This window comes from Bidens hawaiensis, unplaced genomic scaffold (genome assembly GCF_021521415.1).
Source record: "Bidens hawaiensis isolate Kalapana, Puna unplaced genomic scaffold, B.hawaiensis_p1.1 tig00019292_1, whole genome shotgun sequence".
In the NCBI taxonomy this organism is placed as follows: domain Eukaryota; kingdom Viridiplantae; phylum Streptophyta; class Magnoliopsida; order Asterales; family Asteraceae; genus Bidens; species Bidens hawaiensis.
In genome coordinates this window covers 172,506-244,594 of record NW_027492920.1, presented here as the reverse complement: position 1 = coordinate 244,594, position 72,089 = coordinate 172,506, and the positions used below count along the sequence as shown (strand labels likewise).

Genomic DNA, 72,089 nt, shown 5'->3' with positions numbered 1-72,089 from the left:
AACAAGCTCAGAATGGAGCTTCTGGCAGCACCGACTCGACTTCAGTTCCAGCAATTGTTGTACCATTCTGCGACAACCTATGGGAGGTTCCCATTGCACAGGAATACTTGGTTGATCAAGAAGAAGATGCAAGTGATCCTCAACCAAATGCTCCTGTCAATGTGACCGTTGTATTTCATCCCATAGAGAGCCTGACCGTTTAGCTTGAGGCCATACCAGTCGAGCATGTCGAGCAAATTCCTCAGCTACCAATTCATCGTCGACATCCGACTGAGAACATCATCGGAGATCCGTCCGCTGGCATCCAAACACACAGCACTTCCGGTAACATTAACATATGTCTTTTTGCTTGTTTTATTTCACAGGTGGAACCCAAGGACTACAAGGTTGCACTAAAAGAGAACTCCTGGGTTGAAGCCATGCAAGAAAAGCTGCTACAGTTCAAGAAGCTGAATGTTTGGAGACTAGTGAAGAAACCAGAAAATAAGAAACCGATTGGAACGAAATGGGTGTTCCGAAATAAGAAAGATGACAAGGGGTGATCATTAGAAATAAAGCCCGACTTGTTGTGCAAGGTTTTTGGCAACGTGAAGGTCTTGATTACGATGAAGTCTATGCACCGGTAGCCAGATTAGAAGCAATTCGTATCCTTCTGGCATACGCCTCGTACATGAACTTCAAAGTGTATCAAATGGATGTGAAGACTGCTTTCTTGTACGGGAAAGTAAAAGAAGAGATCTACATCAGTCAACCTCCAGGTTTTGAAGATCCAAATCATCCTGATCACATTTACCGACTTGACAAAGCACTTTATGGTCTTCACCAAGCACCTCGTGCATGGTATGCCACACTGGCCGATCATTTAGTGAAGAATGGATACAAGAGAGGAATCGTTGATCAAACTCTCTTTGTCAAGAAGGTCAAGGGTGATCTGATTCTGGTGCAAGTTTATGTTGATGACATCATTTTCGGGTCCACGAATGAGAATCTGTGCAAGGAGTTCTCTGAGGTTATGCAACAGCGATTTGAAATGAGTTCCTTAGGGGAGATGACTTTCTTCCTGGGCTTACAAGTTGAGCAAAAGAAGGACGGGACTTTGATTCACCAAGAAAAGTGCGTTCACGACATTGTTCAGAAATTTGGTTTCAAGGACTTAGCATCTTTCATGACTCCAATCGCTACGCGACCTGTTCTCGCTCCTGATCCATCGGGAAAACCAGTCGATCAACACCTTTACAGATCAATGATTGGTTCCCTGATGTATCTCACTGCAAGCAGACCGGACATTATGTTCCCTGTTTATCAGTGTGCCAGATATCAGTCTGACCCAAGAGAATCCCAGATGACAGCTGTCAAGCGTATTTCTAGATACTTAAAGGGTAGACCACGTTTGGGTCTTTGGTATCCAAAGGAGTCACTCTTGGAACTTCATGCTTACACCGACAGTGATTATGGGGGATGCAACTTGGACAAAAAGTCAACATCTGGTGGATGTCATTTCCTGGGAGATCGGTTGATCACGTGGCAGTGCAAGAAACAAGTCACCGTGTCCACCTCCACAGCAGAAGCCGAGTACATCGCCGCATCCAGCTGCTGCTCTCAAGTGATATGGATCCAGCATCAGCTGCTGGATTACCGTTTGAATTTCTATGGATCCACGATCAAATGTGATAATGAGGTGGCCGTTGCTATTGTTAAAAACCCGGTCCAACACTCAAAGACTAAGCACATTGACATCCGAATACACTTTATTCGTGATTGTTATGATCGTAAGTTCGTCAACATAAAAAGGGTCCATACTGACTATAACTTTGCAGATCTCTTTACGAAAGCTTTTAGTCGTGCTCGATTTTTGTTTCTCGTTGAGTCATTGGGCATGATTTCTTTTGAGTAAATTTTATCTTTGTCTTTAAAATAGTAAATATTTTTCAAATATGTCACAATTTTAGAGGGAGAAAATGAGTTAACTTTAACTCACCAGAAAGAGTTTAAATTTACTTTTAGCAAAACAAAATCAAGTCATTTAACTTAACATAAAGATTTTAATTTTATATATAATATTAAGTTCATCTTTACTCCTATTTAAGAAAATCTTAAGAAAACTCTAAAAGTGTTGTCCCACTTAGAGGGATCTCCTTTGTAGAGGGAGTCGGCTAAAAAAAGAAAAAAAATTTTAAAATTAAGAACTTGATCCGACCATGTGGAAAGTGATAGTACATTGGTATATATTGATCCTAGCAATTCAAAAGAATAGAACAAAAGGCTACAAAGTCATTCATTGATATGTAGATAGGCTTGACAAACAAGTAAGTGTTGGACAATATAAACTTAAACTACTATCGTTGCTAGTGGCTACACGTTTAAGAAGCGGTTGCATAATTCCATTTAAGTCATATTAATGAAGGATGAAATGTAATTACACATGTCATACCCAAGCCTCTCTTTACCTGATCACAGTGGTCTTATGAAAGTTAGTGTGAATTTTAATTTTTATTGAGTCAAGAAAAGAGTCAAGTAAAACGTCAAGAAAAGCAAGAAAAAGAAAAACAAAAGAGTCAGAAAAACAAAAGAAAAAGAGTCAGAAAAAGAGTCAGTCCTAGAAATTTGAACTTCTGCTTTATTTCTTCATTTATTTTCGACTCAAGCCTTGGACTTTCTACGTTTGTAGTCATACAAGATCTGATTGTTAAGGCCATGAGTCTTCTGCTTTGTTTTATTTCTTTCTTTTGTTCAAGCCTTGGACTTTCTCTGCGCGATAATATGGTATTATCCGACCTGATTGTTATGGCCTGAACTTCTGCTTTATTTTAATCTTTATAGATCAAGTCAAGTGTGCAAAGCACAAAGTGTCATGTGTACAGTGTACAATAAGTCAAGTATGTTAATTAGAGTACTGTGATCAACTAAGAAAGGTTTAAGTCAAGTTGAGGTGATACGTTAACACAAAGTAAGCCCGAGATATGATGGAATAAGTAACATGTCTGATTAAGTGGGGACCACATAAGCACCGTGCCTAATTGTACTTTAAACGTATCACTTTGGCATCAAAACACTTGTCAAGTTAAACAAACGGACAATATCTACAGTCAATGATAAATTTGTGTCACAATAACTTCAAAATGGAGACGTGATCTAGGGCTTTGCAAATCAATATGATTTCATTTCAAAATCGTTCTTTGTAAATTAAATAAAGAAAATAACTATATAAATTAATTTAATATTATCTTCATCTAAAGTTTTTGTTTATTTTGTTTATTTTGTTTTTGTTTTCTAAATTTTTTAAGTACTTGTACATTTAAATATTTAAGTTTTAATTTTATTTTTATTTTTATTCTCATTTTCATTTTTAGTTTTATTTTTATCATTATTTTATTCTATATTTATGCTTATGTTAAGAGATCGTTAGTGCAAAGTTTAACAGTAACGGACCGACAAAAGAAAACTATAAAAATTAAACAAGTGTTTGGATTCGGTGAGTAAATGTTCTTCGGGTTTGAAAATGTAAAATCTTTTTAAAACCGAGGTCTGAGAGTGTATTTTCGGTGAATACTCGCGATGTTTTGACCTTATCGCGAAATAGGCTCACCCTATATAAGAGGGAATCTAAAATATCTTTCACTATTCACCAAACACTTTTACTTTTCACTCTCTCTCTCTTCTCTCTCATCTTCAAACCTTCAAACCCTTAACTTTTCAAATTCTTCAACGATCCGACCCTCATTATCAATTATGCCTTTGAATCCAGATCATGCTCCTTCTGTATAACATCATGAACATCTCAATTCATCCTTTCATATGTGTTTCTGGCTTCTCTTGGATCAAGAAGGCGGTTCCTATGAACCGTCGGCTAGATCTAAGACAGATCTCATGATTTTTGGTGTTCTCATGGTCTTAACATGTTCTTAGGACCTTAGATTTATGTTTATCATCATTATTTGTTAGTTTTAGATTTGATTTTGTACAGTTTGTAGTTATACGGTTCGTTCATGGGTTCTGAGGTTCAATTGCCCAAGTAAACCAAAGTGTTTCAGGTTCAAACTTTCTAGAAACCCAATTCGGGTCTAGGCGACACACACGAAATGAACAAAAGATCAAAAATGACAAAGTGAAACTTTTTCGCATGAAAAAGCTTTTTCGCTTCGCTTGGGTTCATGCGAAGCGAAATAAAGTCACTGTTTCGCTTAGATTGGGATCATGCGAAGCGAAACAAATCTGTTTCGCTTCGCTTGGGTTCATGTGAAGCGTAATGAAGTCTCTGTTTCGCTTCTCTTGGGATCATGCAAAGTGAAACAAATCTGTTTCACTTCGCTTGGGTCCATGCGAAGCGAAATAAGTCCATGCGAAAAAGTCTTACTTAGCATTTTTTTTAGACTAATATCCGCTGGACTATATTGAACTATTGAACTGTTTGGATTCACAGACTGTTTTGGACTTGAACTTTGTACATATTAGAATTTGGAACCTATAAATAAAATCTATAATGTAAAAAAAAAATTAATTTATTGTAAAGTTAACTAAGTTAGGTAATATGTAAATACTTAAGGCATATGTATAAAACTTATCTCGTTTATGCTTTTATCTAATAATGATTCTCATGATCTTGTGGTATTAATTTCAGGGACATAATCAATTTTGTGCTCTTGAGCTTCCAAAGTCTAGAAAGGACAAAGCGTTCACATCTATGGTCAAGGGACTTAAGCAATCACCCTTTGCACATGCTATATCGGCTGATCCAGCTATTTACTACAAGTAGGTTTTGGATTTCTAGGCATTTGCCAAAATTGCAGATGATTCCCTATCGTTCACAACAAAGGTTGCAAGAAAGGAGTTAACGATTACTGAAGCAGACATTAGACGGGTGTTGAAGATTGCTGACGAGCCAGATTATGCATATGAGAAGGGAGATAAGAAGAAGCTCGTTGATTTTGTTGCTTATATGGGATATGACATAGAGTGGAAGAGCCTCGAGAAGAAACATCTCCCACCATACTGGAGATTTCTATTCCATATAGTCACTCATTGCTTTGCGGATATTCATGGAGGATTTGATAGCCTGAGTATTGACTGGGTCAGGATCATGTTCGCATTAACGACTCGAGAGAAGTTCAATTACTTTCGACGAATATTCCTGTGCATGTTGGGGAATATATAGAGTGGAGCCACATGGCTTATGTACCCAAGATTCGTACAGATGCTCCTGGATGATTTGATCCCAAATGTTCCAAGGCCGGGGTCAAAGAAGGCTAAAGACAAGAAATCTCTTCCCGAGCCAATCATGTGAATGAAATCAAGACGTCAATTTTTGGTGTGTTGTTGAGCACCAAAGGGAGGGGACATCAGTATGAGGGACCTAGGCCGGGTCCTAAGTTTGGTTTGTTTGAGGAAACAGAGCCTGCTGGGGATGAGGCGTCTGTTGAAAGTGAAGAGGATGTTGAGCCAGAGGTCGAGGCAGCACAAGATTCATCTGATGAGCCTCTTGAGGACCGCACAAAGGCCAAGCACGATTTAAAGAGGAAGGAGACTGAGAAGGGCAAGATTGTTGAATTTGAGGATGAAGAAGAAGACCAGCCGCCTTTAAAGCGTCTGAGGAAACTTGGGGACTCCCAGAAGTCATCCAAGTTTCTCGTCAAGATTCCCTCAAGAGAGAAACGATCTGACCAACCCAAGATCACCAAAGAAGCCTTAGCCAAAGCCCTCAAAGCATTAGACGTAACCAAAATCCAAATCCTTACCTATAAGAAGCTAAAGACCAGAAAGAAAGCCAAATCCAAGAAAACCAAAACCTTACTTTCTGAATCCTCACCTGAATCCTCACCTGAACCCACTCCAATAGCCCAACCAATATCTACCTTTCTACCCCAAATACCACCCTCACCACCTCAAGACCAACCTACAACTCCAATCAAACAACCAACCCAAACCGAACCCGAACCTTCCCAAATCACAACACCACCTACCCAACCAACCACCTCAATATTCACATCATCCGTCTTCAGCTCACCTATCCAAACAACCAGCTTATGGAGCCAAACCATTATAACTTCCCCAACCCAAACCATAACACCACCTATGACACTATCAACACCACCCACCACTACAACTTCACCAATCCTTACCCAACCCATCACCCTACCTTTGCGAACAACCTCACCGCCCATATTGTCCTTCACATCACCATCCACTATCATTTCACCCAAACCCATTGCCCGAGGGAAATCGTCGACACCTCCAGTATACGCCGATCCTATCCTCGATAGGATCGTCGCACTGGAGGAATCTAACGTAAAAAGGGCGGAACGAGAGATAGGCATTCTTCGTTTTATCAAGGATTTGAAAGTAAAGGAGGTTGCAGATGAGAAGGAGAAGGCGAAGTTGAAGGAGAGGGTTCAGCTTCTGGAGGAAGTGAAAGCGGTGAACGAGGCTCAATTGGAAAACCAAAGATTGTTGATTAACACGCTTCACACCAGAGTCCAGAATCAACAACTGCTACTGAACAACGAAGCATCTCAAAATGCCAATCTACGAGCAGATCATTCCAGGCTTGCTGACAGACTGGCTACTCTTGAGAAAAGCCTTCCAAGTGAAAGTGCTCTCAGAACTACTCTCAACAAGAAGATTTAGGATGCCACTCGAAGATGGGATGTTGAGAATGAAGCTACAAACTCCAGAGTCACAAACTTAGAAAATCAGCTCGCTTCATCCGCTTCCCTCGATACACTCAGAGCCGAAATGGAGGCTGTTCAGGAAAAGATCAAGGAACATGATCATTTTAATGAGCTTCAACTGAAGACACACGAAGAGTTGGTGAGCAAATATCAAGCGGCCTCAGACCTTATAGGTATTCATGAAGATGACTTTAACGATCTGGAGGATCGACTTGATACAGTTTTCAGAAGTTGGAGAAGGTCTGGTGAGACTTCTCAGGCTGGTGGTTCGCAGCCTACCACAGGTCCGAGTGTGGCCCTGCGAGGAGTTAGATTTGTGGCATCTGAAGGTGAGGCAACTGTTGGTTGTGTGGTACAACAGGGTGGCCAAGCCGCTAGCGGAGTTAGTACAAGCTTGGGTCCTGAACAACAAGCACAACCTCAGGACCAAACCAGTGATGATGATAATGATGACGAAGAAGAGAATGAGGATGATGATGATGAAGATTTGACGTTCATGATAGCTATGATGAGGATGACGATGGTGATGATGATAGTGGGAATAGAGGAGATGGAGGAGCCGAATCAGTAGGAGGTGGAGGTGGAGTTAACACTCAATCACTTCCACACGCTCAATATGAAGTTCAAGACCCTGCTGATCACGACTCGGCCGGCAAAGTCAGGCAGCATGACACAGAGATTACTGATATGTATAAAGATTTATTTCCTGATGACTTTGCTGGTGTTATGGATGACTTTATTGATGCGAGAAAGAACTTGGAGCAACTTATTGAACAGAATACAGAGGAAGAGGTTGAAGATGACTACATCAACTACTCACCTAATCCATAGACACTCCTCCTGCTCAGGTTCAAGCTTCGGAGACACCTGCCGCTGATCACATCTCCAATCCAACTGACGAATTGACACAGGAACCACCAAAGAAGAAGAGAAAGAATCATATTGTGTCAAGTCGTGCATGCGCACGCGAGCTCATCTACCCTTACCACGATGATTCGCTGATTGTCTATGCGAAATACAATAAGGAGAACGCGTGTTGGGCTATCAGACGATATAGTGGTGATCTTATTTATCTCAACCACCACGAGCTGAAGTCGTTACCAGAGCTTGACATTAATTATCTTCGAAAAGCTCTAGGCCATGGTGCGGTTGGAAGTACGTTGGAAAGTTGGATTCCGGATTATCTTCATCGTCAATCGAGGGTCGACTACAAAGATTTTGAGCCGAAAAAGGGTCGGAAGTACAAGAACCCAAGGGAGATAGACCCAGCCACCGGAGAGCCACGAACAATGTGGAGATACAGGGCACCAAAGAACTGTCATATCATCTACCATGGTGAGCCCTTTATTCCTAACATCCTCTGAGACTTCATTGGCTAGGAATTCGACAACACGACAGGGGAGGCCGTCATACACTGCAAAGATCTACTTGAGATTCGTGTATTTGACGAGCACGAGCTAATGGGGCTTCACATAGAAGACATCAAGAAGCTCTACAATTCACCCCTGGGAACCGTTGAGAACATCGGTCGTCAAAACACAGACCGGATAGTTGAAGCCTTCAACAAGTTTGTTAAAATAGTTGTTGGAACTTCCACTACCCGAGGATGGCTGGCTGGATTACGACTCCGACGGGTTCCAATACTAAAGACTAGAGGGAGATTGTTAGTCCCATTTTGTTTTAGTCTTTTGTATTGTAATTATATGTTTTGGGTTTTAGTTGTTAGTGTTGAATGTATAGTCCCAAGGGAAATAACGTTGATTGGGCATTTAATGTGACTTACTTCTCATGCATGCTTCCCTATAAATAGGTAGCATGCCATGAGAGATAGGTTGTTCATTAATAGAAAACCTTTGCCAAAATTATCTAACTCACACATATCTCTCTCTCTCTCTCTCGTCTCTTGTTGATACATGTTTTGTTCGTCTCGGTCTTTATCAGGGCATTAATGTAATAAGTATAAAGTATAGGAGTCTTAATGTAAATATGGCTAATAGGCCATTCGCTCTAATGTAAGTTACATTCGTTACCCCGTAACGAATGTAACACATTCGTCTAATTGTAAGCTCATTCGTTAACCAAGTTTAACGAATGAGATAACGAATGAGGGCCATTCGTTATCATTTAACGTATAACGAATAAGTATGTTTACTCGTTAAAGTATCTGTAACGAATGACACATTCGTTAAGTGTTACCTTAACGAATGTGGTCATCCCCTATAAATACCCTGTAACTTATTGTTAATGTAAGGCTCTGATTTTTTGCCATTTTCTCTCTCGTTACTCTGCCGAATTGTTCACTCAACATACACACTACACACACATAACGTATGCAAGCCTAATCGTATAAGAATCAACATGTGTATCCTTGTTATCAAGATCCAGATCCTGTTCAAGCTCTTTCAAGTGGTATCAGAGCCTAGGGATCTGATCTACGATACAATTCGTTGATATAGGTGATATAAGCGTATTCAATTGATGCATTTCATGATGAATTGATTGAGTTCTTAAGGTAATTGGAAATTTGAGAAACAGAGACTATTTAAACAAGAATTGAACCTGTTTGTTATGAATTTGTGAGTTCGGACTAGGTTAGTGAGGTTCGGATTTGGTTTAGGCTTAGTTTGATCTAAGTTTTAGGTGTTTTCGGTGTGATTCAGACGAGTTTGAAGTTTGAACTGTTGAAGATTCATTCGTTAAGATGAAGACTCATTCGTTAGGTTGAAGATTGATTCGTTAAAGGATAAACCACCTATTCGTTCATTCGTTAAATCTCAATCTCATTCGTTAAAACCTTATTCACTGAATCCTATTCGCTAAACCTCTTTCTTTAAGCCACATTCGTGTCATATTCGCTAAAGTCTATTCGTTAAGTCTTGCTCACTAGTCTTGCTCGGTAGGACTCATTCGTTAAAGTAATCCACTTTTGACGAATATCTCATTCGTTAAAGTAACTCACATTTAACGAATAAATCATACGTTAAAGTAATTCATTAATCTTATTTCTCATTCGTTCCTATGTCCATTCGTGTGAACAGTAGACAAATAACTTTGAAGATTTGACAACTTTTATCCTTGAAGTTTGAACAGTTGGTTCATTATGGCTGTACAGAACGCGTCTTACTATGCGTTAGCGTCTCAGAACATATTACTGCAACAAATGCTAACCATGGATAATGAGATCGGAAGTCATAACAAATGTCCCAAGTTGTTAAAACTGTCGATTTTGCTCGTTGGGAATCGAGGTTCCGTGCTCACTTGGGATCCGTGCATCCTAGTAGTGTCCGGTTTCTCTACGATGTATATTCAGCACCATTGATTGGTAATAACAATGCGGGATGGACTCCGAAACCATTTAAAGAATATGAGACTCAAGAACTTAAGGATTTTGAAAGTGAAACAAAAGCATACTCAACTCTTACCATGGCTTTACCAGAACACATTTTTCATCAATACAGTACTATCAAAGTCTGTGCTTCGTTGTTCACAACGTTGAAAACAAGAAGTTTGGGAAACACTCTTGAAAGCAAAAAGACTCTTGTAAAATTTCAATTTCGAAATTTTATTTTGATGAAAAATGAAACGGTGGAAGAGATGAAAAATATTGTGGTTTCTGTTTGTACAGAGAAAATTTAAAAACTTCAAAAACATTAAAATATTGAAAAATTTCAAAAACATTGAAAAATGCTCCTCAAAATGAGTTTTAAAGCAAAAAGGGAAAATGATAGTACATTGACGGGATTGATCTAGTACATGGATAAACTAGATTAAAAATTACCGTAAGGCCAGCAATATGATATGCAAAGATAGGCTTGACAGACTATATAGGAACTGATAAGATATAAAGATAATGAATGCCGAACCTAGTGGAATTACATCTTGAAAGATTGTTACTATATCTGATTTAAAGAAAAGTCAAAAGTCAAAATGATTACGGTGTGTGCATGCTTTCATTTTTGAAGAAAATTCTATTTTGTTTTTATTTTATTTTGCAAAGAAATTCAACTTTATTTTTTTTTCTTTATTTTTATTCAAATATTGGATCCTCTCCTGCGCGATAAGATTATCCGGCCTGAGGGTTAATATTTGGGTATTCTGCTTTATTTTTCTTGGTGTTTCGTATAAAATCTTGGACCTTCTCCGCGCGATAATGCGGGATTATCCAAGTTGAGGGTTAAGATTTTATGCAACTTCAACTTATTTTTATCTTTTTATTTTTGTTGAAATGGAACCTTATTTGCGTGTAGTCATACCGACCTTAAGGGTAAAGTTTGACCTTCTGCTTTATTTTCTTTTTATTATTTTTGCATGAGTCACAGTTAATCAAAATTTGGAAAATCAAAAGAAAAACGGACATGTGATATTCACTGTACAAGAGATATGTTATATCTGATTGATGGGGTCCACATATGGTTTTGTACCTAATTGAACCAAATTAAAGCATATCGTAAAGTTTCCGACAAGTCTGTGAAAAGTTTAAGAGGACAATTATATCTGCAATCATCATTGGGTTAAGCGTATAATAATCATCGAAATTGAAGTGCTACTTAGTGATATTTTCGTCAATATGATTCCCTGCTCAACTCACAAAAATATGTACTGCTTTAATAGTTTAGTCGTTTATTGTTTTCCGTTATTTGTTATTTGAAAAGTTTTGAAAATCCAAAAAGTTTTTTTCTTTCTTTTCAATTCTGCTTTAGTTTCGATTTACCAAGCTAGAGAATAAATTCAAAATAAAAAAAATTGATCCCCTAAAAGTTTTAAGTTAATCGTGCTTAATGTATTTACAACTGGTTTTAGTTGTGGTTTTTAACATAAAAATCCGTTTAAGTTAAGTATTACCGATCCTTGGTTGATTGGGTATTTTTAATGTATGCGATTAAACCCTAAAAATTGGATTTAATTGATTATTTAATTCATTGTTAAAACCCTAATTGGTTTTAATATTAATTAATTCCTTAAAAGAGATTTGAATCTCATTTGCTAAGGAAAATTGAGTGATTCGTTAAAATGTTTAATGCATGTAAAGCCATTCGTTATTTAAAACATAACGAATGAGTTTCTCATTCGTTATAAAGACATTCGCTTCCGTTGTGCATAACGAATGAAGGTCATTCATTTAAACATTTAACGAATAGAATGTTTAATGTATCATTCGTTAAAGATTAACGAATAACTTCTTTATTCGTTAAAATGTTAACGAATAAAAGAATGTAATATAAGATTCGTTAAAATTTTAACGAATGAGAATCTTATTCGTTGAAAGGTTTAACGAATCAGGATTATAATTTAACGAATGAGGTCATTCGTTAGTTCAAAATTTGAACGAATGACCTCGGGCGTTGTGAAATTATTGGGGTTTATAATCCAAATACAGACGAATGACTCTTCAATCCTTCTCACTATTTCATCGACTCCATAAACGAAACTCTGTCAATTTTTTTTAGAATCTTATACCTGCTTTTCAGATAGATTGACTGATATCTTTGTATTCCATAGGTAAAGACGAGATCAATGATCTTAGAATGGTGATAAGTTATCGGTTGTTTAGGGTTAATACATTGATTGTTAATGGATTAACAAAATCAACTGTTAACAACTTATCAAACTTATATTTTGATGAATATTGGAAATAATGATCATTGATAGATGGTTTAAACATGTTTCCGATTATCATCATGGGTTTAATTGTGAAAATAGCTGGGAATTCAAAGGATTCACGGATGAAACTCGTTGTCATTGACAGTATTGAGTCAAAATTAATTGAATAGTTGACTTGATTTAGTCAAATATATCAATTAAACTGATTCCTTATTCACTTAACAAAGGATCAAATCAAATTCGTTATCATTTTAACGAATGATAGTCTAATTTGTTGATAAGTTAACGAATAACTATCAGATTCATTAAGGTAACGAATGGATAAGTTATTTTTTATACCGAATCAGATTTGATTCGTTAAAGGATTTGATAACGAATGGAGAGTAATGAATCTTAGCTGATTCGTTTGAATGTTGAACTTGATTCGTTAGTTGTAACGAATAAGTTAACGATTAAGGGTAATTCGTTACTTGTAACGAATGTACCATTTAATGTATGAATGTCTCATTCGTTTAAACCTTTTAACGAATGAGATTGACATTTGTTAATCTGATTATTATGTTTGAATATTTTACTAATGTTTGCTCGTATTTAACAGATATGGCTGACGAGAATATTCAAAACCCTGTTCCCGAGCAACAACCAGCAAATAATCCTGAGCCACAGCCTGAAATTCAAGCTGAACCTGTTCAAGCTCTCGTTATGCTGTCATGGAACAAGAGCCATAATATTTGTGCCTATCTTGAACCGATCTTTGAAGATTCTCCTATATTCGGGGGAATGATTAGTTTTCTGATTCGCTCGAGAATCTACAAGGCCATTTCTACCAGTACAGTTGTTTATCAGAAGATAATACAAGAGTTCTGGAATACTTCTAAGTTCAATGAAGAAGATAATCAGATAGAAGCGGTTATTCAAGAAAAACGGGTGGTGATCCATATTGGCGTGATCAGAGACTCACTAGGATTTAATGACACAATTGATGACAGATGTGAGTTCGATAGAGCATTGATCAGAGGATTATTTGGCCGTGTAAAGTATAATGGTGATTTGGGCAGATTTATGTACAACAAAGCGAACTTGTGTGAACAATACAAGTATCTGCTTCACGTATTGATTCATTGTCTCGGTGAACGTAAGGGTGGATTTGATGAGTGCCGAGTGATGCTTCAATCTGCATTTGTTGCCCTTGTCTTAATAAACCATTCAATTTCTCAGAATTGGTTTATTATCATTTGAAAGAAAACATCACCAACAGACATAAGTTATTAATGTATCCCAGATTTTTACAAATGATGATAAATGATCTGGTGCCTGACTTGGAAAAAGATCAAGCAGATGTAATGAAGCTCGATCAGATGAATGAAGAGATGATGCGACGTTTGAGATCGTACAGAGGTCAGAGTTTGGCAGATCGACCAAAGTTTAAACGTTTGATTGGTCATCTAGCGAATATTGATTATGTCGCGCCACCTAATGATCTTTGGGCTCATGACGATTCTGATTCAGAACGTGAAGGTGGTGATGGTGGAGATGATGGTGGTGATGGTGGTCCAGGACCACAAGCCGAGTTAAGTTATGAACAGAAGCGTAAGCGTAAAGGTAAAGAACCGATGACGGAAAAGGGGGAGAAACCCAAGAAACAACGAGTTAGAAGGGGTTCGGGAATTGAGATACCGAGTCAGCCGTTTGTGCCTTCTACTGCTGTTTCTACTCCTATTATTTCTTCTACTACTTCTCCAGTTCCAGTTCCACAGATTCCACGATCTCCTACTCCTACTACAATGACAGATTTTCCTCGTTCTCCAACACCTGTGCATATGCCTACTTCTCCAATGCCTCCTACTCTGACTTTGGCTACTACTGTGAGGCCTGATCCTCATTTTAGAGACATATTACATACTGTATTGGCACAGATGCCTACACCACAGCCAACTACTCCTGTTACTCCTGTTACTCCAACACCGTTGCCGAGGCCTGAGCATTCGTTTATGACATTCAATCGTCCTCAGGGTCCAATGCAACCAGTGCATCCTAATTTCTATCACATGGCTCCTCATGCTCAATGGTTTCACATGATGAATCTGTTGCATTTACAGCAAAATCAAATGCAAGCAGACAGAGCTACTAATGAGCTAGCACAACGGAATTTGCTGAGGCATCTTCTATCGGCTCAACGTGATAATAGGGAACTTCAAGCCCTAATTGCTGCTCAGGGGGAGAGATTAGATAAGCAGGATGAGATTATTCTTCAACTGACATGCAAAGAAGATGAATTAAAGAAGTGGAAGAATAATGAAGATGATCAGGATGGTGCAGGGGGTGGGGTAGATCAGCAACCGGGCGGAAGTTCTACACCGTCGGCGGGTAATAAGACTGATGCAAGTGTTGGTGGTGGGTCTAAAACTAGTAATCTACAGATTGTTCCATATAAAGATTACACGAGAGCCAAGTCAATAGATGTTATTCCGGCTAACATGCTTCTGTTTGTAGGAATGGATGGGATCGTATACAGTATGGTGAATGCTAATGAGATCGAAGAAGGAGAATTTGTTGATCATTATTTAACGAAAGAACAAATTGTCTTGCTTCTGGATCTAAATGATGATGAGATTGAGGAATTGGGTAAGAACGTGGATGTGGAGATGGAAGATAGTACTGATACAGGTATTCCTCACGGGAATGTACCTGATTTTGAAGAAGTGAAAGTGGAAGATGTTACTGCTGAAGAATATCCAGAGTTATACACAGATAATAACAATGACTCGGGTATTCCGTTTTTCACTACTGAGCAATTTGATGCAGCAGAACGTCGGTTACAAGAAGAAAAGAATAAGTTTAAAGCTGCTGAATCAAGTCATGTATCTACTACTGATAAAAAGCGGAAACGTGCTTTGGATGGTATGTTTGAACACAATGTTGAGAAGATGAACAAGATGATCGAGACTTTCAGATATTATGAACGTGAAGAAGTGAAAATTGAGAAAGCTCGAACGTCAGCATACCAGATGAAGAAGTACAAGCCAGCTAAAGATGTGAGAGGTGATATGGTAGCATGGCAGTATGATTCAGAGCTTAAGGTATATATCGTGAAGTGGGAGCATGGTATTTATTATTTCAAACGCCCACACGATATCTTATCTATGCCCAGATGGGATGTGAGAATCCTAGCCAATCGACCGTTTGTGAATCATGGGGAAGATAAATGGGCTAGTTGGTTCTATAAGCAGTTATTACATGAAACCCGGTTTGGTTTCAAGTTCTTCAAGCCTCAGGTGCCAACTCATAAGTACATTGATGAGATTGATACTCGCAATGGCTGGAGGAAGTTAATTTTACAAGTCAAACCGCCGAAGACTATGAAGAGGGTTCCCATGAAGATATTTCCTCAGAGTCTTTTCACCTCATTTAATTATTGGTACTACGACAATCGTACAAGTGAAGCAGTTATTATATACGGTCACGGGTCTAACACGAAGACAATACGTGTGATTGATCCAATGTGGCTAGTCAACCTATCTGCGTCTGACAACGATGCGTTACTTACAAGTCAGATCAGATTTGCTAATGTAAGAGATTATGAACTTGCTATGCAGTTTCAGAAGGTTGTTAGAATCTGTTATGCATAGCTGCGTTGACTGGAAGACAAAGATGTTCCAACGTTAAAGTAGATAAAAAGCTCGAGACGAGGGGGAGTTTGTTGATACATGTTTTGTTCGTCTCGGTCTTTATCAGGGCATTAATGTAATAAGTCTAAAGTATAGGGGTCTTAATGTAAATATGACTAATATGCCATTCGCTCTAATGTAAGTTACATTCGTTACCCCGTAACGAATGTAACACATTCGTCTAATTGTAAGCTCATTCGTTAAACGAATGAGGGCCATTCACTATCATTTAACGTATAACGAATAAGTATGTTTATTCGTTAAAGTATCTGTAACGAATGACACATTCGTTAAGTGTTAACTTAACGAATGTGGTCATCCCCTATAAATACCATGTAACTTATTATTAATGCAACAGTTCTGATGCCATTTTCTCTCTCGTTACTCTGTCGAATTGTTCACTCAACATACACACTACACACACATAACGTATGCAAGCCTAATTGTATAAGAATCAACATGTGTATCGTTGTTATCAAGATCTAGATCCTATTCAAGCTCTTTCATCTCCCTCTCTCTCTCTCTCTCTCTCTCTCTACCCGAAAATAACATCTCAAGATCCGAGACCTCTTAGGTTGCTTAGTGTGATTTCCGCTAGTACTAAGTTAGGTTGATCCAAGAACGTTGTTAGATCCACCCGCCTCGGGACCTACAGAGTTAATCAAGTTGCTGATGCTAAAATCGGATTAAACCAAAACACATATATTAAATTGTTAAAAGTTGAATTTTTACAAAACCCCATTAATATTAATAATATTTAATCTATGTGAACTTAGTCTAAACTATTGAATATATTTCTAACATTATATTAATTTAAATTGTATCATAGTATTAAATTAAATTATCGCAAAATTAATTATTATCGTAAGCATACGAGGTTGAAATCAGTGGACAAATTTTGGATACATGTGTCACAGGTTACAAGATCTACACATGTCATGAATCTGGGTTTTGTATCATGAGGTATATATATTTTCGACAAAATAATATATCTAGAACATAATGATTATTGATGTTATTGCACCAATTATGTGACAAATTAAAAAGGTGACAAATATATGTATTTCCAAAATTTATCACTGTTTAAGATAGTTTCTGTGCGGGGCACCCAACTCGCCCCACCCGAGCTCGTGTGAGTTGTCCTACCATAATTGAGATAGTTCGATTTGGTAAACTGCATGAGATAAATAAATAAGTAGAAGGAGGTATATATTAACTAAGAGCTTCTTTTCGTTTTTTTTACGCTTTTTTTGTATGTTCCTACTTTGGTTTAGCAAAAAGTTTTAAAACTTGAGGTAATATAGGAAAAAATTACCCACACATAGAGCAAAATGACAACTTATTAGAACTCTATATGAATGATGCACACTTAGTGAAAGATGATGGCTAACTAGAACCATCATTGAAGGTTTGATATTCGATAGATAACGAATTTGTAGTAGACATATTATAACTCATCATTAATTTTTCTTTTGTCAACTATTCACCCAATGAAATTTTATGTGTTAGTGGTAATGCTTTTAGGCAAATAACATAGTAAATATTTTTTCTTCTTTTGAATTGAAGTTAACTTATATGCAAATTAAACCTTTGTTTGATAAAACATTTTCGACTCATATGTACATGTGTGGATTAAACACATAAATGAGTCTTAAAACTCTTTAAATCTCATTACTATGATAAAAATACATCTTGATTGAGTGGTTGTGGGAGTGGAGAAGACAACCAGCTTCGAAGGAGGAACTTTTAGAATGAGAGGACCTTTTTGGCATGTTGGGTGTGGTTCTCGGGTCTGAAGGAGCTGGTTGTTGGGTTTGGAGAGGGGATATTGGGAAAGATTTTACAGTGGCTGCTGTGAGAAATTTAATTGTGAAGGATCGGGATGTGAGTAACAGATACGTGCTTGATTGGTCTAAAAGGGTTCCGAGGAAATGCCAAAATTTCATTTGGAGAGCCGTGTTGAATTGTATCCCTACTTTGGAGGCTCTTTAAAATAGGAACATCATGGTGGAGTCGGATATTTGTCAGCTTTGTGGTTCAGTTAAGAAGACAGTTGATCACCTCTTTGCTGGTTGCGGTGTGGCGGCCATGGTGTGGAGTTGGGTTTCGTCGTGGTGCAAAATTCATCGGCTCTGGCTTTTTCATTAGAGATTTGGTGAAATTTCACAACATTGCTGCTTTGCCTTAGGTGAAAAAAGAAGTGTTCCAAAGCATTATTTTCATTGCTTGTTGGAGAATTTGAAAAATTAGAAACGAGTTGATCACTGAAAACAAACCGGTTAATTTAGAAGAAATTATTAAGGATGTAAAGGTCTTGGGGTTTATGTGGTATTGTAATAGACCGAAACTTAAATGGGTCTCTTGGATAGATTGGTGTTACTTTAATCTTATGTGATTCGATCGGTGTTTTTATAGCCCTTAGTGACGGTTTGTCAAGAAGAAGAAGAAGAAAATAGTTATAAACATAACATATAGCCATCATATATACATATAGAACAAAACACATTATTATTGTTAATAATTAATTATTTGTGCTATTGAAATGCTCGCATTACTTCTATGATTTATTTATCTTGCATTTATTATCCAAGGAAATACTATGTGTTTGGAGAAAATGAAAAATATTGATATACTTTCTAGTAATTTATTAATATATGTGTCACAAGATAGATAAAACTATTAAACTACACTAAGAAACATATGCTTATCCTCTTAATAACATTATAACCAACTTTAAGTACCATAATTCTCTTATTGACCCGAAAAGCTTTTTTTTTCTTTCGCAGCAAAAGATATGTAATGTACGATCTAGTATACAATTCTTACACAAATAGCCAAGATTTTATTTTGGTAACAGTCTTTTTTTGGGTCTTAATCGTCGCGTTAAACTAAGGACTTGATCTTTTGGTTCATGAGTCTTAAGAATTTGTTACTGAATACTAATAAGGGCAATTTAATCACCATGAATGGTTAAAATGTTTAGTAACACAAATGTTAAATCAACTTATAAATATAGTTTCATAAAACATGTAAAATAATAAAGGTGTTATGCACGTGAAATGAAAGTCAAAGTTTAAAAGAACTAAATGATGAATTATCTTTGGTACTTGAAGTTCATGATTAGAAAATGTTAATGGCGTTCAATTACTTAAGACAAATGACACGACAACAACTAATTAACCAAACTCCATATTGACTGGGTAATGCGCAAGAACAAGACCACATCTTACTTTCCACTAATAAAGATTTTCACCAAATTAGCAACATTGTTTTGTCTCTTAATAGTAATCATCCTTTCACAAATCAACAATATTGTTGCATTTTCCTAACAGCATAATCACAATGCAACTTTCAAATGCTTCCATCATTTGTATACAATATCACCCTAATACATACAAAGATATTTATATACCTGTTCAACTAAAAAAGAATTTTGCTTGTAAGGCTATGTGTTATAGGAAATATGAGTTCACCAGTTGGATGTACGCCATGTAAGCACTAGGGACATTCACATTTTCTATCAAGTTGCATACATTACGTATTGTGACAATGTTAAATGTGGTGGTGTGATAGGTGGAAACTGAAGAGGTATGTACCCGCCTCAACACCGAGCAAGGCGGGTCAACCCACAAGATAAAGACATTATGAAGGCACAAAGCCAAAACCTATGCGCACGGCGCATACAAAACATGCTCAGGCATCATATGCCCAGGCACACATATGCTCGCGCATCGCATATGCGCGCGGCGCATCAGCGCGCGGCGCATATCACATGCCCGTGCATATCACATCTGCCCAGGCACACATATGCTCGCGCATCACATATGCGCGCAACGCATCAGCGCGCGGCGCATATCACATGCTCGTGCATATCACATCTGCGCATGAAATATCTGCGCGTGAGAATATAGAGAAGACCTCGCGCATCGTCAGGGTGGGCGCATATCATACGTGCACATAATCAACCTCGTCCTTATCCAAATCAGGATTAGGGCAACCTTGATTGTGCACATCAGACAACCTTCCAGAAGGCATCTTTTTAAGGAGAAAGAATATGCTGATGTTGACAGCTGCCAAATGAAAGGTCGACAACTCAGCATGACACATGTGTTACCACGTGATTACAACCAACGAGAAAGCGCCAGGTGTCCCAGAGGACACGTGGCGCAGTGCGATTGGAGGAGGCCAGCGAGGTTGAGCCCAATCAGTGGAAATCCTAGCATTATAAATACAGCATCAACTCCACTTTGATGACATATTCATACTCAATCATTGACAGTTACAAGCAGTGATATCACATTCAATCATATTGAATTACATTCACTCACAATCAGTTACATACAAACAGACAGTCTCACAATCAGAGGGTATTCAGCTATTCAGCAATACTCTTGAGATTCTTTGACACTCATTATCATCTTCTCCACAATATACTGATTCTCACGCCGGAGGGTTACCCCAAAGAGGACCCCTCTGTCCCTTTCTGAGGGGTAAGTAACGGCGCTGTTCATTTTGTAGGTGGAAGAACACAGACCCAGAAGAACCATCGGTGAAATAGTATAATCACACCCGAGGAAAGTAGATCTGCTACCAGTGAGTAGATCCACGTTTCTTCATTGGCGCCATCCACTGTTACAAACGGCAATCAGATCTCATCAGATCTATAAAAAAAAAAAAAAAATCAGTCACCATGGTTTCTGGAGTTCGTAACGTTGATCAAGCTCTGGAGGATATTGAACGTGAGGGTGTTAACGACGGACAGCAGGTTCTGAGGGTTCCGCGTGATTCTACGCGTACCACCAGCAACCGTCCCTTCGTCACAACCCCTCACGGCCAGACTGAAACTCCTCCAGACGATCTCACGTTCCAAAATATGGCCGGCGCGAAACTGAAAGGACCAATGGGTCCAGAAGAAGAAACAAATGATCCAAATGAATGGCTCATAAACGAGCAGCGGCGTCTGATGGAAAAATACAATGAAATGGTCAAGCAGAAAAAGCTAGCCGACCAAACACAAAGGCAAGCTTTTGATAAGCAGACTACAAAAAGGCCGCGCGCGCCGGAAGAAGGACATTCTGTTCACACTGCACACACTGAGTTCAGTGATGAAGAAGTGCATAGCATGAGGAAGACACGGGATACTCATGCAGGAGGCTCACAGCTCCGCGCGCCTGTGAACATGGCGCCTGGAGCCAGAGCAGATCTGGATCTGCACATGCCGTACAGCCCACCGGTCAGAGGGCAAGTGGACGTAACCACGCCCTACAGACCAGCCATCCTGGTAAAACACTCAAAGTTTACTGCGCGCATCGCGCAGGCTCCCATCCAGCACAAGACAAAGATGCCAAGTGGTCTGGGTAAATATGATGGCACAACAGATCCAGATGACTTTTTGCAAGGTTTCTATAACACGGGAAACCTAGAGAGCTGGACGATGCCAACATGGTGTCATATGTTTGCTCGCTGCCTCACGGGCGCAGCGCGGGTATGGTTCGAGAGCTTGCCGACAGGGCAAATTGATGGGTTCGAGGAACTATTAGAAAAGTTCCAAGCCCACTTCGTACAGCAGCGCAGGCACACGCGCGATCCTGATGACATCATGCACTGCATACGCAGGAATGATGAAACGATTGAAGATTACATCACTCGTTTCAATCAGGAATCCCTGGCAATCGGGGGTATAACTGAGCAGCTCCTGCGCGTGGCCTTTATACAAGGCGCGCGCAGTGATCAACTCCGCCGGGCTCTCGTAAGCAAAGATGGTATGCCCACCACGTGGGCCAAGTTAATGGAGGCATCGCGAGTTTTCGCGAGAAATGAGAAACAGATTGCCCAAGATAGGGCAAGAGAAAGAGTGCATCAGGCAGAATCACCGCGCAGCAAAGAGAAGAGGGCCAAACAGAACTCTGTATGGTCCAGGTTGCAGCCAACAAGTTTTTCTTCCGCGGAAAAACAAGCGCAACCAACCTCACCCCAGCCCCAAAAAGAGGTTCGTAATCGCGGGGAGGGTGACAAGAGGGAGGGCGGCAGAGATCCTAGCAGACCTCTGCCAAGAATATGGACACCCCTCACTAAAACACCTTCACAGGTGTTAAGTACTGAGAATGTCCAATTCAAGCCCCCCAAGCAACTACACTACAAGGGACCGCAAAACAGTGGCAAATATTGTGAATTTCACAGGTCCCCGGGCCACAACACCGACGCATGCCATCATTTAAAGGATGCGATCGAGAAGGATGTAAAGTCAGGCAGGCTGGCTCACTTGGTGAAAAACCAAAGAGTAGAAGATGAGCAACCGGAAGGAGCCTCTGCCAGCAAGAAATACAAAAGAATCTGTGTGGCTGAGGGGGGACGACAAGGGCAGACGTCAAAAAAGAGAAGCGCGCAAATCCACGGGGATTGGCGCGAGCAGCAAGTCATCTTCCCACGAATCAGGGGAGGCCCTTCAATAAGCAGTCCTCTCGTCATCACTACACACATTGCTCACTACGAAGTGTCAAAAGTCCTGGTGGACACTGGAAGCGAATCTGACATCATGTATGAGCAATGTTTCAGAAAGTTAGACCCGGCAGACCAAGCGCGGCTCGAAATTGTGAACGCACCAATCTGTGGTGTTTCAAATGAAATCATCCATCCCCTAGGCCAGATTCAGTTTGAACTAACTATGGGGGATGATGAGCACAAGCGAGCAGAAGTTGTCAACTTCTTGGTCTTGCCTACCACGTCATGCCACAATATGATCCTGGGCAGGGGAACAATTGCCCAATTTAATGCTGTACCGTCGCCAGCGCACGGCGCATTGGGGTTCCCTACACCAACAGGCGTAACATTTGTTTACCGCGATCATTTGTGCGCAGTGAAAAGTACGCCGCGGGAAGGGAGAATGAAACTTCCAATGGACGACACTGCGCCAGAGAAGTGGATTTTAAACCCAAAATTCCCAGACCAAACGGTCACAATTGGCGCTACCATTTCAGACGAAACGAGATTGAGAATGAAAAGGTTGCTCACAAAATACACGTCGGTCTTCGCATGGCAACACTCCGATATGACTGGGGTCCCGCGGGACTTGGCGCAACATTCTCTTAACACGTTCAAGTCGGTGGAGCCAATTGCTCAGAAAAAGAGAATCATGGGGGACGAAAAGGCGAAGGCCATGAATGAGCAAGTTGAGGACCTGTTGCGCGCAAACATCATCCGCCCGATCCGATACCAGACGTGGGTAGCCAATCCTGTGATGGTAAAGAAAAGCAACGGGTCATGGAGGATGTGTATTGACTTCAAGGACCTCAACAAAGCATGTCCGAAAGACTGTTACCCCCTCCCAAACATCGACGCAAAGGTGGACTCCGTGGCGCCATTAAAGCTCAAATGTTTCCTGGATGCCTACAAAGGCTATCACCAGATTCAAATGGCACCACAAGACGAAGACAAGACGGCCTTCAGGACCGACAAGGGTGTTTTTTGTTACACAAAAATGCCCTTTGGTCTAAAGAATGCGGGCGCCACCTATCAGAGACTTATGGATTCGGTTTTCAGTGAACAAATCGGAAGAAATCTAGAAGTCTACGTTGATGATTTGGTGATCAAGAGCAGGGAGGAGAGACAAATGCTCAAAGACATCGAGGAAACTCTTCAGCGCCTAACGGAAGTTAACATGAAGCTCAACCCGAGCAAATGTACTTTTGGCGCGGAAGAGGGGAAATTTCTTGGTGTAATGGTCACTAAGGATGGTTTCATGGTGAACCCTGAAAAGGTGGAAGCCATCCTTGACATGCCTTCACCATCCACCATGAAAGAGGTTCAGAAGCTGAATGGTAGACTGGTGTCAATCAACAGGTTCCTAGCGAACCATGCCAGCAAATCTACTCCATTCGTTAACACTTTGAGGAACTGCTTGAAGAAGAGCCAATTCAAGTGGACGCCTGAGGCTGAGCAAGCTTTCACTGAGATAAAAGAATGTCTCATAAAGCTGCCCGCGCTCACGGCTCCACTTCCTGGCGAAACCCTTACATTGTACTTGTCAGCTGGAGATCGCGCCATCGGCGCAGTATTATTGGTGGATCGCAAGGGGATCCAAACGCCAATATACTATGTGAGTCGAGTGCTCACAGACCCTGAGACGCGCTATTCCATCATGGAAAAGTTAGTTTTGTCACTAACACACGCGTCGCGCAAGCTCCATAGATACTTCAATGGTCATCCTATTGAAGTTCTGACTGGTTACAACATCCAGCAAGTCTTGCGACGCCCCGCGCTCTCCGGAAGGCTGACAAAGTGGGCGCTGGAATTAGGTGAACACACGATCACCTATAAGCCCCGTCCAGCAATAAAGGGTCAAGTTTTAGCGGATTTCATCACGGAAATCCCAGAGGGAAAGATTGAAGAAGCTCAGCGCGAGGTAGATCCTCCGCGAGCAAACGATGAAGAAGATGTTTGGAGGCTATTCACTGATGGAGCCTCCAACAGCGAAGGGTCCGGCGCAGGCCTCAAACTGGTGGACCCTGATAATCATGAATATACTTATGCTATTATGTTGGACTTCAAGAGTACCAACAATGAGGCTGAGTATGAAGCCCTGCTGGCTGGTCTGCGCATTGCACGCAAGTTTGGAGTTAAAAGGCTAGAGGCCCATGTTGATTCTTACTTGGTAGCTGCTCAGGTCAACGGCCTATATGACGCCAAGGAGAACACAATGCCTCTATATCTAGAGCAGGCAAAAAAGCTCGTCGAGCAGTTTGATTTCTTCAGAATCATACACATCTCGCGCAGCGAAAATAAGTCTGCTGACGCGTTGAGTAAGATGGCTTCAACTAATTTTGATCACTTTGGCAAAGATGTCAGGGTGGAAGTGATGAGCAACCCGTCAGTGCAAACGCAATCTGTTCTTGTAATTCATACAACCCCTTCATCCTGGATAACTCCAATAATGGAATTCCTGAAGGAGGGGAAGTTACCGGACGATCGCGCACAGGCGAGAAAGATAAGACACAAGGCGCAGAATTATGAACTACTTGATGGTACAGTATATCGGCGCTCTTATCTTGGACCGCTCATGAAATGCCTGGATGCTGAAGAAGCAAGCTATGTGATTAGGGAGATTCATGAAGGAATCTGTGGAATACACGCTGGTCCGCGCATGGTGGTTGCCAAGGCAATGAGCTCAGGCTACTATTGGCCAGGCATGTACTTGGATGCGCTAAAAGAAATCCAAAAATGCAAGGCATGTCAGAGCTACGCGCCAAACACCATGCGTCCAAAGAACAACTTGATTCCAGTGACCTCCGCATGGCCTTTCCACAAATGGGCCATTGATATTGTGGGGCCCCTGCCGCAAGCGCAAGGGCGAGTGAAATTTTTGGTAGTGGCGATAGACTATTTCACAAAATGGGTTGAGGCCAAGCCACTAGCAAAAATCACAGCTGAGGCGATGAAGCAATTTATTTGGAGCCACATCATTTGTCGTTTTGGCCTTCCTATGGAAATTGTGAGCGACAATGGCAAACAATTCACTGACAGGAAGATATCCAGCTGGCTCAAAGAATTGCACATCAACCAAATCTTCACTTCGGTCTACCACCCTCAAGGGAATGGCCAAGTGGAGCGCGCGAATCAAAGTTTGTTAAATGGGCTGAAGAAAAGATTGGAGGGAGAATCCCATTCTTGGGTCTAAGAGTTACCTAATGTCCTGTGGGCGCACAGGACATTAAGCAAAACTAGCAACGGCGAATCCCCGTTCAGCCTAACCTATGGGACAGAGGCTATGATCCCAGCAGAAATTGGATGCCCATCCCATAGGGTACTCATGATGAGCAAGACTGATAACGAGCGCGAAAGAAGATTGGACCTCAACTTGCTTGAAGGGCGCAGAGAAGAGGCTATCATCAATGAAGCCAAATACAAGAAAAAGCTGGAAAAATATTATAATCAGCGCGTTAAAGAATGCCACTTCAAGAAAAATGATTTTGTCCTTCGAAACAATGAAGCTAGCCGCGCGATACCCCCAGGAAAAATGTCCCCCAATTGGGAGGGACCTTATCAAATTTCAGAAGATTTGGGGAAAGGCGCGTACACTTTAAAAGATTTGAATGGAAAAAAGATACCGCGCGCGTGGAACGCGGCACAGCTTAGAAAATGCTTCATGTAAATGTTCAAATATGTAATCAAGGCTTTTAAGCCATCATGAATGATGATTCGTGCTATCTTTCAATATTTGTTCTATTACCTTTGCATACATGTTTCACACTTCCTTTATTAATTTGGAGCAATATGACAACACTATATTGACTTCAAAGCAAAATAAAGCGAAGTAAAACATACATGCGCGAGCCTTAGCTCAAACGCGTTAACGAGTCTTAACTCTAAAACGCCAGGGCCTTAGCCCAAACTTACGAGCCTTAGCTCAAACACGTTAATGAGTCTTAACTCTAAAAACGTCAGGGCCTTAGCCCAAAACAAAGAGCCTTAGCTCAAAACACTCACAAACATCCATCTTACATCCCGCGCAGCCTGATCATAAAAATTCTTAAACACAACTAAGGCAAAGTACATGCCATATCATGTTAAGGTCTCAGGTCGAGGTCGCGCGCGGAATCATAGTGGATATCTGAGTAACACACGCTGACATGTAATGGCTAAACTCATACTTCCATATAAAAACCGCGCGACAACGACGCGCAAAAAAAAAGGAATAATGAAAAGATAGCGCGCATGTCAGCATAAACAAGATACTGCGAAACCACAAACAAAATAGAACAGAGGTTAAGTGAATAATTTCCTTACAACCTTGTTCTTATTTTAACGTGCAAGCATATCTTATATCTATACAAGCAAACATGAAGAGATGAATGGAAATGCGCAAGATGTGAAAAAGAGAAAACAAGTTTCATTCCATTGCATTGAAATTTACAAGTATGATGAGTTACAAATTACAAGTATAAAAAAATAAAATATATAAAATTTGATGAAGGGCTTCTCAAGTCTCCACGTCGACGTCAGCCACTTCATCACCTTCATCATCTCCCGCAGCATCTGGCGCGGCCTGCTCCTCATCTCCGAACTGACCATAGTCAAGTTCTTCCTCCTCATTGGAGTCTTCTATCACGACGGTGTCAGGAGCAGATTTATTCGCAGCGCCAGAGCCGCTGGCAGGGGCAACATCCCCCGCGCCACCATCATCGCTACCAGCCCTCTCGCATTCATCGAGCAACTTCTTTAGCGCGCCGAGGTCGGGCTGGTCAGCAAGCGCAGCTATCTGCAAAATCAATAGAAAAGTATTGAGTACAAAACACTTGGAAAATTAATCAAGTAAAACTCATTAAGGTCAAGGTACCTGCATAAGGATGGGGATGGGAGTATTCATATACTTTTCCCCCACCGCGGCCATGTCCGCGCAGGCCGCGTCGCTCTTGTAAGGGTACTCGGATGGGTTCTTCTTCAGCATGCCATATTCATACCCATCCGTAAACCCTTCAGCTCGGCCCACCAAGCGTGCAGCGGCATTGCAGTCCATCACAAGGGCCTGAAACTCGGCGGAATATTTCATCGCCAAAGCGCAACGAGTCATGCCCTGTGACACCAGCCATTGGCGATCCTGCGCGAGGCCAGCAACAGACGTCTCGAGGGCAGGAACCTGGGAGTTTAATAACTCAACAGTTTCCTTGGTCTTTTTTAGCTCCTCCTTATCAGACGCTGCTGCCGCCAAAATTTTTTCTTTCTCCGCATGCGCAGCACCAAGTGCTTCCTGGCTGGACGCTGCCGTCGCTAGGGCCTCATCTCTATCGGCCTGCGCGGCCGCCAACTCCCTCTTCAGGCGCGCAACCTCGCTCTCCAGTGATGATTTCTCAGTGATACTCTGGACGATAGCTTGGTCACGCGCCTCAGCCTGCTGTTCCAAGACACGCACTCTACGCGCGTACTTGGCAACTTCGGCCTCCGCCAACTGCTGCTTCTCCCGCGCAGCTTGGAGCTCATGCCCGCGCTTAATATAGGCGGTGTTGGCACTTGCTCGGTTTTCGCTGAGCTCCGCCTGGAGTTTCTCAGCTCGTGCGCGAGCATCAGAAAGGTTCCAGGCAGCCACCTTAGCCTCTTGCTGGGCTGCCACAAGAGCATCGCGTACTTTAATATAATCGCGATGAAGCTCTTGGGAGGCAGCAAAGAAAGCTGACCCAGCGAAAATGTGATCGTTGAGCAAGTCAGCGCGGGTGCGCTCCTCCTGATACCTCCTTTCAGTAGGAGGCACGGCATGAGCCCAGAAGTCCTCGCATACGCCCATGGATTGGAAGGAACTGTCTTCATTAATATTCCATCTCGGGCGATAAACGTGGTCACCTTCCTACAAAACACAAGAAATGTTCTAAGTCATAAACATACTTATATGGAGGTACGCGCAGCGGAGCAACAAATTAAAACATACCTGCGGGGATGAAGCAGAAAAGTCAGCGCCAGCCCCACCAGAAGTATGCGCTGCGAAGGCTTGTGGCATTGCAGGGCTGGCGCGGTCTCCCAAGGAGTCCTCAGCTTGAGCCCCCTCATCCTCCTCATCTTCTTGAATAGGCCTCTTCTCCTGCGACCTGGGGGGCTCCAAACCAGCCTCGCGGAGAGGGCTGCGCGTAGGAGGAGGCGAGGGAGGTCTCGACGCCGCCAGTTCGGCGCGCAATACGGCTTCCTGCTCCTTTGTAACCCCAATAAGGGGAGAATCATCACTAGCAGGAGCAGGACCAGAACCAGCGGCGCCGCCAACGGCGCCAGGAGTGTCGCCAGCAACTTGTACGCCAGCTACAACTCCTATGAACAAATCAACAAGGAAAAATGGTTTATGACTGAATCCAAAAGAAAAATAAAGAAGACAAGTGTGCAAAGCATACCTTGGCGCAATTCTGTTCGCGCGGCGAACATCGCCATAAAGTTCATTCTACCCTTTTCAGAGGGTAGAACAGGGGACTCCGAAGCAGCCCCCGGCGCAGCCTCAGCACCTTGTGGCGCCTGTGGCTGATCTGCTACCGTCGCCGGTTCTGCAAACATTCAAAGGAGCAAAGGTTTAATAACAATTCAGCCAGATGAAGATAAACAAAGTATACCTGTTGCAGGCGCGGCACTGCTTCTCTCTTCAGCCGCGCGAACGGAGGAGGTGGCGCCACCATACCTCAAGTGGACAGGAGGTCTGCCCACTCTCACAGGCAGGGAAGCTAAAGAAACCTTGGTGGTAAACACCTGGGTTTCCTTAGGTCCCTTCGTTTGAGCATGGGGATGAGCAACAGGGGTGTCATTTTTCTTCTGTTTCTTACTGGCCCCTGCGCCAGATTTCCCCTTAGCTTTGCGCTTTAGTAGGGGCGCCTCCTCTTCCTCCTCCTCCTCTTCCGCGAGCTCCAGCTCGTAGTTTTCAAGCGCATCTGCAAAAACAACCAACAGAACTGTTAATAAACTTGGGTATTCTAAAGGAATGAGCATAAGTGCGAAGGCTTACCAGGCGCGTCACTGTCAAAGTCAAATTCCAGATCCACTGGGATGAACATGTCATCGAAGCGATCTGGGAAACCAACTTCCCCAGCGCCAAGCGCGACGGAGCCACCCTCCACTTGTTCATCATAAGCGGCAAGGACATAATCCTTGGTGACTGCGCAAAAACAAGTCAAGTGATATCAGCAAAAGAATTATGTTCGCGCAGAAAAAATAAATAAAGCAATGAAATAAACTTACACAACCCGTCGACTTGGATAACGGGCTCAAGCGCGCTGTCGGCCCAAAGCTTACTCATGCCGACCCCCACCAGCGCCTCCTCGCAAATTTTCTTCGCGGGGGATGGTTCGGCGGTCAGTTTCTTAACCCAGGCGCCAGTTGGGTTCTTGAGGACACCCTCATCCGCAGGCGCAGAAGAGATAGAGCGCATGGTCATACGGATGGGGATCACACCAGCCCTTATGTAAAAGAACCTCTCAGACCAGTCATGAAGGCTCTTGAATGAAACAGTGGAGCACTTCACCTTCTGACTGCGAGGAATGAAAGAGATCCAATTGTCCTGGATCTTGGGCTTGTAAAAATATTGAAAGCGCCGAGGAGTGGGTTCCTCGCGCTGGGATTTGCACATGAACTCAAAGTGAGTCACGCGCACGAGTCCAAACGGATGGACTTGGGATATATGAATCCCATAGAACTTCAGCAATGCACCCACAAACCTTGTCATCGGGAGACGAAGGTTGCAGTGGGTGAAAAAGTGGCTATATAGGGATATATAGCCGGCAGGCGGGTCCGCCGCCGTTTGCCCGGACCTAGGCAACATGCAGCCAAACAGGGTGGGAAAGCCCTGAGAGGCGATGAGGTTGTCGAGATCGGCCTGCTTCAATTTGCAGAGGATTTCATTCCACCTTTTGGTGGCCTTGGTCCTCCCTACTTCCTCCGATGTGGTCTCAACAACCCTCTTCCCTTTCCCCTTTTGCTTCAATGTCGACATCACCACAGATTTCACACGGCGTCTTCGAGAGGCAACAGAGGTGATTGAGGGGCTAGACGAGTCTGAACTATCAGACATACAACTGCAGCAGCAGATAATCGAGAAATCGAAAAGATGAAAACACTCAAATCAGAATGTGAAAGGCAGAAACTAGAAAATTATCAACAATGAAGATGAAGATAAAAAATTTTCCTAAGGGCCTCCTTTTATAGGCCCAGGAGAGAGAAATGTGGCAGCTGATCGGATTTCACGCGCCCCCACTCGCGGGTGCAAGCCAACGAGGGCACGACACGTGTCCCTAACACTGTTGAGGGGACATAAAAATGTAACCGACCTGCCACGGAACAGAGACGCGCCCCCACTCGCAGGTGCTAACCAATGCGAGCGCGACACGTGTTCAGGACAGCTGTGTGAGGGGACATGAAAGGCAACTGTAGCACCTCGAGCACACGAAACGTCTGACACGTTTACGGCGCACGTCACCACCAACTAACCACGTGTTTGGACCCTTCGTTTTCAACCAAATGGATAGAACTTCGCGCAACGATGGAAACAACAAAGAAAACGACAAAACACCTTTTAAAAGACCAAATCAGTAAGTCTAATATCTATCTTACCGCGCTCGCGCGAGATAAGACACACATTAGACTGGGGGGGCTTGAAGAGGTATGTACCCGCCTCAACACCGAGCAAGGCGGGTCAACCCACAAGATAAAGACATTATGAAGGCACAAAGCCAAAACCTATGCGCATGGCGCATACAAAACATGCTCAGGCATCATATGCCCAGGCACACATATGCTCGCGCATCGCATATGCGCGCGGCGCATCAGCGCGCGGCGCATATCACATGCCCGTGCATATCACATCTGCCCAGGCACACATATGCTCGCGCATCACATATGCGCGCAACGCATCAGCGCGCGGCGCATATCACATGCTCGTGCATATCACATCTGCGCATGAAATATCTGCGCGTGAGAATATAGAGAAGACCTCGCGCATCGTCAGGGTGGGCGCATATCATACGTGCACATAATCAACCTCGTCCTTATCCAAATCAGGATTAGGGCAACCTTGATTGTGCACATCAGACAACCTTCCAGAAGGCATCTTTTTAAGGAGAAAGAATATGCTGATGTTGACAGCTGCCAAATGAAAGGTCGACAACTCAGCATGACACATGTGTTACCACGTGATTACAACCAACGAGAAAGCGCCAGGTGTCCCAGAGGACACGTGGCGCAGTGCGATTGGAGGAGGCCAGCGAGGTTGAGCCCAATCAGTGGAAATCCTAGCATTATAAATACAGCATCAACTCCACTTTGATGACATATTCATACTCAATCATTGACAGTTACAAGCAGTGATATCACATTCAATCATATTGAATTACATTCACTCACAATCAGTTACATACAAACAGACAGTCTCACAATCAGAGGGTATTCAGCTATTCATCAATACTCTTGAGATTCTTTGACACTCATTATCATCTTCTCCACAATATACTGATTCTCACGCCGGAGGGTTACCCCAAAGAGGACCCCTCTGTCCCTTTCTGAGGGGTAAGTAACGGCGCTGTTCATTTTGTAGGTGGAAGAACACAGACCCAGAAGAACCATCGGTGAAATAGTATAATCACACCCGAGGAAAGTAGATCTGCTACCAGTGAGTAGATCCACGTTTCTTCAGAAACAAAATATTTTTTAGATGCCCTAATGCATAACGTACTTGGGAACTCCTCTCCTACCTGCTAGTGGATTTTCCAGATTAAACGAAACCCTAATGGTCGGTTGCAAAATACATAGTCTGTCTCATGGCTATGGGTTTTCTCCAACAGTACGAGAAGGAATATTTTGATATGTTCAACCCCGTACAGAATCGCTGACCATACACATTGAAATGTTAATTACTTTATAAAAACTACCCAACTTAGCAACTTGATGTTAATGATGTGTTCCTTCATGACACTCTTTATGAGTTGGTTTACATGGTGCAACCACATGATTTGTTCACCCGTAAGTTCCTGATCACACATGTAAGTTAATAAATACCTACAGGCTCAAACAAGCTCCCTGCGCATGAAAGATTGAATTAGCTAACTTCCTCCTTGGTTTCGATTTTCAAAATCACTTGTTGATACTTCTTTTTTTGTCTATAATAGTGAAACCATCATGTGTTAGTTCATTGTATATGTGGATGGCATTGTTCTCACCAGGATAAAGAGCCTGTTCTTATAAAAATTTGTTTCCATCTTAGTTACTCGGTTCTTAATCAAGGACCTCATAACGCTCCATCATTTTCATGGCATTTAGGTTATCTTTATACCTATGGATTTGTTTCTCACGCCACACCGTGGGGTAGAGGTGAACAAAAAACCTGAACCCGAAACAAAAACCCGGAACCGGTTTTTTTATACCTGGGTTTTTAATACCCGAACCCGTACCCGACCTACCCGTAGAGTACGGATAGGGTATGCATTTTAGTACCAAAACCCGTACCCAAACCGGACCCGGATTTTACCCGGTAATACCCGAAAACCGGAACCGGTTCCATACCCGGAATCGGGTTTTTTCAATACAGAGACCGGGTTTTTCAAATACCCGAAAAATACCTAATAAATAGCCCTAAAAAGTGCAACTCCATTAAAAATCCAACCTAACCCGAAAAATACCCAGAGAAAACCCTGAAAAAACCTGAAAATAGGGTTTTTTCAATACCTAGAAATAGGTATTCAAATAGGCTATTTTAGAATACCCGGTTCTATACTGACTCGAACCCGAGACACAAGGTATGGTTTTTAGAGACATACCCGGACTCGAACCCGACCCGGGTATTGCCAATACCCGATTTTCTAATACTCGGTCATACCCGAACCCGATTCCATACCCGAACCCGGGTATTCGAAAAACCCGATTTGTGCACCGCTACCGTGGGGGTGAAAGAAGCACACACACGACTTGGCTCATTTGAAACTCTCCCGATTTTAGAGGGCTCCCATTCGGTGGATCCCACTCCTTAATGAAAAGCTAGGGGATTCGCTCCAATATCCAGCGTTCACTCAATCCGAAGTTTGTTTTGCTTAAATTAATCTCTCTCGGTTCATGCATGCCTCTTCACAACACTACAAGCTCTAAAATGTGTGCTTTGATACCTATAAGGTACCCTCCATCATGGTAACTATCTTCATCGGTCCTCACCTCTCATACTCATGTGTTTCTCTTATTTCAACTGGGGTGGAGTTGCTATAGGGGTCGTTAACGAAGGTATCTTTGGTATAAACTTTATTTACAAAGTTGGGTATTTCTATATCCAAGTCACCAACACTCTATTGTGACAACATTAGGGGCCACATACCTATATATGTGCTAAAACAGTCTATCATTCGCGCATAAACAACTTGCATTGGATTATCACTTTGTTAATGAATTTCTAATTAATCATAACAATTTCGTCATATCAATAATCCAGATCAACTAGCCGATGCACTTACTAAGCCACTTACTCAGGGCTCGTGTCTCAAGTTATGTTCCAAGATTGGAGTCACTAAGGGATCCTTCATCTTTCCGGGCGTATTAACAATAAAAGACAATATCACATCAAATGCCTTATTTGTATTAATCAAATACATGTTGTAATTGTCTATCCTTATCTCCTAAAGAGTTGGAATAGTTGGCTACATATCCAACCTTAGAATCAATGAATCAAACGCAATCAATCATAATCTTCATACCTTTACACCATCATCTTTTTCATCCTCCCTTCTCATCTAAGAACACTTGGCACTTCAATATTCCACTAACGAAAAAAAATATCATAATTTCTGAATAACTTGTCTGTATATATCAAAATTCACATATGGTGTTTCGAATTTCTACAAGAAAGTATACCTTTTGAACGTTATTAGCTTAGCCAACCATGAGGACAAACTGTCCTTCCATGATAAGGCATATGTATACTTTGATATATCGATATATACATTATAGTTTTGCACAATAGCCCCATTACACCTATATGTATCCAATCCCATTTTATTCTACAATCTTGAGCATTTTACCACTATAAACAATGGAAATTAAAAGAGGTTTGATCCAATTTTCAAAATGGCAAAAGAAATTGAGGAAAATTAATAAAACTCTACTTTAAACGATTTAATTGAACGAAGGAAACGTGCCGGATTCTCTCATCAGTTCTTCAAAGTCCCAATCCTCAACCTTTAGTTCATCGCCTCCGTCCCAACAGTTTTGGGGGTTGTAACATTGGTTCATGATGATGTTGTTCATATTGTTTGTTGTGATCATGGAGTTTATATCATCTAGTGTTTCACTTTTTATACCTTGATTATCATTATTTGTCATGTTTTCTAATGGTGGCATGTTAAAAATCTCATCTTCTAACCGTAAATTCCCTCCAAAGATCTCATAACATCCATGGTAACTAATTCCATTACCATCCATGCCAACTTGTGTTGCATCATAGTGTGATGGATGCAAAATGGGCATGTTTGGGCCGCGATCTCCAGTCAGTGGAGATCGTTCCATCATTTGGTTTATGTTCATGGCTTGCAATGAAGACGATGATGATGATCTTTGTGTTGCATCCATGTACATAGCCATGAAGTTGCTAGAATCATGCATTGACATTAGTCCCGCCATGACGTCCCTATGTTCGGAAGATGATGAATCAAAACTACTTGTGTTAGGTGACGAGGAGTTTGAGGTTGACTTTTTCATTCTCTTTTTTACGGTTGAGTTCCAGAAATTCTTTATTTCATTATCTGTACGACCAGGCAATCTTGTTGCAATTTGAGACCACCTACAAATTAAGGAAATTAAAAAAATAAATATTTCATACAAATATGATAATAAAATGCGTTAAATACGGTATGAATGCATGAAATGCATGGAGGTTGGCTTCATTTGTAAACAAACTACTGAAATAGACAGTGGAGTGTCTTCAACTCAAAGGTTATATGTGGACACACACCCTCAATCATCCCTTTCACTTTTAGCGATCTAACAAAATACATTATACAATTGAAAACTTATTTAAGAAGAATTCAATATGGATATTGCTTACGTAGATAAATATATATGGTAACCTCAAATTATGTATTATATAATATGTGTATTAGTTTGTTTTCCAACAAGTAGTCACACTAAATATGAAGGTTTCTGTGTATTGATTAGTACAAGTGTGTGATGCATGTTATATGTTATAATTATGTCAAATTACTCTTTCTTTGGTTCAATAATGAAGGATAATTATTATGATCTCCAATTCTCCATTAATGATTTGTTAACCGGTTGAAGTCAAAAACACAAAGATTAAATTTGAATCATAAGTTGTGACTATAATCATGTGACCATGACTTCTACATTTTACTTGCTAAATTATATAATTAACAATGGGTATTATAGTTCATGCACCTATATATGTATGTGTGTGTATGTATGCATATATATATATAGGAAAAAACGTACAAATAAAATTAACGTGTTAATTGTGATAATCAAGTAGAGTAATTATGTGTGTGTGTATAGGAAAAGTTAACGTACAAATGAAATCTACTTGATTCTCACAATTAGCACGTTAATTTTATTTGTATTTGATCCAAACCATACACATATATATGTGTGTGTTATACAGAAAAAGAAAGCCTAAGGTACAAGCTATACAAGTAAACATATAAATTAAATAAGCCAAATTATAGGTTGAGATATTTGCCATTTCCTGTCTTACTTTAATTTTACAATTATAGTAGAACTATAACGTATGATAATATTTGGTAAATGCCTTCCATTTTATAGTAGTGCCTAATTTGCAATATTTCTAATTAGTGGGATTATTGTTTGATCACATGCTAACTTCACAATCACTTTACTTATATATCAATCCTTTTTATTGATATGTATTAAATATGTGATACATATCGTGTGTCTTGATTGACATCGTGTAAGAGTAATGTTTCACACCTCAATGATTAAATTGTAATGTGTAAAACTCACATCTTCTGTTGGATACATGATCAATTACTCATGTATACACATATTATTATTAAAAAATTGTCGTGCGTCCATTGAAATTGATAAATTTACGAATGAGTTAAATTCTAACCTTGTTTGGAAATTTATATACAAAATTCTCAATTTCCTTGTTATATATTCACTTAGGCTTTAAAGATCTTTTTATTTAATATTTACTAAGATATATTATAAATTTTAGTAGACAGTCAAACAACCCCAAATATTATAATCCAAATGTAGTTTTATAAAATATATTGGTTGTTGAATTCGTTATTAGGATGAATAACACATAATAAAAACATTAAAAAAACTCCACTTTTCAAAATTTAGCTATAATAGAAAAAACAACACTATATGTTATAATAAAACTTAAAATACTTATATACATAAACTTGGTCAAATTAAAATTAAAAAATAATAATAAACATTTAAACCAAAATCAAAATTAAAATAGTAAGATTAATGTAATAAATACATAATTAACTTCTAACCGTGCAATATATAACAAAAGCGTCAGTTTTTTTCACACCGTCTGACATCTAATCTCATACCGTCTGCAGACAACCGTCCAAAATAGACCATGCAGTATACAAGGGTGTATGCCATATTGTCATCACCGCCACATAGAACAGACGGCCGTTGATGATGATAAACAATTGTTGAGTAATTCAACCTGGACGACAGTCTATTCCAAGAGTGGACGATCGTCTAGAGATAAACAAGATTATACAAAAGAGATGATATATGGAGAATGAGAGTCGCACCTGTTACCAAGAAGAGAATGAAGACGAACAATAAGCTCTTCTTCTTGAGGAGAGAAGGCACCACGTTTAACATCCGGCCTCAAGTAATTAATCCACCTTAACCGGCAGCTTTTACCGCATCGTTGCAACCCTGCATTACGAGCAATGTCACTCCAACACCCTTGGCCATTTGTAACCATATAGTTCATCAGCTTCTCATCTTCTTCTGGTGACCACAACCCTTTTCTCATCTTCATCGTCGTCGTCGTCATCATACCATTCGCGTTCGCCTCATTAATCGGTTTCCTCATTTCCTTTATATATATATTGTTTATGTTTATGTGTATGTGTATGTGTATGTGTATGTGTATGTGTATGTGTATGTGTATGTGTATGTGTATGTGTATGTGTATGTTTATGTTTATGTTTATGTTTATTGTTTATATGTACTACACACACAATGTGTGTGTATGTATGTTGAAAGCTAGAGAGATGAACTATATTGTTTGGTTCTTTATATTATATATGTGTTGATTACTTTATAAACAGCCAAATGCACCTGTGTTTGATTATTGAATAGGATTGGTGATGATGATGATGACGGCAGTGGGGTTTTGCTTAGAAATGGGGACATGAAATAATATAGAAATTAATTTAGAGAGAGAGAATTAGGGTTTATGGGATAAAAGATTTAAAAAATTAAAAATGGTTACTTTTGGTAGAATATTCATGAATAGATTTGATTTAAGTAATCGGTGGCATACATGGTATGGTTTGATAATTACTTAAGCCAATAAAATATAGACACTTGTTTTTTTTTCTTTCTTTTTTTTTATTCTCTTTATGTACTAATGTTTCATCACTTAAGTTTGACTTTAGATGATTAATTAAGAACTTAAAACGAAATTAGGTTTCAATCTTTCTTTTAGGCAGATATGATATTTTGAGGAAAATTATGTTAATTTTATTTAGTTAAATAAATAATACAAGATATGAACGTACAATTCTATAATGTAAATATATTAGTCCTATTAATAGTGATATTACAAAATATTTTTTATTAGCATTTCATGCTCTAGTGAAAGAGAGAAGACTTTAAGATTAATCATTTTATTACATATAACATTTAGGAAATTTTGTAAATGGTGTCGTAATTTTGATTGGCCGTTTGTGAGCGGTAAAAGACCAATAGATGGACGTCACGTGACATCAAATATTTCAAAATTTTCCCGTTTAACCATCAACGTATATACATCTGAAAATGAATGTAAACTCAACATGCATCATGCATGTATAGTTCGAAAGTGCTTTTGACTACCCAAGTATATGTGGGTTCGACGATCTTGGGCTCTTTGGTTTCGAGGTTTATCTTTTTATTTCATTTTTTCCAAAAGAAAATTTTGTCGGACCTATTAAGGGATCGAACTCGAGTTTGATGATTTAACACCAAAGTTTTAACCAGGTGGGGCAAGCCCGTGCTTGGTTCTATAAAAGGATTTTTTTTTTATCTTCTTTGTGTTGTTTTGTTTTTGTAGTACACTATATATTTCATTGCACATTTTTATCATCCATTTTTCTTTGGTTTTTTAAACAAAAATTCATCTTCTAAATTTTATTTTTTTTTTCTAAATTTAAACCTACTTTTACTAACCACGATGAAGTGCATGGTAACATTTCTAATTATAAAAATTGAAAGTGTTAGTCTACAATATTTGCAAATGGTTACCAGAGGCAATAAAACCCATAGCATCGCGTAGGTATGCCTGCTCGTTTACTATATATTTCTTCGACCAATACTTCAATTTTTAATATTTTTTCTTTTCAATTCCTTTTTATTATAAAGTTAAAAATGTAAACATGATCATAAAAATAAATGAAATATATAGCTCAAAAAGTTACATATATGTAACATATACATATACAAATATAAATACATGTGTAATTATTATAAAACACTAAATACTAGAGTAAATTCAAAAAACCTAAATCGTTTTTATCAATTGTTCATATTTTTAGAGTTTCATGTCTCACGTACAATGTGTATGTGTATGTTATATAGATAAAAAACAATCAAACCAACACGTTCAAATTTGTTTTTGTTTTGCATTGTTTATCTATACACATGTATCTTATATTAACTACACATAACTTAATGTATAACGAACAATCAAATAAATTTATCCTATTTACTTTTGAAATATATTTTGTGTTATGTGTAGATATATTTATGTATGTATATATAAGTATTGAAGAAGAGTGACATGAGAAAAGACTTGAGTAATATGCGGTGGTCGTTAGATAAACAAACATATATAGAGAAACGGTCGGGAGAAAGAGAGTTGGTTGTTTTGTCTTTTGACTCCATACGTTGTGTTTTCCCTTTTGCATCATTCCTTCACTGCTAATCAATATAATATATAATAATTAATTAGTTTAATAATATGCAAATAAGAAAAGAAACAACTAGAGCTTGTAAACCTATTGTCATGGACAACTAACATCAACTCATAGTCTTATCTCTCAATGCTTATTTTTATAAAAATAAAATACCAAAATATAAGACTTTTACATATACGTAAGTACATAACCAATATTATGTATATTAAATTATTAAGTCTCAAATGTGATAAAATAGGGGTTCTACATTGGACATCTAGGAGGGGTTTTCACCTACTATGGGCTTCCTCATGAGAGTGGTCTCCGAGTCAGGACAGATAGGGACGAACTAATGTACGAGTTTCACTTCGAGATGTGCTAGTACTCTAGCACTCATGGCTCCGTATCCAAGGAATAGAGATGACAATGGCTCGTCAACTATCTAAATTACGGTTAAAAAAACAACAAAAGTTATTTTTCTAAAGAAAAATTTATGTGATTTCGATATTTATAGTTACTTATGTTCACATCTTTTATGGATGATTTTAGATGGGTAAGAACGTACATAAAAATGAAGCTTCATTTTGAAAAGAATAAATTTAGTATGTTATAAGACCATGCGTGGTGGTAACTTAACGCATAAGGTCATTTTGTGATACATGACGTCTTAGTCATCAATGGTTAGTTTTGCAAAAAGTAATGTACTGGTAAAATGCTCCATAATTGTTTTCAATCATTACACAATTATTACTTTTTAAAAAAAAATTAACATAAATATAAACTAAAAATAAAAAAATTGATTGGACAAGCAATATCCCACCACCTTTGTGTACACAACGAACCAAGCCAATACAAAGAAGAAAACGAGGGGTGGCGCTCGTTTTGGACTCCCCTACGAGCCCACCGTACGTATGTTCGGATGGGCGGGTATTTTTAGAAGGAAAATATGGTTTAGATGTAACGATTTAAAATAATTACGTGAGTTTTGAATTTTGAAATTTTTTGTTCATTTCAATTTTCAACAACGCGACAAGATATTTGTAGTACTGAAAATGTTTTTTAAAAATCATTGTCATTATATACTTTTACGTAGGACAAATGTACGTGCCCCTAAATACAATATTCTTTTCTTAGTAGTCCAATTTGGTACTTGTACCTTATCTCATTTTGGCAGTCATACCAGCATATGAAAGTATAATTAACAAATAACACAAATATAGAAGATACTTTTAAACTAAAGATACTTTTTAAACTAAAGATACTTTAAACTTAAAAATAATAATAACATAAGATTCTTCAATATATTGTTTAAGTTATATATAAGGATGTGTGAATGTTGAGATAATAATATAGAATAAAATTGATGAGTATTTTAATTGTTAGTTATGAGAAGGCGAATAAATATTTTGTTTTAGTTATATATAAAGAAGTGTGTATGTTGAGATTATAATATATAGAAATATACAATAAATGAATGATGACTATTTTAATTGTTAGTTATGAGAAGGTAAGGGAAATTAAGAAACCTTCGATGGTTTGTTTGTCACGAAGCTAAGGCATTTTGCTTCCACTACACATAAACATATCTTTACATATAACTATAATATATAATACACGTGTAGTTGAAGACAAGAAGTAGCTATATATTATACTACTATATATATATATAATAGTATGAGAAAAGTTAAAATATAAAGAAATACAAAAATAGAAGTGTGAAAAGGATTTGTGATAAAAAAAAAGTTCTTAAAGGAAATTCAAAAAATAATAATAAAAAAATCATAACTCAAAATATAAATAGAAATCAAAAAATTTTAAAAACTAAAGTGTTTTCTCTGTCATTCCCGTTCAAAAAAAAAAGCCGAAAAGACCCAATGCCCGAAAAAAGACACAATGACGAAAATGAACAAACAACATAATGATAAACAAAAAAGACACAATAGATCATAAAATATAACATAATGCCGAACAAAATATAGCACGATGTTGATAAATATAACACAATATTAAGAAAAAAAAACAATGTCAAGGAAAAAATGCATAATCAATGACGAAAATAAACACAAAACACAATGATAAACAAAAAGACACAATAATCTTTTTTCCTCAATATTGTGTTTGTTTTTTTTAGAAATGAGGAAAATAATGGAAACATTTTTGTGCTTTTACTTTTTTTGTTTTTCTATTAAATTTTGAGTTATTATTTTCTTTATTAATTATTTCTTATGGGTTTTTTGTATGACTGCAACTCCTTCTCATCATTCTTATTTTTGTCCAGCTTTGTAGAATAATTTGACATCATATGCTATATAGTAATAAAGTATTAGTATATTTACACGTGGAAAAGTAATTTAGAAGAAAAACGAATATAAAATTATAAAAATTGGGTTGAAACTTTTAAGCCATCTATTGTGAAAGAAAGAAGGAAAAAAGTTAGAAAAGACTCAATATGTGGGGGACACATATCATACCATTTAGAGACAAGACAAGTGAAAAATGAAACAAAAGGTAACCCTATCTATCAATATTTGAAAAAATTTCATCATAAAAGTACTTATATAAAGGTTGTGGCAAAAGAGAAAAACGGGCAGCATGTACTATAACATCAATTGTCTCTATGAGATGTATAATATTGTTAAAGCGATAATTATGATTTGTGACCCGGACAAGCTAATGTGATTACATCCGTCAGTTTTTTCTGTTAGCATCCGTTAAATTTAGAGGTATTTTAGTCTTTTCGCAATTAAAGACTGGTTATTACATTTATCCCCCTGTAGTAACCGAGTTTAAACACCTGAAACCAGCTCCGATTCTTAGTTGGCAAGATAACACTCTCTACTTAACACGATTTATGCGAGAAAACGTGGTATTATTAATATACGTGATGATTTGAACAATCGTCATATATTCACCCCAACCACTCCCAAATTTTATTATTATTTTAGCCTACACTCACAATAGAAACAATGGCATTGATGGTGGTGACAAAAATAAGAACCCAACGCCATCATCATCGTCGGCATGCACCAAAGCCTTCGTGAACCAAGTGACAGTTGACACTCCGCGAGGCACGAGCTCAGTATAGCAAGAGCGTTCGCATCTCTTGCGTTTGTCAATGAGTCTGAACCGAAACGTTTTAACTTTTAAGACACTGAATCTTAACATGTCTCTACGGTCCACCACTAAAAGATGATAAAGAAAACTGTAATTTTCTTGATGAAACTTATATATATCATTATAGTTCTAAAATTATACATGTAGAATGTTTCTAACTATAATTTGATGATGAACTTTTTTTTTCCGTAAAATTCAATGTTTCTAAGCAAGTTGTTAACTAGAATTTCTGTTGCAACATATATAGTCTTACAAGTTACAACAATTTCGAATTATTTAGAGTGTGGTCTTAAAATTATTATTATTACTAGTAGTAGTAACCCTTAGAAAAAAACTTCTAAACATAATGTTTTAAAAAGTTTCAAATATACCGTTATGACAAATATCTTTTTATCTTATTTGACTATAAAAATATATTTAATCTAGTACATGCCCCGTAACAATCAATTTTTGTTTAAAACTTTAATGTATTTCTTTTGTCGTAAAGTATATCGATTTTAGGTACCGTATTAACGGCACGAATATAGCATCGCGGCACTTGACATACATTTTATTCAATCCGAACCGTTGCAATGCGTGGCAAAACCCACTCGTTAGATTACGCATGCATTTTATGTAGGTTTCATGTTTTTTAGAATTTCCATATAGCGTTCTAGTTTGTGAGTAACACACTTTCATATTATAACATTTCGTGTTTATACGCAATCAATAATTAGATAAAACGAAAAAGTTTATGCAAAGGAAATGTATTCTCCATGAAACCGAAGATCTAATCCGTAAGTTAACTAGACCAAACAAACTCCTTTGTATAGGGTTCAACTATTACAATGTTAATATGTTGAAATAATGTTGCAATTCTTCATGAGAAGATGCTCTTGGCCTTGGTCCACACTCATATATACTTATAGCCTATAGGAGTTTGTTTCCTATATAATCTATATTTAAAAAAGGTGATCATAATTCATAATACTTTTTAAAAGATAAAGAAGACAATTTAAGCATGTTATGATATATTGACATGCATGTAATGTATCATTCAATGTGTATTTTAGGAGATTTTATTGAATAATATTGTTGAATATCATGCAATGAGAGGGACAAGTTGAGAAATATAGAAAGATTTGGGAACAAGGAAGCGTGACCTTTCAACTATAAGCTATTGATTTCAAATGATATTGTTGGAATCTATATTAGTTATATTAAATAAAAGTCTAACAAAGCTCCACATGAGGTAAATGTGTATTAGATTATATTCTCAACTTTTTCTAGAAGTCTTTTTTATCTTTTTTCTCTTTTGAATGCAACTCAACTACTAAAAAATCATTTCAAAATATTTAAAAATCATGTTCCACGTTAAAGTTCAATATAGGGTTTACACCTTTGAAAACAATTGATACAAAGAAGGTGAAATAATTATAAGTCATTCTTTACCAACATCCTTACCATAAGAGAACCCTATTTTCAACCTCCCAATCTATTTCATTGATGGCTAAGTTCTACATTTTAGTCTCACATTTATTACATGTGGAAACGATATGGAACGATTCCCCTTCGTTGTCCCCATCTCCGTCGACTCCATCTCTCCATCTAAACACTCCAACTACAACTTAATATGTAATTTCGACGTGATGTGTTTCCCCTTTACCATGTTTTTGTTTGAATAATCAAATAATCCATGTAATTTGAAGAAAAATGAGGCCGATTTAAATTACGATTCAAGTTTTGAAAATATTGAACTGATAATTCATTTCCCTTTCAAAAATATTTGATTTCGGCGGAAACGCCAACAAATGTTATAAGATTTTGGAGAAAATAAGGTTACTATAATGAACTATAGACTAATTTGGATTTATACCAAAGCCATTTTACTATGGAGTTGATAAGCATTCTAAAGTGATTGATGGAAAAGTTTTGGTGTATGAAGAGAGATTTGTATACGGTGTTTATTAACCTTGAAAAGGCTTACAGTAGTATTCCTCATAAAATAATTTGGGATAATCTTGATAAAAAGGGATTCCGTTGAGATATATCAAGAGACTTAGGGATATGTATGACAGTGCTAGAACCAGTGCCCGAGCGTTGGTGGAGGATGCATACTTCTTTTTTTATGGGCCTTCACCAGCAATCTGCATTGACACTTTTGGTTTCCTCATGTTTGAAGCTGTGAAGTTACTTAGCCGGGTTCAACGGGTCATGCATAGTAATGTAATGACTCCAAGATCAGTAAATGTAGTTTTTAAAAGATTGGGTTTTACAATTTAAAAGGGGGTAGCGACGCAACTTGTTGCCCACTTGCCTTCTGTTTCGATGTAATCTCTACCTTGCTTATTTGTTTTTATTAAGAATTTGTCTGGTTCTTGTTGTAGTAATCTTATATAAGGAATCAAAGTCGGTCCATGAAGCCATCCCACCGTGGACACTTTTTTGCATATGATATTGTGTTGGTATCTGGGTGTATAGGCACATAAGATTAGACCAAATGAGAAATAAAGTTTTTTCCAGAGTAGTCTGGGGTGTTGCACATTTCGAATATAATATAAGAGCGATATGAAGGGGAGACATGTGACGACACAATTAAGAACCACGCAAACCCTCAAAGTGGATGGGAGGACATTTCATGAGATGTTTGCCTTTATGTCACTCCCTTAAGAATGCTAATGTGATATGTTACTAGCTATCTACGATTGTTTATTTTATTCTTTACTGGTCTAAAATTTCAGGCGTAACAAAACTAGAACGTAAACATCTCATTCTTTAACAAAAGAACTGATAAGTTATGCATATGAAACAAAAAATAATTTGTTTGATTTAATGTGTTTTGCTCGCTGAACTGCTAATTTCTTTTGTTTTCAAATCACCCCCTCGTTAAAGCCTTTCCAAACCCTACCAGTGAATGAGATTTTATCAGGTATGTTCATTCATTTTGTTTTTGTTATTAAGTCTAGGTGATCATTGACCTATGCCAACTAGTATTATTTTGATATTATCATTTTCAATAGTTAAAAACTTAAATTTATACTAATTCATCCTGACTTTATAGATTATGACATTCTATCATTATTATATACAGTTAATGCCGACGCCTAAATATAGCTATTTAGCAACAACCATTTATATTCCCAGTTAATTACATCTAAAAGTTTGTACGATAAATTATTATTGTATTACTATAAATCATTTCAGATCATCGAATCAATGTTTTGAAAACTGGACGGACCAATCCAAGTATCCAACGAGTTAAACTAGAACTGTAGTTGCCAAATGTTCGATTATGAGTTAACGGATCTAACATAAATGAATCTACCGGTTTAAGATAAAGCAAAACCACGGGTGCCTGAGATCAAGTTATTCAGTTTAACTGACTAACTATCAAAACCGCTAATTTAATTGTTAGTTGGGTTTTTTTTAATAAATATTTCCTAAATCATGGCATTTCTATAACTTATAATACTAACTATGGCTAAAAAAATAACACTATATATTCTTATAACAACTATGAGGTGTGAGAAAAAGTTGGATGGGTCATTTGGAAGGCACTCCAAAGGCTATCAACTTTTTTCATATCTTTTCATTCACTATTTGTGCAAGCCTTTGTCCACTTGCCCACATTGATCATATACCCCTCAAACTAAGCAAACTTATTTTAAAGTTAATTACCTAATAAAGAAAGCTAAATGTAGGATTATAGGTTTTGAAGGGTAATTATGACCAAAGAAAGTTTTTTTTCTTTAAAACAATTCACCAATCATTGGCTTTTGAGTTCATTAAAAAAAATCAAAATCCTAAATATGCATGGGATTTATTGTTCTTCAAATAGCGTGACTCAAAACTCGCTCGAAATTGATTCGTACATTTTTTGAGCTAGCCTGTATAAGTTTCAGGTCTGGTTTAAAGTAAGTTGACTTCGCTTGAATATTAAACTTATACAAATAAAGTCTGTTAATTATTCACCTAGAGACATATAAAATAACTCGCCCTGTTTCAATAGAATATTTTAAGCCAAGCCGGCTCGTATAATTTCAAGCTCGAATTTAAACCAACTACCCTAGCTTGGATCACAGTAAATGCCGGCCATAAATAAAGATTCCTTTTTTCTGCTAATGTTTCAACTTCAAATGTCATGATATATCATTTAGGTTTTCCATTAAAAGTATTATTTTCAAAAGTCATCATATACTATATGACATAAAAGTTAATATAATTGCTTTTAGGGGAAAACTTTTACAACAATATATAAGTTTTTGACACAATGGTTAGTTTTCAATTATCTTCTATATAAATATTGATATGTAAGTCATAAATAAATATTCTTGTCATTTTTTGGGTGATATTTCAATTCAGAAGTCATGAAAAGTCAAAAAAATTTATTCCTTTGGTCCCTTCTTCACAATTACATACCATCATCTTGTATTTCAAAACAGCACAAAACAAACCAGGTTGTTCTCCGAGATTTCGATTGCCCTTAGACGAGTATTAAAAAATGGGCAATAAACAATAAACAAAACAAAGTTATATATATATATATATATATATCCACGATCATTGCGATAACAATAAACAAAAATATTGGACATTTAGTTTGTTGTTAGCGAGACCCATTAGGTATTTAAGGTGTTATTTGGACTGTCACTATGATTGGACCCACTAATTTGTTATTATTGAGTTTAGAAATCAAGTAGGATTGAAAATTGAGAGGGTTTTTTTTTTAAATATATATGTGTATAATATGTGTTTGTGCGTGTGTGTATGTATATGCGTACTTATGTTGAAAAATTTGAGCCCCGGCGATAATGGGCCCTGGACAGCAGTAGATGCTCGCCTTGCCTCAGGCTGGCCTTGAAACAAATTAAAATAAATCACACATGACACGTAAACATAAAGATAAAGCATATAAACATTTAGACTTGGATATAGATATTTCATTCAGTTTATCTTTTTGTTTGCTCGTCACATCTTCACGTATATACCAAAATGTACTTTTAACAAATTCGTCTTCGTCTTCTCAAATCTGCACTTGACTAACATGCAACTACATGCTAATGCTTGTTTGGTGACACCATGTTTGTACCGACACGCCTCATTAACACAACGTACACGACAGTTTATGAACAGTTGCTTTGAAAATCCACATCACCAAACACAAAAATGAGACCTACGAGCCGAAAGATAAATTAAGTAGACTTTTCAATCCAAGTTAAATGTTATACACACGTATTTACTGATTAAACGTAATTTGTAAGTTGTATGAATTAAACCTTAATGAGATACTAATCCACATTAGAGTATAACTAATTATAAAGAACATTAAAGGAGACAACGATGTCCTAAGTACCATTGACTTGGTTGTTGCCATGCCCTTGTTCTTACCTTAAAACGTCTTTTTTTTCTTAATGATAATTATATATTCTCCTACATAATTATGAAGACATTACTTTTCATAATGGTATGCCTAATTTCAACTAAAGATATAATTTCATAAAACTTTATTTTTTTATATACAATGGTGGAGAAGGGTAGGAAGCGTTTGCGTGATACAACCAAGCGTTGAGGGTAAAGATGCCCATTTTTTCAAATATAAAACTCGGTAGAAATCATGTTGCACCGTTAAAGAAAATCATTACACGGATACACACCCAATTTCAAAAATGTTTAATTTTTTATGTAACAATATTATATTCAAATTAGGATAAAAATGTCCTCTTGTATGATGTAACTTAGAAAATAAATAATTATGCATAAAAATGTTATTATTATTATTATTATTATTATTATATTTTTCATTTTGCCATTCTGGTCTCTTTTAATTCATAGTGACACTCTCCCATTATCTTAACCATCGATTTGATTTTATTAAGGATCCAGATTAGTTCTCTGTTTTTAAGAAAAAAAATCTTTATTTTACCTCCTCATGGCTTAATTAAGTCATAAGTTATAAGCTATAAAGTTGTAACTTATGACTTATACATTCACAAAATCTTACTTTTTCAAACATCTTATAATTTATAACCTATAAGCTATAAGCTATAAGGAGGTAAAATAAGGAATCCCAAACACTCCCGAAGACTTGTTTAGGTAATTGCAGCTTATCAACATAACAATGGTCTTATGTTTTATTTCAATCACAATACCAATGGTTTTTGAGCTATTAATTTTTTTATATGGTTTCTTTTATGCATTTTTATTTACTTTTAGTGGTTAAATCACTCATAAACTATTTGAGATCGGCTTCTAAAAACCCAAACTTGAGTCGAACTCAAATCCAGATTGGAGCTCATGTAGTAAGTGAGCTTATACTCAAAACTTCAAGCACCTAATTTCTTTAGACTCGCAGGTCTAAACGATAGACATGTAATTAAAATAATATTTATTATTGATTCATAGAAATGAGTATGTTATGGTGTCTTTACAAATCGTGGAGATAAAAACACCTCCAACGCTAAACACTATAAACACCAACCGCACCACATCATATTTGTACTCATCTTTCAAAAACCTCCTCTTTTCTTTAAAGGCTACGTCCTTTTTTAATACAACTATACTTTCACATTATCACCTATTTTTACGTTCACCTTCGACAAATTAAGTTAGTTTTTATAATAAACTATTTCCTTTTGTTTTTAATATAATAAAGCCCCATAAACTAAAAATAAAAATTACATCAACAAAAAATAAACTATATAAACCAACTACTCTTTATATTATTTCATGAAAAACTTGTCATTTGGACAAACTATTAAAAAAAATGTTACGTTACTATAATACTATGTTAGAGCCCGTGTTTCACACGGGTGAAAAATATAATAATAATAATAATAATAATAATAAATTGTTATATGTAATACATTAATTATAAGTGAATTAACAATATATCATTTAGAAGTCAAGAAATTCAACACAATAACTACTTAAGCATCTTTAGTTTCAAACATGAGGTATTGGGTTCGAGACTTGTATCACACAATAATTTATTTTTAAAAATTTTACAAAATGTTGTCTTCATATGAAGATGGTTGTATTTGAAGAGAAACCGGGTCATGGGTTATAACATAACTAAACGGGTTCATGTTTCATATTGTGTTTGGAAGAAGAAATGATAAAATAGGAAACTGCTCACATGGCATCGATGTGGCATCCTATGTGAAAACTTTAGAATGATGCCATGTAAAAAAAACATGTTGCTTTGATATATAATTAGATTAGATTAGATTTATCTTCTTTTGATTACTGGACTTATAAAGAAAACTAATGATCCAATTGCACGGCCTGCTTTAAACTTCACCGGCCCAAAACTATAAGCCCATACAAACAGATCACTTCACTAGGGCTGTAAACACTGAACTGTTTGCGAACCGTTCGACGAAAAGCTTGTTTGTTTAATAAACAAACGAACATTAACAAAAAGTTTGTATTAAATGAAGAATGGGGGTGTATGTTTCGTTCGTACATTTATCTCCGTGAATGTTCATTTACGTTCGTTCATGTATGTTTGGTTGTGTTCATTTATGTTCATTTACGTTCGTTTACATGTTAAAAGAAAATATTTAAATACTCTTTGTTTTATATTTGTTCGTTTGCATTCATCTATGTTCATTTATGTTGGTTTGCATTCATTTACGTATGTTCACATATGTTCGTAAAATGCTCGTTTAGATTTTAAATGAACGATCATAAAAGAACACATAAAATGTTCATTTCGTAAACGAACGAACACAAACATAAATATTTATTCGATTAAGTGTTCGTTTTCATATTCATGTTCATTTAAAGTTAAATAAACAAACACGAACACGAACACAAACACAAGCATGCCCTTGTTCGTGTCTGTTCAGTTCATCTACCGACCTTCAATTCGCTTCACTATGGGTGCAAACGAGCCGAGCTTCTCACGAACTACTCGAGATCGATTCGTTAAAAAGCTCGATCTAGCCAAGCTTCATCGAGTTCGAGCCTAAAAGTAAGCTCATTTAATAAACAAACCCGAGCCCGAGCTTCACTTATCGAGCTCGAGCCGGCTCGCGAGCCTAAACGAGCATGTCATTTATATAATTTTTAAAAAAATATATTTAATAATTATTAATTAATACATATCATGTTATGAAAAATTAATTAAAATAACTCATTAATATATGTTATTTTATACATAAAATTATAATAGAAAAAAATATATAAAAATAATTATAATTATATAAAAACTAATTGATATATAGCAAACTAGCCAAGCTCGAGCTTGAAAATCTACTCACGAACCGAACTCGAGCTTTGAAAATAGAGCTTGAAACGAGTCGAGCTCGAGCTCAGTACAAGTTAAACGAGCCGAGCTCGAGCTCAGTACAAGTTAAACGAGCCGTCCTCGAACCTAGTCGAGTCGAGCGTCGCTTCACTAGACACGTAAGTTAGCAAACTAGATATTTCACAGGCGTAAGTTAGCAACCACAACCACAAACAGATAAACCCTCACTCAATCTGGTATCCATTTACCGCCAAACTTCATCTTCTTCATTCTTCACTTCACTTCACTTCACTACATGCGTACGTTAGCAAAACACACAAACTGAACAAATCAAATGTCATCTCTCAGTTATTCAGTTTCTCTCTCTCCAATTTAAAGAGCACGCTAGCCTAAATACGAGAAAGTCGTCGTTATAAAAAAAAATTACTCGGATCCATTCACACGGCCTACTTTTTAAGTTTTAACTCATAACTCAACCGGCCCAAAACTATTAAGCCCATACAAAACTACACGCGCACGTTAGCAAACCAGATATTTTCACAGGCGCACGTTAGCAAAACAGAAACTGATAAACCCTGTGTATCCGTTTACCCGCCAAACTTCATCTTCTTCATTCTTCACTACCGGCGTACGTTAGCAAAACACTCACACAAATTAAACAAACTGAATCAGCATTCAATAATAATAATAATGTCATCTCTCAATTATTATTCAGTTTCTCTAATCTCACCGGTTTCAAAACTATCTCCGTCACGTTCCGTTATAACTCCGTCTTCATATTCCAATTCCAATTCCAATTCCAATCTATCGATAATATCTGTTCGTAACCGTCAGCGGTTAACGAGTGTGAGACTGTGTAGTTCGGTTAATTCGGTTGAAGAGGAGTTAGGAGAAGAGGAGTTGGAGTCGGATTATGAAGAAGATGTTGGAGAGGAGGAGTTGGATGTGGATGAGCTGGAATTGGAGGCGGAGGAGGCGGTTCGGGAGTACGCGGTTTCGTTATCAAAGGAGTTGAGAATCGGTGAGTGGTTTTATTGGTTAATAATTACTTAATTGTGTTGTCTAGGGTTTAGGTAAGGTTATTGAGTTTAATTATGGTTAATCTTAGTTCATGTTAGTTTGTTAAGCTCTTATCGGACAAGTGGACGGTTTTACAAATGCTTAACTGAATGGAATTTGTGCTCGTGTTTGTTCGTTATGGAATTGAACTTGTTTGTGATGCAGACAAACATAAACAAACAAGCACGTTATCGAACGTTTATAAACACGATTGAATGAGCATAGCCTCTATTCGTGTTCGTTCATTTAGTTAATCGAATGCAGTTTCTTGAGAATCGGTGAGTGGTTTTGTTGCTTAATTGTGTTTGCTAGGGTTTAGGTAAGGTTATTGAGTTTAGTTTTTGTTAATTAATGTTTGGGATTGAGTTTGAAAACACCTTATTGGGTTTTTGGCTTTTCCAAAATGCCAATAAGTTAAAACGCTACTAAATAGCTTTTTGAAAAAGCCAATAAGCCAGTAAGCTGTTTTCAAATTCAATTTCAAACATGCTCTTAGAGTTTAGCAAGTGTAATTTTGTACTGGTGAGGTCTTGTTCATGTTAGTTTGTTAAGCTTTTATCGGACAAACTGACGGTTTACGAACACTTAACTTAATGAAATTTGTTGCTCGTGTTTGTTTATTATGGAAATGAGCGTGTCTGTGAACTGTTCATTAATACAAACGAACGAATAGAATTGATCACAAACAATGTTTCATTCATATGTTTAGTTTATATATAAATTAAATCACATAATACTCATTTATATGGAATTGGAGGCGGAGAAGGCGGTTCGGGATTACTCGGTTTCATTATCGAAGGAGTTGAGGATTGGTGAGTGGTTTTGGTGGTCAATTTGGTTTGCTAGGATTTACGTAAGGTATTTGAGTTTAGTTTAGGTTAATTAGAGTTTAGCAAGTATAATTTGTTCATGTTCGTTTGTTAAGTTTTTATCTGATAAAGGGACGGTTTAGGAATACTTAACTGAATGAGACTTGTTGCTCGTGCTCGGTTATTATGGAAATGAACTTCTTCATGAATGGTTAAAGAACAAATACAAATGAAGAGAAACATGATGTTAATTTTACATATAAATTCATCACATAGTAATTATATATATTTATGGTTTTTATAGTTAATGAACAAGCATAAGCAACAAACATTGACGAATGTAAATGAATGTAAATGAACGCTTATCAAACGCTTATTAAATTTCTTGTCCATGTCGGTTCATTAACGAAATGAACTTGTTGAACGGTTCACGAACACAAACAAACGGATACAAATCAACGCAAACAATGTTTTATTGGATTTGGTGTAATTTTAACTTTCATTTTCATATGTTAATTTTACATATAAATTAGTCACGTAATACTTGTATTTATTTCTTGTTTTATAGTTAATGAACAAACATAAACAAACATTTGTTAACGAACATAAACAGACATAAACGAACACATCATTGAGCGTTCACGAACACAATTGAACAAACATAGCCTCTGTTCTTGTTTATTCATTTAGTAAATCGAATGCAATTTCTTGTTCATGTTAGTTTATTTATTAAAACGAACGGACATAAACGTATTTCTCACCGAACATGCGGTTCGTTTACAGCGATATCTGTCGGTTACTCAATTCATCACAATGACTAATTTGGGAGTACTGTCATTTTATAGACTGTTATTTCATAGCTGTTAGATGTTATTCATATGTAACAAATGAGAAGTACTGAAATCTGTACTAAGCAAAAACTTATAATGAAAATTTGTGATGGCTTGACTTGTGTCTTACTTGGAACTGTGTTGTTATGTGTTAGTTTAACTTGCTAGCTTTAATTCTGGTTTAAAAAATTTTCATGTTCTAGAGGAGGAGCCAACTGGCGAAAAAGAAACACGAGGAAGAAAGCAGAAGCGGGAAAGTATCAAAGCCGTTAATGTTAGTATGCCTTATCCTCTATGACCATTCTGTTGTTTGATAAAACTGTATATATATTCTCTTGAAGAGTTGAAGCATGTATGCAATAAGGTGAATCTAACTGAATTGTTGATTTGTCTGCAAGTTGACTTAAGACATTACTTCAAGTTATGAATTAATATTCTCACCTAGCTTAAATGTTAAAACTTTATGTTATATTCTACCCTAAAATGTAAACATTATTAATTTTAACGAATCTTGTTCGACTAAATGCAGATACCTGATCATCTTCTTCCAAAGGTTTCAATTGTTGGAAGGCCAAATGTTGGTAAATCAGCATTATTTAACCGCCTTGTTGGGGTATAAATTTCAACAAGCACCTATTATTTGATGGTTTATTACTATAATTTCTCATATGTTTTTAATTATTATGCATCTGTTTCAGGGAAACCGAGCAATTGTAGTTGATGAACCTGGAGTTACAAGGGACCGTTTGTATGGTAGAGCCTTTTGGGGAGCAATGGAGTTTATGGTGATCGATACAGGAGGCGTCGTTACAGTTTCAAGATCAACAACTGATGTTATGGAACAACAGTTATCAGTATCAACAACCATAGGCATGGAAGGTATTTCACTTGCTTCTAGAGAAGCTGCTGTTGCTAGAATGCCGTCAATGATTGAGAAACAAGCAACCGTGGCAGTTGAAGAATCATCCGTCATCATATTTGTAGTTGATGGCCAGGTCTGGTTCAAAAACTAGCATAATTTCATTCTAGCAGAAGCTTTCCTATGTTATGTTAGTTCTGCTATACATACTAGATATTACTGTTGTCATTACAGCAAATCACATTTCTTTATCTAAAACCTGTTTTTGTTTAATGAATAGTACTTGTTGCAAGTCTTTCTTATTGCTTGTTTGCGTTAAGTTTATTGTGTGGGCCCTATTGACTAACTCTGAACAGGCAGGCTTGAATGCGGCTGATGTGGAAATAGGGGATTGGCTGAGGAAGAACTATTCACATAAATCTATCATACTAGCTGTTAATAAGTGTGAGTCTCCACGTAAAGGAATAATGCAAGCCTCAGAATTTTGGTCTCTCGGGTAAGCTCAAGATCTTAGTTTTAGACTGTATAAATCTTATTAAGATTAGTTACCCTTGTTAAGCTAATCTTCATGGATAATTAGGTTTTCACCACTTCCCATATCTGCTGTTTCTGGAACTGGAACCGGAGAGCTTCTTGATCTTGTTTGCGCAGGTTTGGGGGAAATTGAGGTATTATTTTTCAATGCAAGAAATCAGAAACCACTGGCTTTTAATATTTGTAATCAGTATGCTATTTTTTAAATTGTTTGTATATTCAGACAACTATTGATTTGTACGCATAGGATGCAGAGGCTCAGAATAGTGAAGAAGGTTATGTTCCTTCAATCGCAATTGTTGGGCGTCCAAATGTCGGTAAAAGTAGCATACTGAATGCCGTAGTTGGAGAAGACAGAACAATTGTTAGTCCGGTTAGTGGGACCACACGCGATGCTATTGATACTGAATTTGAAGGACCAGATGGCCAGGTTTGTTTTCCTCGTATATAATAAAAACATGGTCAAAGTTACAAAAATTTGATCGAAGATACATATTCCAGTTACTGATGAAATCATGTCGGTAACTTTGACCATGCTGACTTTTTCTTTACATGCTGACTTTTTTCTGGACCAAATATGCTACCTTTTCAATGCAATTTGACATCTTAACAATTTATTAATATATTGCAGAAATTTCGTCTGATTGATACTGCTGGAATTAGGAAAAGGGCAGCTGTAGCTTCATCAGGTAGCACAACCGAGGCTTTATCTGTGAACCGAGCATTTCGTGCAGTTCGGCGTTCTGATGTGGTGGCTCTTGTTATCGAGGCCTTGGCCTGCATCACAGAACAGGTAAAAAAAACCATATTGTTTCTCTGATTTATCAAATTTGAAGAGTTTAATGTTAAAAAAGACATTATACTATTGTTTGGTCGGTTATTACCGAGGTAAAGTCATTTGTAAATTTAATTATGCCATGATGTACTTTTTTTTGTGCACAGGATTACAAGATTGCTGAAAGGATAGAAAGAGAAGGCAAAGGTTGTCTAATTGTTGTAAACAAGTGGGACACAATACCAAATAAAAATCAACAGACAACATTGCATTATGAGGATGATGTCAGGACAAAGCTTCGTATTCTTAATTGGGCACCGATCGTGTATTCAACCGCAATAGCTGGTAACAGCGTTGACAAGTATGTTTTTTATGTAAACCATATTTTTGGGGGCAATGTCATATATACTCTTTAAACTCACATAATGCGTGTATCAATATACCCTTTTAAGATACTTAAAATTACATATTTACCAATTTGATACGAACCTGTCATAAGTTGAAGGGTCCAAGGAAGGCGAATGGGTGAGGACACTGAAACGTCTTCGTTACCGTAACATTTATTAATTAAATTGTGTCTATATAAGTGTCCAGGTTTTATTTTATGGAGAGGGGATGCTTATGGTATCAAAACTAAGGTTTTTATACCCTTTTTAATCGGAGATCTAATCCTTCTAGAATCAGATTAACCGGAGACTAGCCCCTCTTGAACCGGGCCAACTATCCTTATTCTTATTTATTTCTATCAATTTACTATTTTATTTTCAGGGTACTATCACAATTTCATTAAAAGCAATATATAATCCGACTCCGTAGTCCGTACATTCAATGTGAACTCTCATATCCTAATGCAAGTTTTAAGGGAAGGGTATAAATATCATAAATTTTGAAAATTGGTATATTTGATATATAAGTTTTGAAAGACATGAAATTGTTCCGTTTTTTCATTTCACTAATATATTTACAAATCTGAGTGACGCGTGAGGCACAGCTGAATCTCATTTTATTGTGGCATATTTAAGTCATGCAAAAGATTCCTTTTTTAATCATTCATAATTTTTTTAACTCGCAATGTGATTCCAGAATAATTGTTGCTGCAAGTGAAGTTGAAAAAGAAAGATCTAGAAGGCTTAGTACCGCCACACTGAATCAAGTGGTTCACGAGGCTTTAGCTTTTAAGGCTCCACCTAGGACACGAGGTGGAAAGCGAGGCCGCCTTTATTACTGCACTCAGGTATTTCTCTTGTTTTCTTACCGTGGTCATTCGTGTTTTCTCTTGTTTTCGTATTGTGGTCATTCGTGTACCTGATTTGATCCCATGCACAGGCTGCTATTAGACCACCTACATTTGTTTTCTTTGTGAATGATGCAAAGCTTTTCCCTGAAACGTACCGACGGTATATGGAGAAACAACTTAGATCCGATGCCGGATTTTCGGGCACACCGATTCGTTTATTGTGGCGTAGTAGAAGGAAATCAGAGAAGGATGCTGGTAAGCAAAAACAGACCACGTGCCCGCTTCGTTTATTGCCATTCAAAGTGTTTTTTAATACCTAAAACCTTTTAAATCATTTTATTCAAAAAGATAAATTGTTATTAATACAACATATAATTTCTGTAATCATATTTGGAGTTAATTACATAAATGGTCCCTGTGGTATGTTCATATTGCAAGTGTGGCCTCTAACTTTGATAAATTACATCTATAGTCCTCAGTGTTTTTGATAGTGTAACATCTATGGTCCCTAAAATGGAAAAACTAATGCCCGTCCATTTTAGGGATCATATGTGTTAAACTTTCAAACTATAGGGACCTTAAAGGTATTTTTTTCAAAGTTAGGGACCAAACTTGCAATGTGGACATACCACAGGGACCATTCGTGTAATTAACTCAAATATTTATAAAAGTTTTAAAAATTAAATGTGTTTCGGGTCTACCCAACACGCGGACCAAACTTGCAATGTGGACATGTTTTGACTCGTTATTCACAAGCGAAAGAAATAACATATTAACTTCAACCCATGTGTTTACAGGACAATCTCCAGCATCAAAACCGAATCTTACGCGTAAGAAGTTGAGTGTAGCTACATGATCTATTAATATTGTAAGGTCAGTTATGAAGTTCGGTTTAACCGGGAGGGTGGTTGGAACGTTAGTTGACAGTTACGGGAACATGAGAGAGAAATCGCAAGCTATCGGGTCACTAGTTTGGACCTTGTTATTTTAGTATTTAGATTAAAAGTATGTAATAGGTTTGAAATACAACTCATTTCGTACTGTCAACATCAAATGCATTGAAATGTAACGTTTTATTGTCTTACTGTTTTATCTTTTTTTTTTGTTGTTATTCGAACGAAGAGATTATAACATGTGTGATACACTAATAGTGTCTAATACCGCTTACCTGACCTGGAACCGCACTACCCAACTTGTGGGTAGGGGTGCAAGCGAGCCGAGCCCGAGCCCGAGCTCGACCTCGGCTCGTTTAACTTATATGGAGCTCGAGCTCGGCTCGTTTCGAGCTCTATTTTCAAAGCTCGAGTTCGGCTCGTGAGTAGATTCTCAAGCTTGAGCTCGGCTCGGGCTCAGCTCGTTTAATATTTATTAATTAATTTTTTTATATTTATATATATATATATATTATTTAGTTATTTTATATAACATTATATATATTAATTAATATTATTAAATATATATTAAAAAATTATATAAATTGCAGGCTCATTTAGGCTCGCGAGCCGGCTCGAGCTCGATAAGTGAAGCTCGGGCTTAGGCTTGTTTATTAAACGAGCTTACTTTTAGGCTCGAGCTCGGGCTTGGGCTCGATTAAGCTCGACTCGATCGAGCTTTTTCACGAGCCGATCTCAAGTAGCTCAGCTCGATCGCACCCATACTTGTGGGTTTAAACCAGGTTTCAGTTTCTTAGAGAAATCGCACCCGAACGTGGAACCGAGCCAGTTCCATCTCTACCCAGTCAAAACCCGGGCCCGACCTGGCCAAAAACACGTAATCCAGCCAAACCGGTCAAAAACCTGACCATACCCGAAACCAGTTCCTACCTGACCCGGTTCTTGACTTTGTTGACCATACTTGAAATCCTTTCCCACCAAAATGTATAGGCTTTAAATTGATGCGTTCAAAGTTCAAACACGAGCCAAACAAACCGAAAAATCAAATTGGTCCAGATGTTCAAACTCAAAGATGAATGGTCAAACTCAAACACGATTATGACTCATATAATTATTCGTGTTTGTGTTTTACCGGAGCAGCGCACGGGACATATTTACTGGTTTCGTTTTCTTTTAAAACCGAGTTCATTTGACCGGATAATAATTTATTTATCATAATAGTAATATACTTTTATACATTTCAAAATGATACCAGTTTTTCTTATCTTGAATACACAAATGGCTTCTTATAACACTGCAACAATAATGAAGAACAAACCACACTAACAGAAGAAGCAGCCATGCAAGCACCAGCCAACCACGGCGGTAGCCTAACTCCAATAAACGGAAACAAAACTGCGGCTGCCACGGGCACTCCAAGCACATTATACCCGAGAGCCCACACATAATTTAGATGAATCCTTGAAATCGTCTTCTTCGACAAATCAATTGCAGTGATCACATCCTCTAAATCACTCTTGATCAGCACCACATCCGCCGCTTCAATCGCAACATCCGTTCCTGCGCCAATCGCGATTCCGATATTTGCTGCAGCGAGTGCAGGCGAATCGTTGATGCCGTCTCCGACCATCGCAACGATCATCCCCTTCGCCTGCAATAATGTGTGTTCAACAAATAGAATTTCGAATATTCGAATTTTGAAATTTGAAATTTGAAATTTGAAGTTTGCAAGCAATTCAAATTCAAATCAATTTAGTTAAAAGTTTAATTTATTGAAAATAGGCTAAGCATTAATGGATTAGATATCAAATGATAGGCGCAAATATAGGAAACCGTGTGTTGTACATGTAAAAATTTATTTTTTACAATGTTTTTCGGAACTTTTGCATATAAACACATGTAGAAACCGTTTTAACAAAAACAACAAAAAAAATATTTAAGTTACAAATTTTATTATTATTATTATTATTATTATTATTATTATTATTATTATTATTATTATTTGCAAAAATGAGTTTTTCTATTAGAGCGTGCTTATATGAAAAAAACTCCTAAAAAAATTATGTAAAAATAAATGTTTCACATGTGAAAACTCGTTTTCACATGTGAACTCATGATTACCCGGTTCCCTACTTTTTTGTGGTCCCCCGTGAATCGAATTCGAACCTTGAAATTCGAATTCGACTTAGATTCAAACCAAATTTCGAGTTTTTCAAGCCCGATTCAAATACCAACACACCCTACCTGCAACTCCTTGATTTTATCCGCTTTCCCTACAGGATCCGTTTCCGCAAACACATTCTCGATGCCGATCTCTGTTGCGACAGCGGTTGCCGCTGACCGGTTATCACCAGTAACCATTATGCTTTTAATGTTCATTGACCGTAAACACGATACAACACGTGCAGCCTCTGGTTTCACCGGATCAGTGACTGCAACCGCACCCACGATTACGTCGTCAATTGCGACTAGCACGCAGGTTCGAGCTAGTGTTTCGTTATCTGTGAAGTAGTTTTCGACTTCATGGCTGATAGGGATGTTAAATGATCTCATTAAACGTTTGTTTCCGATTAAAACCTTTTTGGGGCCTACTTTGCAGCCGACCCCGGCTCCTGGGTGGACTTCAAAGTCATGAACCAATGCGCCGTTGGTGGGTTCGGTTTTGTGGTTGGGCAATCTGTTCTTGGCATACTTAACTATAGCTTTTGCTATTGGGTGTTCACTGTTTGCCTGAAAAGAAACTGAAATTGTATAAATTGGAGATTTTTTGTGACGTTTATCAACTAAATAAACGAAATAAACATTTAGTGAACCGGTCAGCGAGAAGTTCATATATGTTTGTTTAAATAAATGAACAAACATAAACACATGTCCCGCTTGTGAACGTTTATTTATGTTTATGTTGCTTATATTTAAAAATGTTATTGGAGATTTGGAGGTAGAGATGCACAAAACCGATTTGGGCCCAAACCGCATAGGTTTGCATTGAGTCAAGCAAAGTCAAAAACCGGTTAAGCCCAAACCGGATCAGTTTAGAAACCGTTTTTAAGGGAAAACCTTAGCAGTTCTCCCATACCGGTTTTAGAACCGGATTAAAAATATATACTCTCAAACTGATTTCATACAAGCGGATCAGATAGGATCCAAATCGGTTTCAGGATCAGATTTGGATCCAGTTTGGTTGTACGTCTCTATTGAAGTCCAACTGAAGGTAATAACGTAGGGGTGCAAACGAGCCTAGCTGAGCCCGAGCTCGACTAGGCTCGAGCTCGGCTCGTTTAGCTTACACATAGCTCGAACTCGAGCTCAGCTCGTTTCGAGCTCTATTTTCAAAGCTCAGCTCGTGAGTAGATTTTCAAGCTCGAGCTCGGCTCGGGCTCGACTCGTTTACTATATGTCAACTATTTTTTATACAATTATAATTATTTTTATATATTTTTTCTATTATAACTTTATGTATAAAATAATATATATTATTTAGTTATTTTTTTTTTATTTTTTCATAACGTTATATATATTAATTAATAATTATTAAATATATATTTTAAAAAATTATATAAATGATAGGCTCGTTTAGGCTTGCGAGCCGGATCGAGCTCGATAAGTGAAGCTCGGGCATGGGCTCGTTTATTAACGAGCTTATGTTTAGGCTCGAGCTCGGGCTAGGGCTTGATTAAGCTCGGCTCGATCGAGCTTTTTAACGAGCCAATCTCGAGTAGCTCGGCTCATTTGCAAATAAGACCATAATTTGGATTTTTTTTTTTTAATTGTGTGTTTGTGTTCGTTTTATGGTCATTTGTGTTCGTCTATGTTCGTTTAGAATACTAATAAATGAACAAAAACACAATCACTTTCTTAACAAACGAACATAGACAAGTAAATTTGTTCGTTTGTTCGGTTAAAGTCAAACAAACGAACAAGAAAAAGTCTTCATTCGTTTGCATGCCTACAATAAACTCACCTCCACAGCAATTGTTATACTGCAAAACTCCTCCATTGAAATCCTTGAAAACAATACTGCACTTACAACTTCCGGTTTTCCAATCGTTAATGTTCCTGTTTTATCGAACACCACCGTGTTAACCTACAAATTCCATATCAATCAATCAATCAATCATACCCAGTAAAATCCCACCGACAGCAAAGCTATAGGTAGGGTCTGGGGAGGGTGGGATGTAGGCACACCGTACCTCTATCCAAAGGAATAAAGAGGTGGCTTCCAGAGAGACCCTCGGCTCTAAGTACATGTGTATGTGTATGAGTATGAAGCAAAATAAAGGAAATCAAAGTTTAACAGTTATATAAAAACTACTACTAATTATAATAATATTAATAATAAGGTCACAGTTTAACAGCGATATAAAAGCTAATAATAATTATAATAATAATAATAATATGTAAGGGAAATACCATTATGGTATGTGACCTAAATAAGTCAAGTCTAAGCCCTAAGATATTCAATTCTCTCTAAAAATCCTTAACTTTAATTCTACTTCTCCACGAATTCCTATCCTCAACCATGTCCTCGGAGAGGTTTAGGTCTATCAAATCATGCCTAATCCTCTCATCCCAAGTTAATTTCGGTCGTCCTCTACCCCTCCTCCCCTCTATAGTAATGTTTTCTACGGATCTAACAGGATTCGTCGTCTGTCTTCTCTTTACATGTCCAAACCATCACAATCTCCACTCTCTTAACAATCATTAATTTGATACCAAATCAAAAGGTTCATGATTTGAAACCATAAAGTGCATATATATATATATATATATATATATATATATATAGGATGAGTATCATTACAGAACTTTTAAATTATTTAAGAACCTTAAGGAACTCTAAAAAACTATATATATATATATATATATGTATGTATGTATATGTATATGTATATATAACACGAACATACAAAAAATTTTATTAAAAACATTAGTTATTAAGAGTTCTTTCAAGTTCTTAAATAATTTAAGAGTTCTATAATGATACTCATCCTATATCAGTGGCGGATCCAGGATTTTTTTTCCAGTGGGTTCACTGTTTTTAGGTGCTCTGAATTCATAGGATTGGGCATAAAAATTTTCGGGTCGATTCAATGGTTTGGGTCGGGTAAAGTTAATCACATAATAAAAATACGATACAGTAATAAAAAAAAACGACTCCATTAAAAAACAATGGATAATCCGCATGCCTTTGTCATTGGTGTAACTATACGAGTGGGCTGATGATCGCGTTTTTTCCTGCGGTTAAAACTACGCTCAAATTTCATCTTAATTTCACAAGTTATAAATAGATAAAGTTTCATAAACATAAATACAAATGCTACAATTGCATACACCTGTACACTTAGAACAATCCTATTTGTTTAATTAGGCCACATCTAGATATATATATATTAAGCATATGCATCGGCAAATAAATTATTAAACCAAGAATTTAGTCCTAAATATTTTTAAAAAAACAATGCATTAGCACAATTACACAGCACATGAAAGCTAACATGGAGGCATGTGCAACAATACTTGACGGTACATGGCCTAGCCTTTGCTTGAATCTTGTAGTTAATGTAACTAACCCTAAATATGTTTTGAATAAAAAATATTAGAGAACATGCAGCAAGAGAGAATCAAACCCAGGTATCTCCAACTATAAAGTAGAGACTTAACCACTAGAACATTTGTTCAATTTGTGTAAGAGTTCACTCTATATTTTATATGTGGGTTCACTCCAGTCTTTTTATATGGACGTTCTACTAAAAATCCGAAACTCAGTGGGTTCCCGCGAATCCGGTGAACCCACTCTAGATCCGCCCATGTATATATATACGTGTGTGTGTGTATACATGCATACCTTATGTGCCTTTTCTAGTGCATTTCCACCCTTAATAAGCACACCTTGTGATGCACCCTTGCCGGTTGCAACCATAACCGCAGTTGGAGTGGCTAACCCCAAAGCACACGGGCACGCTACAACCAAAACCGATATACCAAACTGTAGCGCAAGCTCAAACTCGTCCATTGCCTTTGGTATCCAACTTTTAGGATACATTCCAAGTACCCCGGGAATGAACCATCCTAACCATGTCATAACAGCAGCCACAATCACCTGAAATTTAGAATATAATATGTTAAGTTTAACTGCTAACTGTTAAGTTACCAAATGCTAAGAAGTAATAACTCACTGCAGGTACAAAAAACTTTGATATTTGGTCAGCTAGCTTCTGTACAGGTGCTCTTGCAAGCTGCGCAGCCTCGACTATTTGAACGATTTGTGAGAGTGTGGTTTCTGAACCGACATGAGTTGCCTTGATCAACAAGCATCCGTTCTCGTTCACCGTGCCACCAATTACCTGTTTGACACATTTTATTATGGACGGGTCGAGCTGGAATTTAGTTTGTCTCTAATGGGTCAAACACGTCAAAGTCATCCAAAGTGGGATGTGAATGAAACCGAAGTAGCCGACTTGTAACTGAAATAACTGACATAACCAAACCGAAGTGACCCAATCCAAAATGACGGTTTGGTCTTATGTTTTTCCAAAAACCGAATTTCCAGTTCGATTTTGGTTCTGCATGCACGAAACCCGGAAAAACCTAACCAAACTGTAAAAACGAACCAACTTTTATAATTGAACCGAACCCGTAAAAAACCTATTTTTGTTAGTGAACTTATGGTTTTATAAACTTTTATTAATGTTAAGTAACTTATAAGAAATTAATATATGGTGTAGCCCAAAAATGTTAGGCTAAGATGTGTATAATCAAGTAAAACATAAATAAATAAAAAAAGTTTATGCCCCAAGTTTCAGGCCTAAATTCATTATTTTGGGCCAAAAAATTTTCGTGCCAAAATTTTTAAATTCAAATGACAAAACCGAGACCAAACCGAGCCATTATGGAAACTGAACGATTTCAAAAAACTATAAACTGAATTTACGGTTTTCAGTTCGATTTGAATCCAAAACCAGCACGTGCACACCCCTAACCCAAAGTCTATACTATCTACAAAGTTGATTTGGGCCAAACCAACCCGACCCGTATTGACCGGAAAAAAAAAACAGTTAACAAACCAAACATACCCGGTCACCAACATTTTTAGCAACAGGTGTTGCTTCTCCCGTGATCATACTTTCATTCACGTATCCCTGACCGTTAACCACGACACCATCAACAGGAAACTTTGAGCCCGGAAATATCTTTAAAATATCATTTCTTTCTATTAACCGTGTGTTAATTTCTGTTTCTGAAACAATGTTTCCTTCATTGTTAACTGTTAATAAATAAGCTGTATCGGGAGCAAGGCCCGTGAGCTTTGCTAATGCATCAGAAGTCTTTCCTTTAGCCTTAGATTCCAAATATTTACCTAGAAGAACAAACGATATCAACATTGTACTCGTTTCAAAGAAATCTTGGCCCTCGAATTTATCTGAAAGTGATGCTTTTATTACTGTATATACAGAATAAAACTATGCAGCATTAGTCCCAAGTGCAACCAGAACATCCATATTAGCAGATCTTCGTTTTAATGCGTGATATGATCCCACGTAAAACCTGCACATGGATTCACAAACCATTAGACCTGTAGACTTGTTTGTGTTAGTTCATCAAGAAAATGAACGTCTTTGTTTCGTTTTTGTTTCCTCGTTAACAGTGCAAACGAAGGGTTCACGAACGTAACGAACGAACATAACGAACGTATATGAAAGAAAATAACTAAGCAAAAACCAAGTAAAAGTAAATATTACAAAAATGTGTTGGACCTAAAAAATTGTGAAAGCTAGACTGAACTGTAATGAACATAAATGAACGTAAACGAATGAACATTCACGAACATAATGAACGAACGAGACATATGTTCATGTTTGTTAGTTTAACTAAATGAACAAAAAAAATTGTTCATGCTCATTCATTAATTAAACAAACAAACATAAACAAACTTCCTGCTGAACGGTTCGCTTAACGTTCTGTTCGTTTGCAGGCCTACAAATTGTTTATAAGAAAGTTGGTTACTTGTTTTATAAAATTAACAAACCGATGGTTTAATACCTTCGACCGATTAAGAACTGCACGGGTGTGCATAGGATGAATCTTGAAACCATGCCAACAGTAAGCATGTTATGAATCTTGTAACTTAACCAGTTTCCATAAGGAGGAATCATTGGAAGCACCATAGAAAATATAAAAACCGGAACCGAAAAAAAACAACTCCACAAAAACTGATTTCTATACGCTTTAATCTCGTGGTTTCTCTCTGTGTCACGTTGTTTCTCTGGGACGTGTAAACTTGCTTGATAACGATTAGAGCCCGTGCAAGAATCTTGAACAAATGACAGTATTGACCTTGGACCGGTCAAATCCGGATCATAACTAACAATCACAATGCTTTGTTTTATATCCACTTCAACATTATTCACACCATTTAGCAACTCTAGAGATTGCATGATTGAATCTATATCTTGTGCAGATATGGGAGATATTATTCCTTGTAGCTTTATATGAACTTTATTTGCATCGTTCTCAGATTGTATAAGATCGGCTCCAAAACCAGCATCAACAACTGCTTTAATAATATGAGTTGTGTTGGTGACATTAGGATCATAGTTTACTTTTGCTTCTTCAAGAGCTAAACCAACGACCGCCTTTTTGACACCTTCAACCGTTAAAAGTGAGCTTTCAATTGATTCAGAGCAGCTCGTGCATGTCATGCCCTTGATTTTGAGTCTGCATACTGCAATATCTTGTTCTATAAATTCAGTCACTTTGAATCCTGCTGCTTCTATGGTGTCTTTGATTGTTTTTGCCTGAATTACAAATAAGTGTCAAACATGTTACAAAAGATAGTGTTTAGGAAATATGAATATATGATAATCAGAATCAGTTTTACCTAAGGGTGTAAACGCGCCGAGCCGCTCGTGAGCTACTCGAGATCGGCTCCGCTCGTTAAAAACTTGCACCGATCCAATCTTAAACGAAGTTGAGCCCAAGCTCAAGCTTTTATTAAGGCTCATTTATAAACGAGCTTGAGCTTGAGCCCAAGCTTCACATATCGAGCTTTTTTATTTATATAATTTTTATTTAATGTATTTATATAATAACTAGTATTATATATAAACATATCATGAAAATAATTAAATGACATATATTACATTATATATAAAAATTATAAATATAAGTATATATGTAAATAATCATAAAAATATATAAATAAAATAAATAACTACTTAATAAATATAAATGATTTGAGCCCAAGCCAAGCGCGTGCTTGACAAGCTACTCACAAGCTCGGGCTGGCTCATTTACACCCGTAGTTTTATCATATCCAAACACCTAAACTGATACTACTTAAGCCCATCTATCAGTTGATCAAAATCAACTTAAAAACTGACTGTTTGCTGATTGAAGAGACAATCTAAAGTGATAATTTTACCAGAAATAATATAAATATGTATAATGTATATGAAACACAGTAATAAAATATTCAGTTTTAGAATATAACACTAAACACCTAATTAATAAGAAGGGAGCAATAAACTATGACTTACACTAACAAGTTCTGATATGTATTTAACTGCAGCTTGTCCCTGAACAGGTGACACAACAATGCTCTTGACACCATTAAGCTTCTGAAGCACGGATTCGATGGAGGTTGAACATGATGCACATTCAACTCCACCAATTTTGAAAATAATGGTTGTGACCTTTTGATCATAATCACCTGTTGATCTAGAACCGTCTAGAATAACACCATTAGCTTGTTGCAGCAATGGCATCTTTATATCTTACCTTGATTCATTCCCCATTCCTGCAATGCAAATCTATAGTTAGGGGTGCAAACGAGAGCCCGAGCCTGAGCCCGAGCCTAACTAGGCTCGAGCTCGGGTCGTTTTGACTTACAAGAGCTCGAGCTTGGTTCGGACTTGGTTTGTTTATTGTTTTATTAACTAATTTATATACATTTTTAATTATTTTTACATATTTTGAAAAAAACCTTAAACGAGCCTAAGCTCAGCCAGAGCTCGTGTGCGGCACTTAAACAAGCCCAAGCTCGTGTGTAGTACTTTAAACAAGCCTAAGCTCGGCTCGAGATCGGTTCGGAGTCGGCTTGTTTATTGTTTTATTAACTAATTTATATACATTTTTAATTATTTTTATATATTTAAAAAAAAAAACTTAAACGAGCCTAAGCTCGGCTAGAGCTCGTGTGCAGCACTTAAACAAGCCTAAGCTCGGCTCAAGCTCGTGTGCAATACTTTAAACGAGCCAATCCTAGGCTCGAGCTTAGCTCAAAAGGGAGTTGCGGGGCAGCTTGTTGCCCGTTTGCATGCCACTTTATTGTAATCGTTTTGAGTTTAATGAGAAATAGCAAGAATTTTCCGTTCAAAAATATATATATATATATATATATATATACATCCATACATGCATACATGCATACATACATAAAAGTCCAAAAAAGCTAAAACTTAAAAATACACAAGACTCGACGAGCCTGAACGACCTTCCAATACAAGGCTCGAGCTCGGGCTCGATAACTAAACAAACTTTATTTAAGGCTCGGCTCATTTCGAGCTAGCTCACTCGTTTGCACCTCTAACTACGATATTAAACCGAAATCACGATATTCAAGTGCAACAAGGATGAGCAATACATTTACAAACCCTAACAATGACATGCTAACGATCATTATTCATTAATATGCTAACAATACATGTGTATATCACTTAGAAGCTAATGAACTTAAACGATCAAAATATATGACGTAAGCAAGAGGTTGGCTTACCTAGGGTTAATTTTATTATTATTATTATTATTATTATTATTATTATTATTATTATTATTATTATCCAGCAGAAACAATAGGAGAGATTTAAGTGTGAGAACTATGAATGGAATCCCCCGAGAAACAATATCAGTCAGCCATAAACTTTGGGTTTGTGGATGGAATCCCCCGAGAAGGGTTAAAATGGCAGTTCCTGCTCCTTGGGAGGTACCAAATAAATGACTACTTGAATCGGGATTTTGAGCATAAAGATTCCACTGACCTGTAAAAAGTGGGCCTAACCCTTGGGGATGTGGTAATACATTTAAGAAATTATTCCATCGAACGTACTCCCCTCTGGATGCAGGAATAGCGACATGGACTAAATGCCCTGTCCAAGCCAAGGAACTTACGCCGAAGAGTCCTGATAAATGATGATTGAGACGAGATTCTGCATTTTTGAACCACGAAACGCTCGGTTTCCATTTCGGTTGTAGGTGTAACCAACCCGCTATTAAAGATATGGCAGAAATAAATAATAGAAAAAGAGCTCCAGTATAAAGATAGGCATCAACAGGATGACAAGTGCTTTTGGTTATTATTGTTATTATTATTATTATTATTTTAAATCTTCTTCATTTCATGAATTTGGAATCAAATTATTCTAAAAAGGAATGATAAAGATTTGTAGCAAAAGAAAAACCTTCAAAAAAAAAGTAATGAAAAATTGCTAAAAAAATTCATAATTCAAATTTTAATACAAACACAAAAAATGTAAAAACATAAAAACGTTTCCACTGTCTTACTCGTTCTAAAAAAAAAAAAAACAATGTTGAGTGAAAAAGATCACTTTATCTTTTTGTTTATTCGGCATTGTGATATATTTTGCGAGTTATTGTGTCTTTTTTTGTTTATCATTGTGTTGTTTGTTCATTTTCGGCATTGTGTCTTTTTGTCGTTTTTTTAACGGGAATGACAGGGGGGAACATTTGGTTTTTTTAATTATTTTTGTTTTTTATTTATATATTCAGTTATTATTTTTTTAATGATTTTTTAGGGTTTTTGTGTTGCCACAAATCCTTCTCACCATTTTCATTTTTGTCTCCCTTTGCATTTTAACTTTACTAAAAATATAATAAACAAAATCTAAAATTAAAAAAAAAAGGAATTGAGATAGCAATACAGTAGGAGTCTTCTTCTAAACACGTAGAAATAACTAACCGCGAGTAAATAATGGTGCGGGCACGATGCAGCCAGTGATGACACATCATGCCCTGATGCCTATCAAGAGTCCAAGACTGTGTGGTGTGCGACGCATGATCATGATTAGACGCTCTAAATCAATCACCATGTAGCCAGCCTCACATGCAAATGTTATCAAGTGTGGCACAATAGTCCTTCCATATTCTCATTTGTTCGCTCTTATCTTAAAATTATTTATCAATGCGCACTCGCTTGATCACATGAAGAAATCTCTTATTGTTATGACAAGTTTAACAATTTGTAGTTACCTTTTAGACAAATTTGCCTTTGATCGACTTTAATTTACGTTGCGACAATGTTTATATATATTACAAGTTATCTTTAATGTTCATAAAATTACTAAAGCTTGTTCGAAGTGTGATATTCGTATCATTTAAAGGGCAACCACATATAAATTTCGTACGTATCATATATCGTATATACAATTTTCGACAAGACTTAGGTTTATCTTAAAAAAAACTCATAAATTAAAAGTAAAAGAAAAAAGTAATAGCTTGATAAAATTGTTTTCTTTTTGGCTTCCATCGGCATGGGATGTCTCTTTATCTTTTTAAAACATTTCCCACCAAAGATGATAACGTTCATTTTAGGCTCCTTTTATTTTTAACTCTTTAACCTCTTTTTTTTTTTTTTTTTTTTTTGCCTTTTAGCCAATCTTTTTAATTTAAAATTTTATAAATCTAGTTAACATATACTTATGAATGATATAAATATATATTTTTAGTTATAAAATTCATGAAAAGTAACAATTTTATCTCTTTTTACTATTTGTCGTAATTTAAAAAAATAGAAAACACGCGGTGATTCACGTTGCAGTGAATGTAAAGTTTTTGGGTTCGATGTACTTGCTATAACAAACAAAAAAAAGAAAAAGAAAACTCAAAACACATTAAGTGAAGCGGGTGTATGAATTAGCCTTTTAAAATAAAGTTAAATGGATATAAAACACATTTAGGTTATGTTTGGCAATGAGTTTTTAGGAGCTTTTAGGGGCTTCAAGCTTCAAGCTTTTTAAGAAAAAGCTCCCATCTAACAAAAAGTTTTGTTTGGTTCAATGGGCTTGAAGCTTTTATATTAGGAGAAAAAGCTCTTTTTCTAAACGCTACTACCACTAGCGTTTGCGTTTGAGAAAAAGCTACAAGTTTTTACAATTTTGGTATTTGAACTTTCATCAACTTTTGTTAATTTATATAATAGTTATATATTTTACCCTTATTCAAAACTAACTACCCCCATGACTCTTTAAAAGTCCATAACTTTTTCACACGTCAATATTTTTTAAACACATTACATCATAAAAAAAAGCATTTTATTCTCTTTAATTTGAGTATGATATTGATATACTTCTTTACCGGTTATGACTGGCAACAAGTCAAGTCAGACGAGCTCAGGTCATGTGTAAGACCAAATTAGGGTCGAAACGAGCCGATAAAAAAGGGTTAATTTAGTTCGGTTCGTGTCGGTACGGTTTTGGGTCGAAAGGGGCCAGGTCAGAACATGTTTCAGATTAAAACGGTGTCGGGTCGGAAAGGGTTTCAAATCAAAAGAGGTTGGTTTAAAAAACTATTTATTTGAAATTATTGTATATTTTAGCTTTGTTTCTTGATTTTCGCCACGATTACACACTTGTGCCTTTGCACGAAGTGTATGTCTGCATTCGGGTTATGCGTGCACTAATATCAAGCGAATCACGTACCGACACTGATTATGCAGTTGATCTCAGGTTGCGCGCGCACTCCGCTGCACCGTGCTGGCACCCAATTAGTTTTATTAAAAGCTCCAGCTACTCTGTCAAATACCTAAATATATCTAAAAAGCTCCAGCTACTCTACCAAACACCTAAATATATCTAAAAAGCTACAGCTAACAGCTACCAGCTTCCAGCTTCTAGCTACCAGCTTTCAGCTAGTTTTGCCAAACATACCCTTAGCAAAGCTAACATGATAATAGTGAGCTTATTATGCAATTTTGATATAATATATAATTACACTAGGTTATAAGCATGTATAATACGCATGCTAAATAAGTGTTTTTCAAAAATATTTATTTTAAATAAAATATCATATATTTCTCAAATAATATGGCGTAGTTATATTACTTACAAATTAAAGAAAATCATTGTCGTTAATTTATCTACCTATTCTGATAAAGTAAAATAAATGTGGACACTTGTCATGTTCTGGTTAGTTCTTATAATTTTTT

At 37.3% G+C, this 72,089-nt stretch overlaps 2 protein-coding genes and 1 pseudogene across 3 annotated transcripts; 1 reads left to right on the top strand and 2 right to left on the bottom strand.

Moving 5' to 3' along the window:
• Positions 1-34,248: 34,248 nt before the first annotated feature.
• LOC143557948 (transcription factor MYB46-like) lies at positions 34,249-37,471 on the bottom strand. Its single transcript, XM_077046899.1, has 2 exons — positions 37,177-37,471; positions 34,249-35,201 (listed from the first exon to the last, which is right to left on the bottom strand). The coding sequence occupies exons 1-2, from the start codon at positions 37,464-37,466 to the stop codon at positions 34,538-34,540; spliced, it is 954 nt and encodes a 317-aa protein (XP_076903014.1). The 5' UTR covers positions 37,467-37,471; the 3' UTR covers positions 34,249-34,537.
• Positions 37,472-51,496: 14,025 nt separating this feature from the next.
• LOC143557955 (uncharacterized) lies at positions 51,497-58,017 on the top strand. The gene is made up of 12 exons (XM_077046903.1): positions 51,497-51,896; positions 53,777-53,847; positions 54,103-54,186; positions 54,272-54,568; positions 54,789-54,928; positions 55,013-55,100; positions 55,214-55,396; positions 55,598-55,759; positions 55,909-56,102; positions 56,825-56,975; positions 57,068-57,233; positions 57,776-58,017. The coding sequence occupies exons 1-12, from the start codon at positions 51,566-51,568 to the stop codon at positions 57,832-57,834; spliced, it is 1,926 nt and encodes a 641-aa protein (XP_076903018.1). The 5' UTR covers positions 51,497-51,565; the 3' UTR covers positions 57,835-58,017.
• A 1,115-nt stretch (positions 58,018-59,132) lies between these two features.
• On the bottom strand, positions 59,133-67,684 carry LOC143557953 (copper-transporting ATPase HMA4-like; annotated as a pseudogene). Its single transcript, XR_013139651.1, has 8 exons — positions 67,408-67,684; positions 65,912-66,666; positions 64,945-65,416; positions 64,048-64,215; positions 63,717-63,971; positions 61,833-61,955; positions 60,116-60,601; positions 59,133-59,522 (listed from the first exon to the last, which is right to left on the bottom strand). The product of XR_013139651.1 is annotated as a copper-transporting ATPase HMA4-like (transcript).
• Between the last annotated feature and the right edge of the window lie 4,405 nt (positions 67,685-72,089).

Bases quoted from the DNA above. Each gene is read 5' to 3' on its own strand.
- LOC143557955 (XM_077046903.1), top strand. From the start codon at position 51,566: ATGTCATCTCTCAATTATTATTCAGTTTCTCTAATCTCACCGGTTTCA. The intron at 56,976-57,067 runs GTATTTCTCTTG...TCCCATGCACAG, and splicing joins GCCTTTATTACTGCACTCAG to GCTGCTATTAGACCACCTAC. The intron at 57,234-57,775 runs GTAAGCAAAAAC...ATGTGTTTACAG, and splicing joins GAAATCAGAGAAGGATGCTG to GACAATCTCCAGCATCAAAA.
- LOC143557948 (XM_077046899.1), bottom strand. From the start codon at position 37,466: ATGAGGAAACCGATTAATGAGGCGAACGCGAATGGTATGATGACGACG. The intron at 35,202-37,176 runs GTGCGACTCTCA...CTTAATTTGTAG, and splicing joins CATTCTCTTCTTGGTAACAG to GTGGTCTCAAATTGCAACAA.